The sequence below is a fragment of the Schistocerca nitens genome, chromosome 3, assembly GCF_023898315.1.
Source record: "Schistocerca nitens isolate TAMUIC-IGC-003100 chromosome 3, iqSchNite1.1, whole genome shotgun sequence".
NCBI lineage: Eukaryota > Metazoa > Arthropoda > Insecta > Orthoptera > Acrididae > Schistocerca > Schistocerca nitens.
Genome location: NC_064616.1, coordinates 916,811,995 through 916,884,083, shown reverse-complemented (window position 1 = coordinate 916,884,083; position 72,089 = coordinate 916,811,995).

The following is a 72,089-nucleotide window of genomic DNA, read 5'->3' as shown; positions in this document are numbered from 1 at the left end:
TACAGAACTTGAATTTCGGCGACAGCTGGGGCGCAGTACGCACCGTAAAACTCATGGTGTTGGGGGAAGTCACCACCAAATTTCGAACCGCAGTGCTTGTTCCTCTGAACGACTGCAAGATGTATCTACCATCAAGGTTCTTAACCATCAATCCCTCCGAACTCTATTTCCTCAACAGCAGTAACGTGTGCGTAATATATCATGGAAGAGTGAATAACACGGATAAAGTCGATTTTCAGAATTTTTATACGTAATTGTTTGTGTCCATAAAAAATTCAGTTTCTATTCACAAAGTATTACACAGTGGAAGAATAGAGATACTAATATTAGATCTCTAAATGCCGGCCGCGGTGGTCTAGCGGTTCTGGCGCTGCAGTCCGGAACCGCGGGACTGCTACGGTCGCAGGTTCGAATCCTGCCTCGGGCATGGGTGTGTGTGATGTCCTTAGGTTAGTTAGGTTTAAGTAGTTCTAAGTTCTAGGGGACTTATGACCTAAGATGTTGAGTCCCATAGTGCTCAGAGCCATTTGAACCATTTTGATCTCTAAATCGACACATTTGTGACTACTTGTTATATTTGCGAGAGTATTTGGTTCTTACATGTAAAGTCACTGGTGATCTAAAAAGGTATTAGAGAAGTATATGGTTCAGAGAGTATCTTATCAATTCTTAACACTATGTTGCTTTTACAGGGTACAATACGTATGAATGTTTTGCAAAAACAGACATAATGTCTTATGGGATAACAGCAACCAGTGATTTTATAATGTTACTTAAAATCCGTCTTGATTGCAAATTTTTTACTCATATGACCGGTTTCGGTTCATTCAGAACCATCTTCAGATCAGTAAAAATAATGATACTAATTTACTATTTCACGGAAGCAAATCTTTTTCATCCTATCTAATCAACATCAAATGTACCAGAACGTACCTTTTATTTCAGTTACAGGAGTAACCTGTCCAAATCCAGCAACTTTCACATGCTACGTCACATAAAATTGGTTGGCAGAGTGCACGTCATTTATATTAATTATAACACTATTACCGACAGGTGGCGTCTGGTACATTTGTTACATTCCATTTGCACATACTGTGCTCAGTAGATCTTTTTTATATTAAAAATACTTAATTAAAATATGTAGATGTCAAGGTTAAAATCTGTACTTGACAAAATTAAAAAACAGTAAAATTATCATTTTTATACGATCTAAAAAGCATAGGGCGATTTATATATCTATGGTGCTGGTGTGAACTTGTTTTCCTGTACGATCTGCTTCGGTGGTTCCCGCAATTTCGGTGTTGTGCCGCGGTCCGTTCAGTCGTCTGATGTCCATCGCCGCGGACAAGAGGGCCGCACAGAAAGGCCCCGTCAACGACGCCAGGCGCTGCACGCGTCTTCCGGCTTCTCCACCGCGCACCATCTCTCATCCCTCGGCCTGGATCTCCACACGCAACAGTTGTCATCTTAGTAGGTCGTCATAAATGCTAAAATAGGCGTTATGATTGAATTCGCTTTGCTCGTTGAGGATTAAATCCGGATCTTTATTTTTGTGGGTGTATATTTCAATCTCTTCCAAAATGTTAAGAAACCGTCCTTATGAGCTCTATGCAGGATGTCTAAATTGTGTTCAATGTTCGTGACTGAGTGCTTTGTCGCAGCCATATGCGCCCCAAAAGCTGTTCTGTTTTGAGAGTAGGTGTGCTCCCTGAATCTGGTTTCAAAGTTCCTACCAGTCTGCCCTATATATTGTTTACAGCAGTCATTACATTTGATCTTATATACACCTGAATCCTGAAATTTATTCCTACTATTACATATTATATGCCGGAGCTTCAATTTTAACGTGTTATTTGTTCTGAACCCTATTTTAACGTCGGATTTACGAAAGCATCTTTCAATTTTGTCTGTAATTCTTCCATTGTAAGTAAGAGCTACATATTTTTTCTTGTTGTTCCTCTTAACTGCTACTTGACTTCCTTCTATTTGTTCCATTTGCCTCTTCTTTATCTTCCTATAAATATTCATCACCTGCTTACACGTATATCCGTTCGCTACGGCCACTTGTTTTAAAATACTTAACTCCTTTTCTACTTCCTGTTGGCTCAGTGGCAATCTTAGTAGCCTGTATACCATCGAAGTAAAATATGCCCATTTGTATCGCGGTGGATGACAAGAGCGCTCACTGATAACTAGATCTGTACACGTAGGTTTTCTGAATATGCAAAATTCATGCTTCCCATCTTTCTTTATTAGTGTTAAATCTAAGTAATCTGTACGGTTGTTTTCTTCAAATTCCATGGTGAATCTAATTTTCGGGTGTTGAGAGCTCATTTTTTGTGCTAAGTTTTCGATATCATTTTTATCTCCTTTGTATAATAAAATGGAGTCGTCAACATATCTCCTGTAATATACAATTTTCTCAGCGGTATTAGGATTTTCATCAAAGAATTTGTTTTCTAAGTGATTTACAAAAATGTCAGCCAGCGTCCCAGCTAAACTGTTCCCCATTGCCAGCCCGTCTTTCTGTTGATAAATTTTACCATTGAAAGTAAAGTAATTGAACGACAAGACTTGTTCCAACATTTCCACTAGTTCAATCACTTCCCCCCGTGCCAATTTACCATGAGTGAGGAGATTGGTCTTAATGATTTCAATCGTTTCTTTTACGGGAATGTTTGTGTACAGATAAAAATGATAATTTTACTGTTTTTTAATTTTGACAAGTACAGATTTTAACCTTGACATCTACATATTTTAATTAAGTATTTTTAATATAAAAAAAGATCTACTGAATACAGTATGTGCAAATGGAATGTAACAAATGTACCAGACGCCACCTGTCGGTAATAGTGTTATAATTAATATAAATGACGTGCACTCTGCCAACCAATTTTATGTGACGTAGCATGTGAAAGTTGCTGGATTTGGACAGGTTACTCCTGTAACTGAAATAAAAGGTACGTTCTGGTACATTTGATGTTGATTAGATAGGATGAAAAAGATTTGCTTCCGTGAAATAGTAAATTAGTATCATTATTTTTACAGATCTGAAGATGGTTCTGAATGAACCGAAACCGGTCATATGAGTAAAAAATTTGCAATCAAGACGGATTTTAAGTAACACGTATGAATGTGTTTTTGTTACACACAACTGCCACTGTTCCAGTATAAGAAACTGGTCAATTGCTACGTTACAGATATATTATTCATGTTGTACACAGTCTGCTCGCAGAGTCTCACTCAGTGCCGTTTCGATTTCATTAAGTCAGATACAGCACTGACAACGTATTTGTCTAATGGAGTTGTTTCGGTTTTCTACTCAAATTGCAAGAAACTACCATTTGCAACGTATGATATTGTAAAAAGAGTGGAAGAAGATATAGAATACTCATTAAATTCGCCTGTTTCCACTGTGTGTGACAGTATAAATTGTGAAAGTTCACTGTGAAAATTGTTTATATATGTTGTTATTTTTCGTTTCATTCCCTCGGCAACATATTCTTGCGATAAGATAATTTGACACAGGTCTCGGTATCTGTATGAAACAGAGAAGAAATAATTACTTTGCGTAAGGGAGATTACAGGTGTGTTTAAGGAGTACAGTATTTTTGACGTATGAAATACGGGGAGAAATGATTACTTTGAATGAGAGAAATCACAAGTGCGTTTAAGGAGTATAATTTTTGATGTATGAAATGCAGAGAGGTCACATGTTTTTAAGGACTACATTATTTGCGGTACACCATTTTACGTCTACGATAGATACCTTTGACCTTTTTCCATTTTAATATTATGCCAGAGGCATGGGTGAGTACGTGTACATAAGTATTGCATAACTTCAGCCTTGGCATAATTTCAGTATTATGTGAAAGATATGAGTAATGTAACTTGTCACCATTTTTATGCCGGAAATAATGAATATCTTTGAGTTTCAAGTGGAAGTTACATAATTTTTTACTGCATATCTGACAGCACTTTTACACATCATTTTAATACCACACTCTGATTGACTGTCATCTTGGATTTTTATTTTTGATTTTGTTAAGATGGGGGGGAGGGGGTGGGTTAAATATATCATTGGCACAATGGCGCTATTTCCATCTAAAACGTTTTGGTGGGTTGTTTCATTTTAATGGTGCAGTATGATTGGCTGGAGGTAGGGGGAGCGGGAGAGGGAGAGGGAGGGGATTTTGAAATTTATTTTGTTGATTGTTTGATTGATTTTTTTGTTGATGATGTCACTTATAAGGATGATGATGTCATGAGTTCAAGGTAAAGACCAAAGACAAATATCAAAAGGTCATTGACCTCTGTTCCTGAGTGTAGGCAACCCAGAGGTAAAAGATCATATCTGTCAAAGAACTAACGGCATGCAAACACTTTGCTCTATGCTGAAGATCAACTAGTTTTTGAAGAAAGTGAAAAGCAACCACAGAGGTCAGCATAACGGTTATCTCTTGAGCCATGCATCTTACTGAAAGGTTTTAGCGACTAAAACTAAGTTTATTGCTTTCCGATGAAAGGAACCAGTGGGATCAAAAATTTGTATCGATGATAAAACATTTCTCGTTCCCAGTGCCCCCGTTGAGACATAAACCAAGAAGTGCAAGGATTTAAAAAATAAAAGAAACACCTATCAGAGAATGTATGTCACAATTGCAAGGACACTCGTGGGGAAAGCGAGGGAAGAGACGCAAGCGAAAATTTATAAGGTAATGATAGTTCCAACGTTGTGGTACGGTGCAGAAAGAAGGAGCTCAGGCAACTAGAAATATCAGAAATAAAGCTACAACTGAAAAGTACAAAAATCAGGAACAGCTATATAAGGGCAGAATTAGGAGTAGAATCTACAACAGAAAATAGAGAACGTCTACATAACTGCAGAGTTACACGAGAAACGTATGATAGACTAAATCAGTAACGTCCACACGAGGGCATAACTAGATGAGAAATCTATAATGCAGGAAGCTGACAAAACGAAAATGAACAGGGGGAACAAGTTTCGCAACTGTAGGTCACAAGGCTCCCGGAGCAAGCTTTGCGTGAAAAACGTCTGAGAGAAGATTACAAGGCAGATGGAGGACAAGGTAGTGGAACTGGAATTGGCTTATCTTGAACTATGTCTACAAAGCCAGAAGCAAAACGTCGACATGTGGCTGAAGAAAAGTCGCTGCTGAACAAAGAACTGGAACGCGCTCCAAGACTACGGGTATGTTTTACGCCAGGCTAAATTTAGTGCAAATTTCCAGAATATCGAACTCACAATTTCTAATGAAGTTTGTTTTTATGACGCAGCTAGTGCACATAAAATATGACAGCTGTAGTCAGTTTTTGTGGCTAGCGTGCATGAATTTGCAGGTTCTTGTGGCCAATGTTACGGATTCAAATCTCTACCTTGCGCAAGAAGGCTGGAGATTGTGTCCGTGTTAAATATAACCAGTAAGCATCTGAAAAAGACCGCGAGGAAGTGCCTAGCACTGAATGAGCTATCTATTTTGAGCTTCCAAAATAAAACGACAGCCGGAATGTGACTTATAGATAAACAACGGCGGACCAGGTGACAACTGGAGGCTTATTCATTTCGCTGCCAAGTTGGCAGCGTCGCCTCGCCTCGCGCTTTTTTCGTTTATTTGTCTGTAGCGACGCAGCCTGTGCTGCCAGCCTACCGCCATTAACTTTCGGATCCACCTCTCCATTTACTCACACAAAATGGGAATGTGCAGTACGATCAGCGCGATGGACGGAGAAAACCAGGTTGATTCGGCGTTTCTAGAATCTCAAAGAGTTTCTGATTCAGTATCACACCGATGCCTTCTAAAGGAAATACGATCCTATGCGATTCTAATCAGGTATACAACCGACCCAAAATTTGCCGTTGACAGAGCGTGTTATCCTGGATGGAGAACCACCTACAGATACTGAAGTAAGTTATTATCTGGTGTGCCGCAGACGAGTGCAATAGGACTGTTTATGATCACTTTGTACATTGAAGACGTTGTTAGTGGCAATCTCAGATTTTCGCAGATCATCTCAATATCTATGGAGTAATTCTGTTCAGCGAAAAGAGTAGTAATATCTAGTTAGATCCTGAAAAAATATCAGCTGGGTGCTAAGACAGTAACTTGTTCTTAATGCAGAAAAATGCTAGGTGGCACACTTCACGAAACATAAAAGCGTGACGTCGCTCGACTACCAGATTAATGAATTATAACTAGAGTAAGTAGTTCATATAAACATCTGGGAGTAACAATGTGAAGAAGTACGAAGTGGAATGACTATACTGGCTCAGTTCTAGGTAAAAGAAAATGAAACACTACGATATCACTGACGTCGATTTGCTTAAGTACAGAAACTTGGGGTCTCTCACTCATAGTGCGCTAGACAACCCCAAAGCACATTCGCTTTGCCTGGAGGAAACGCCACTGTAGATTGTGATAACTGCAGTAAATACTCGAAGTATGCGACATTGACTTGATGGCATAATCAAGCCGTCGAACCACGGAGCAGTGGCCATTGGGTAGTGTTTCATTGCTTGATCTCTGACCTCTTCTGCAGCAAGAGCAATTGGAGCTACGAGTTCTCCTGGCGTGTTTACAGGACTTTGATGCACAAGAGCATTCACGTGGTTCCAAAAATAAAAATCAAGTGGCGTGAGATCTGGGGATCTTGCAGGCCAGTCAACAGGTCCATTACGTCCAATCAAGCGTCCAGGGTATTGTCTATCCAAGAATTTTCTCACTCGATTTGTGAAATTGGGAGGTGCCCTATCATAATGGAAGAACATTCGTCTTCTAGTTTGAAGTGGCTTATCTTCGAGAAGGCCAGGAAGTAAGTGTTCTAGCAATATGCGGTAAACACGACGAGTTACACGGTGTGGAAGAATGTAAGGCCCCACCACTTGGTTGTCAATAATTCCAGCCCAAACATTAACTGAAAATCGTTCCTGAAAATGTTGAGCAGCCGTACCTCGAGGATTTTCACGAGATCATACATAGGAGTTGCGACTGTTGAACATCCCTTCACGGGTGAAAGTCGATTCTTCAGTCCGCAAAGCAGTGTTTCCGAAGGCGAGAGTTAATATTCTTTGCTGCAAAAACCATACGGCAAAGTCGTTCCGAATAGGAAAATCAGTGGGTGGATGGCCCTTTCGCTTACACAACTTGTAGGAATGACGATGATGATCGCGCAGAGTTCTGCAAACACTGCTAGAACTAGTATTTAGAGCATGAGCAGCGGAGCGAATGCTATCTGCAGGATTGTTGTCCAACATTTGTAGTATTCGTTCCTCGAAACCAGGATTGCGCACACTCCGTGACCGACCTCGAGCATAGAAATCTCCCTCCAACGTGTCCCTTTCACGGAGACAACGATCCATAGCAGTAAATACTCTCTGATTTGTTGTTCGTCTGTTTGGATAGCGTTCTGCATACTAACACCTTGCTCCTTCCGTAGTTTCTGCAGCACCAAAGGTCAAGTGCATGTCTGCAAGTTCATTTCAATTGAAACGTTCCATGTCCTACGCATTAAAACACAGAGTAAACAATCTTTTGACATCTACAAGTGCATACCATTGTTCCATAACACACTACCTTATCTCTGGGACAACACTTGATGACGAATTACGTTGAGGTGGAAGCGAAGTACACAAACGACAGCTGACTTCAGGTGCACAGCACCGAAGGAGGACAAAGGGAATTAGTATAGAGTTTTCTCGCTATGGCGCGGGTACCAATGAAAACAAATGACACTAGACATCCATTCTTACGGATACGTACCGCCGGTTACCGCACCACCAGGCGGACCTACGACTTTTGAGGTCGCCTACCGTCGTAAACATGCGTCACCGACCCCATGTTCGTGTACTGAAAATGATTGCCTATATTCAACCTATCATCCCACAAAAATTCTGTGCTTATTTCTGAAACACCTGGTATACTGTGTTCGAACTTTATGAATTACCTAGAAGAGAACGGTCTATTGACACATAGTCAACGCGGATCCCGAAAATATCGTACTTGTGAAACACAATTAGCTCTTTATTTGCACGAAGTAATGAGTTATATCGACACATGGTCCTAAATTGCTTCCATATTTCCAGATTTCCAGGATTCTTTTGACACCGTTCCTCACGAGGAACTTCTAATCAAATTGCGTGCCCATGGAGCGTCGTGTCAATTGTGGGATTGGATGCGTGGTTTGCTGTCAGAAATAATCGACGGCAAGTCATTGAGTAAAACAGAAGTGATACCTTGCGTTTTCCAAGGAAGTGTTACAGGCCTTCTGCTGTTTCTAATATATACGTTGCGGTTTGTAGGGTCCGAGATATAGTTGCTGGCATCCGCGTGTTACCTATGTTACAGAAGCTGCAGTTGGTCAGTATTCCGAACATTATTCCTACCTGATACATACATCTTGTATCTTTAGCCTGTATACAAAACTGTGACAGCCGTAGTTGGATATTATTCTCTGTTATCAATATACGAGAAAGTACAAATGGATGTCATCGTTACCGCGCGACCACTACGGTCGCAAGTTCGAATCCTGCCTCGGGCATGGATGTGTGCGATGTCCTGTGTGTTAAGTCTCATAGTGCTCAGAGCCATTTGAACCATTTTTTGATGTCACCGTTATTAGGTGCTTATGGCTCCGTAAACATAAAGCTGTATTTAAAATAACTAAAGTTAGCATTCTACCTTCGCCGTAATCCATGTGTGCTTTAGTGTACACAAGAGTTGGCTTTGGAAGTCGGCAATGTGTGTTGAGAGTTTTCTTCTGGGTTGACGTTCAGAAAAAGAGGAACAAATGATCTAGCAGACACTTTTGTAGACTCTCTCTGGCTTGATGGGGAAATCAGAATCGCTATTGGATGCTGAAGAAAAGTGGTGAGGTAAGCGATAAGAGCAAAAAAATCCTTGTACATTTACACATAGAAAATCGAAATTATGCAAAATATGGAAATGTGAAAGAATATGACAAAAAGGGAAAATACATGTAAAATATGGAAAAATCCAGATACACAATGGGAATACAGGATACCTGTATTTAAATACAGAGACTAAACGAAATTTGCGGCATAAACTGTAGGACTTAAATGTAGATATATAGGAGAGGGATGACACCGCGCGTATAAATAGATAAAAAGAATTATACTGACGGAGTAATTCGAGTTCGCGGTAGGTGGTGTGGGACTTTAATGTGACACTAGGTAGAGGAGAGAGATGACATCACATATATGTGTTTTAAAGATAGAAATCCGGGACTTTCTAGAGCCATAGCGTGCATTCATTGTATTTTTCCTTCGTTTCGTCTGTACATTTTTCCCTATTGTTTTTTTTCGTTGACACTTGTTTAAGTTTCATGTTTTTGGTTCTGCTTTTGAACATTATTCTGTCCTCAATTTCTCCTTCTGAAATTTTCAACTGTTGCATGTCTTCTGGCGTTTCTTTCTCCAGCTGGTCTTTAATTTTCTTGCATTTACGATATTAAAAATTCTCTTAGTGACTCTATTTCATCCACCCTATTATAGGTGTCTTAGAGCTGTAGGAGTGTTTTCCTAAATTTATCTGTGATGGCTGTGTGTCCGTAGAGTTCGTTTGTAGGTCGTCCGACCCAAGTTCCGTCTCGGAGAACAGCACCGTAGATTTTTCTAAGAATTCCTCGTTATTGTTTCTCCATGTCATGAATTTTTGTCATCCCTCTAATTACTATGGTGTCTGCGTGCAAAGGTTTTGGTTAAAAAAACCGTGTTGTAGTGTCGTTGTTTTGCATTATTAGATATTGCTCTTCTGTTGTAGTGATTCCATGCCAGTTTGTTCACCTTTTTCAGTTTGAATATTCTTCCTGTGCTGGATACTGTATTCAGTCATGTTAGTTGAATGTTTTCTCCTATGCACTTGAAGTGAGCGACCTGTGAGACTTTTCCGTATTGTAACTTCGATGGGAATTTACGGTTTATTTGGTGTCCATACACTAAGTTTTTTATAGGAAATTTGGAGTCCGGTGTTACAGGAGGTTTCAATTAGTTTATCTCGTTAAAACAGCCAGGTCACCTGCAAAGCCCAAGCATTTCACAGTGACTGATTTTCCTTGCTCTTTTCCGATTTGAATACTTTTGACGTGCTTTCTCCATTCCAATACGATGTTGAACAAGAGTGGCGAAAAGCCGTCTGCTTGTCGGACTCCCATGTGAATTTCAAATGTGATTGAAATTTCTCCCATTACCATTATTTTCACTTTTGTATTGATTTCCGATAAAGTTTCGTAGATGATGGCTCTGGTCGTTCTATCGACTTCTAAATCTTCTAGGCTATCAAACAGCGTTTATCTCTCAACAGAATAGCAAGCTTCTTTGAAATCCACAAAGGTGACGGCATTTTGCCAGTTACTGGAAGAAGGTAATTGTTCTAATCTGCTTAGTCTCCTTTCTTACGCAGCAGGTGTATAAGACGCTTCTCCATTGTTTTGGGATTTTTCTCTGTTTTCCAGACTTCTGATATTATTCTATGAATTTTTGGTGTTATGTTTCTGTGGATAAGTTCCCATAATTCTGCAATAATTCCATATTCGCCAGGTGCCGTAATGTTTCATAATGGTTTGATTATTTTCACTAGTTCTTCGTGTGAGGGTGGCAGCATATCAAGATTCGGTGCTTGTTTTCCAAATCAGAGTTGTTCACATGGGTCTTCGCATATGACGAGTGTACTGCAATATTTGGCTAGAAATGTACAGTTATTTTTTGTATTAATTTTCAGGGATCTGTTAGGTCATTGGAAACATAGGCTATCTCTGAAGGTCTTTTAAAAATTGCAGGGGTTATTCTTCGTAAAGTCTTCTTCTATTTCGTTCAGTTTCTTATTATTGTAGTTGCGTTTTTCTACTCGAATAATTTTAGAAACCTTTTTCCCCACCAGTAAGAATTCTTGTTACGTTTGTATGTTTTATGACAAGTGAAATTATTGTATACTTTAGTTCTATAATCGATAGTTTGATTGCATGTGATGTTTCACCGCCAGTGTTTTCTCCTTTTCAGATATTGACCTGCTTTTATTATTTGCTTCAATTTCTCCACGAGTTTAGACCAGTTTGTAGTATCCACCCTACGGATTTTTCAATGATTTTCTTCTTGTTGGGTTCCAGGTATTTTGGATCAGTCCGGAAACTTTGGGTTAGTCTTCTAGGTTTTCTGTTGGGCTGAAATTTTACTTTAATTGGGAGTATATGGTGGTCTGAAGCGACGAATCCTCTCCTGGTTTTTACATTGACAACTTCTTTGGTGTTCCTCCTGGAGATAGCAGTATGGTCACTTTAGAATTCTCTGAGTGTTTTCAGATTCTGCATGCGTTTCTGGAATTTTGTTCACATAATTTTGAGATAAAAATTTTGGCAGAAGCTTATGAGGTGTTCATCATTTTTATGGGTCCTGTTGTGAGTTGTGCACACTACACTGATTCTCTTGCTTTTCTTTTTTTTCCTTTCCTTTCCCTTCCCTAACTACCCACTGAAGTCAGCTAGTAGTATCTTGATTTAGGAATTTTGTTCGTCATTTCTTCCAGAATTTCTCAGAAGTATTCCCTCACCCGTAGATCTTTTTGTTGTAGTCTTTTGTTGATGTGTGCACCTTAATCAGTGTGCACACCTCGTTTCCCGAGTTTATTGAGAGTGTTGAGAGTTTTTCTGAAGGTGACGTAAAGACAATGACTAAATGTGTGAAGCACATGTGAATCGAAAACCTGTGGTAAATACACTCCTAGAAATTGAAATAAGAACACCGTGAATTCATTGTCCCAGGAAGGGGAAACTTTATTGACACATTCCTGCGGTCAGATACATCACATGATCACACTGACAGAACCAAAGGCACATAGACACAGGCAACAGAGCATGCACAATGTCGGCACTAGTACAGTGTATATCCACCTTTCGCAGCAATGCAGGCTGCTATTCTCCCATGAAGACGATCGTAGAGATGCTGGATGTAGTCCTGTGGAACGGCTTGCCATGCCATTTCCACCTGGCGCCTCAGTTGGACCAGCGTTCGTGCTGGACGTGCAGACCGCGTGAGACGACGCTTCATCCAGTCCCAAACATGCTCAATGGGGGACAGATCCGGAGATCTTGCTGGCCAGGGTAGTTGACTTACACCTTCTAGAGCACGTTGGGTGGCACGGGATACATGCGGACGTGCATTGTCCTGTTGGAACAGCAAGTTCCCTTGCCGATCTAGGAATGGTAGAACGATGGGTTCGATGACGGTTTGGATGTACCGTGCACTATTCAGTGTCCCCTCGACGATCACCAGTGGTGTACGGCCAGTGTAGGAGATCGCTCCCCACACCATGATGCCGGGTGTTGGCCCTGTGTGCCTCGGTCGTATGCAGTCCTGATTGTGGCGCTCACCTGCACGGCGCCAAACACGCATACGACCATCATTGGCACCAAGGCAGAAGCGACTCTCATCGCTGAAGACGACACGTCTCCATTCGTCCCTCCATTCACGCCTGTCGCGACACCACTGGAGGCGGGCTGCACGATGTTTGGGCGTGAGCGGAAGACGGCCTAACGGTGTGCGGGACCGTAGCCCAGCTTCATGGAGACGGTTGCGAATGGTCCTCGCCGATACCCCAGGAGCAACAGTGTCCCTAATTTGCTGGGAAGTGGCGGTGCGGTCCCCTACGGCACTGCGTAGGATCCTACGGTCTTGGCGTGCATCTGTGCGTCGCTGCGGTCCGGTCCCAGGTCGACGGGCACGTGCACCTTCCGCCGACCACTGGCGACAACATCGATGTACTGTGGAGACCTCACGCCCCACGTGTTGAGCAATTCGGCGGTACGTCCACCCGGCCTCCCGCATGCCCACTATACGCCCTCGCTCAAAGTCCGTCAACTGCACATACGGTTCACGTCCACGCTGTCGCGGCATGCTACCAGTGTTAAAGACTGCGATGGAGCTCCGTATGCCACGGCAAACTGGCTGACACTGACGGCGGCGGTGCACAAATGCTGCGCAGCTAGCGCCACTCGACGGCCAACACCGCGGTTCCTGGTGTGTCCGCTGTGCCGTGCGTGTGATCATTGCTTGTACAGCCCTCTCGCAGTGTCCGGAGCAAGTATGGTGGGTCTGAAACACCGGTGTCAATGTGTTCTTTTTTCCATTTCCAGGAGTGTAGTTTTGGTACTGTGCTGACATGCACTGCAGATTTGCGTTATAGAACCTGTAACTCTCAGGAGCAAAGTAATTTTCATCTGCAAACCGGGCTTCTTCCAATTTGAGAATTTTATTGCTGGATCTGTCAAGCGTATTCGTTAAGTGTTTCAGTTTCCATGGTTTCAATACAATGTTTACGTTCAGTGTGCCTATGAAAAGTTGTTGTTTTGTTCGAAGTGGTTTTGAGAAGCTCCGGTCCTTCTCCACGTGGCGTGTGAGGTACCCCAGAAACCATATGACCATAACGGTATTCCAGCTTATAGACTGGACCTGGGGAAGTAGAATTCTGTCCTGTTGTTCTGATATTGTTGCTTCATGTCGAAGATTGTTTTTTGGTAAGACTTAATTGTTGAGACTTAATTGCTCCACCATCTGGAAGAGGGTGCAACCAGCGTCTGGCGGCAGTGGTCATCGTGGCAACAGATCCTGAGCCGGTTATCTAGGGAGTCGCATATGATCACGGGGCTTCACGTTGCATTTTTTGCTTGTTTTATATAAAGTGCATGTCTATCCTATTCCGACCTTATGTCAGAGAGCTGAGGTAATTTGTTTACTGTGTAAATATAGCGACATCACGTGTGTGTACAAATTTGGAATTTTTTTGAAGTTGCTTACAAGTCTGCTATAACCCTGTAATGTCTGGCTAATCTAAGGCAACCCTATAGCGACGTCATTTTTTAACGCAGTGTGACGGCATTTTTAATAGCAGTTTTGGTGGCGGTAGGCTGGGCTAATTGTTTACAGTGTAAGTTAGCGATGGTTTGTGCATGGACTTTTTCCCCCGTTATTTACATGTCTAACTCCTCTAAAGCGGTCTTTTAGTGACGCCATTGTTTTTAGTGCGAGTTCCTCCAGGGGCGAGTTCCTCGTAGGATTGGTATGTATTTGTTGCGCTGTGATTATTGTTTAACGTGGGATATGGGTGTATGGAGAAGAAATAAAAACTTTGAGGTTCGCCGATGACATTGTAATTCTGTCAGAGACAGCAAAGGACTTGGAAGAGCAATTGGTCAGTGTCTTGAAAGGAGGGTATAAGACGAACACCAACAAAAGCAAAACGAGGATAATGGAATGTAGTCGAATTAAGTCGGGTGATGCTGAGGGAATTGGATTAGGAAATGAGACACTTAAAGTAGTAAAGGAGTTTTGCTATTTGGGGAGCAAAATAACTGATGATGGTCGAAGTAGAGAGGATATAAAATGTAGACTGGCAATGGCAAGGAAAGCGTTTCTGAAGAAGAGAAATTTGTTAACATCGAGTATTGATTTAAGTGTCAGGAAGTCGTTTCTTAAAGTATTTGTATGGAGTGTAGCCATGTATGGAAGTGAAACATGGACGATAAATAGTTTGGACAAGAAGAGAATAGAAGCTTTCGAAATGTGGTGCTACAGAAGAACGCTGAAGATTAGATGGGTAGATCACATAACTAATGAGGAGGTACTGAATAGAATTGGGGAGCAGAGGAGTTTGTGGCTCAACTTGACTAGAAGAAGGGATCGGTTGGTAAGACATGTTCTGAGGCATCAAGGGATCACCAATTTAGTACTGGAGGGCAGCGTGGAGGGTAAAAATCGTAGGGGGAGACCAAGAGATGAATACACTAAGCAGATTCAGAAGGATGTAGGCTGCAGTAGGTACTGGGAGATGAAGAAGCTTGCACAGGACAGAGTAGCATGGAGAGCTGCATCAAACCAGTCTCAGGACTGAAGACCACAACAACAACAATGGGTGTATTTGTTAAAAATCGCACTGTGCTAATTTTTAATCTTGGATATCGGTGTGTTTATTTGAATACCTTAGTGTGGTAGCAGTCTAGCATTTGAAGTCTTGTATTTGCGATTGTCTTCTTTAAATGTGGGTATGTGGGCTAAGTTGGCAACATTATAGCAAATAAACCAAAACTGTAAATAGCTAAAGAAGGTGACCATACTTTGGTGAGTTGCCATACGCTGGAGTACTTATAAAAATGTCAATTTTTAACACACTATGAATGACTAAACTCGGGCAATTGCAATAATAATAAAAGGGGCAGGGGGACTTGATTTAAGTCACCCTATTGTCGTGTAGAGGCTCTGAGCACTATGGGACTTAACATCTATGGTCATCAGTCCCCTAGAACTTAGAACTATTTAAACCTAACTAACCTAAGGACAGCACACAACAAAAAAATGGTTCAAATGGCTCTGAGCACTATGGGACTTAACTGCTGAGGTCATTAGTCCCCTAGAACTTAGAACTAGTTAAACCTAACTAACCTAAGGACATCACAAACATCCATGCCCGAGGCAGGATTCGAACCTGCGACCGTAGCGGTCTCGCGGTTCCAGACTGCAGCGCCTTTAACCGCACGGCCACTTCGGCCGGCTAGCACACAACACCCAGTCGTCACGTCGTGTAGAGAGAATAGGGGGGAGTGGGAGGGTAACCTTCAGTTTCGAACCATTTTTTGGTCACAAAATTACTTGAGAGACGTGGGCGAACTTGTGACGTTTATAGGGTATATCCTGATCTTAACTATAGCACACACAATAGTCTCACAGGCGAGAGCAGTGACCTCGAGACATAATCGTTATCTGTCTTAGAATCCCCACCCATATCCTACTTGTGTGTGGGTGTGGGTGTGGGGGGGGGGGGGGGGGGGACGCTCTCGACTCTACGTCCAGAACATCATTCCATCGTTTGTTATCTGCTGAAGAGGGCGCCTTTCGAAATACCTAACGAAAAGTTAGTTTGAACCACGTAGATATGTTAAACAATCTATTTTTTCTGTGTATACTTCATCCTAGATTTGACTTGCCGATAAGATTGAAAAAATATGCATTGTAGATGTTTCGGAGGCCTGTAATTGAGTAGGTTTTTAATTCTAAGGTTTGCCAATGTAACAAGTGCCTTCATGTCGGTTAGTGACGTCGCCGTGTCTCCGACAATATTTTAGGTTCACGTCTATCTTCAGTGTACATTACACTTTATTTGTGAGAAGTGGTCATAGTATTCATTTCCTGTTTACTTTCAGTGTCAGCGACATCAGCTGCAGTTCAAGCAGTCTGAGAGAATCGTCCGATGACTAACCAGCGACGCAGCAGTGGCGTGTGAGCGAACCGCATTTGCTTGCAGTCTGTTGCACTGGTCTTTTTCCAGTGTACAATGCGTTTAACAGGCTCTCCTCGCTGTTGTACAGGGGATAATTAGCCGGAGTACTGAAACATATTGGAGTGAACACGGGTCGTTTATAAATGCAGTTAATTCTTTAATGCGGAAGTAAATTGCGCTTATTCATTGAACATGCTCGCCTGTTTGGAGTGGGGATCATACCTGAATGGGTAAACACGTGCATCCATTGTCGCGATGGTCGAGCGATACAGTGGGCACAGCAAACAAATCAATACTCACCTCTGCCTCCGAACTTAACAGATTAATTTTATTATCCGTCCAATCGGCAGAACAAACACGTAGCTCTGCTCTCTGTGCATGCTGTATCAGTAAATGAGTAATTAAGCGTTTCACAGATGTTCTTGTTCTGCCACCAAGTGTTTCGGAGTCAGAGAGCGCGCACATTGGAATCAGGACGTACAGTTTTTAAGTAAAAAGCAATAGAATTAGTGTTTCTATTTTGTGTTCTTATCTTCTTATCGTACTATAATTGCATACGTATTTAATTTTGACTTGCGTAAGCCGTTAGAAATCAGTAGTTTAACTACACCGATAACGTAAAATCTTCAGGTAGTGCTGTAATCTTACATCGCGGATTGGTAAAAATCATATCACATTTACAAACTGTAGCGTGAACCGAAAGAAGACAGGGTGTGCTTAACTGAATTGTGATGTCATGTTTTGCGTATAAGTAGTTAGTCTAAAATTTACAGGAATTTCAATATGCTCCCAAGACGAGAAAGAGACAAAAATTATGGAATATTATTGTTTAGTCAGTGAAGTGTTTTAAGTTATTTTAATTCTGAAGTAATTTCTCTTAAGGAATGATTATTACCTTTACGAATATATTTGTGACCATTTGATGGGTTCTTTGTCTATAGGACAACGCCATGAAGCGCATCGATATCTCTGCTGTGAAGTATTTGACGTTTGGACCGGCCAGATAATGTCAATCTGACAGACCTGTAGAGTTGTATAAGTCACCAAGTTTTCTGTAAGAGCATCCATTTAGGATGGCAACGGAAATTAGTACCAATCACAGCAGCCCACTGTTTTCTTGAAGGGAATGAGACATTAAATAAGACCCAGTAGAATCAATCACAAAAGGGGATCTCACCTTCTCTTCATCAACGATTTAGTACAAATTTCTGGTATATGCAGGGTTTGGCCGGAAATTAAAGTGACCGAAGCGGGAGCTCCAGATGGACAGGTGTTTGGAAAAAATAGCATTTTGGGCGCGGGTCGGGCGAGCTATGAGCTATTTATGTTATTATAGAGTCTACTAAGCATTTTGCGCAGAGGAAAGAGTGCAGAATGTTAATACTAGGGTCGTGGTACCGACTACCTGTGAGGAAACACTTTTTTATTTTTCAATTTTTACGTCACTTGCACTGCAGGTAAACAGATATAATGCTCAGTATATTGAACTTATTAATATTGCCATAATTATCAGAAAAAGTAAAGGCAAAGGGATTGTAAGGCATACATCAGAACTTCGTGTATAAAATTAAATACTTTTATTATTTTACAGTTCTTGCTTTACACGTGCTGAGATGATATTCATCGCAAAAACAGGATAAGCAGAAATATTCTTGGTATCTGCATCGAGAACATATTATTCTCATTCAGTTAAGGGAATACGAACTCTTGAACGTTTTAATTAGAGTCCCTTGTAGGAAAATTATTCGCAGAGTCGTCCTTTCTTGGAATTTTTTTTCAAATATATATTTTCCTTTTCCTTTGCTATTCATGCCTTCTGTGAAAAGATAGATTAATGGAATATATGCAGTATGATTTAGGTTAATTTGCAGTGTAAGTAACGTAATAATTGGAAATAAGAAAGCCTCGCACGACACAAGTCAAAACTGATTGCTTTTTTTTTTTTCGAAACAATCGGCCATGTGGAGTTACCAGTCCTATAACTTTCATATCTGGCCAAGTACTGCACTTGCCATAAATGTGGACGAATTCGGTGATGATCAGTAGGCGGGGTCCCTTTGTTAGTTTTGCTTTCTTCGGTTTACTGTAGCAGCCAACAGGTACCGATTGCGTCGTATGGTCGTAGTCCACCAGAATGGACCTTTTAGACACTATTGGAAGTTTGTGGTAAGTTCTGTGGGACCAAAGTGTTGAGATCATCGGTCCCTAGCCTTACACACTACTTAATCTAACTTAAACTAACTTACGCGAAGGACAACACACATTTACATGCCCAAGGGAGGACTTGAACCTCCGACGAGGGGAGCCACGCGAACCGTGGCAAGGAGCCTTAGGCTGCACGGCTACCCCGCGCGGCTTTTAGACGCTATGCTGGCGAAAGTTTTACCTGAGAGCTCAGGCTCTTCGATGAGCGGAGAAAGCCTCTACTATAGATCAGAACGTTTAGCATAAGGTGCCTTCGTGATTTACGCGATCCAAAGACGAACCACCCGCTCGCAGTGTGTAGCTAGGAAACACGCCGTAATGCTCCACTGTCGTTTCTTACTGCTCGCGTTTCTCTCTTTCGCAATGATCTCGGCCCTGCATCGTCGGCCTGAGCCTTCCGTGACAGATTTTATTCCTGGCGTACAAGCGACGTCAGCACAGTAGCTACGGCGGCAGTTTCGACTAAGAACTGTACCAACAGATGTGCGGACTACCGCCCAGTTGTGAGCACGCGGTGTTGAGTAATGGGCGTGCGGCTGTAGTGCATCAACGTTTTCTTGTCACAAATCGCAATTAAGCTACGAACTGGACAGTTCTAAATCAAGTACTGAAGACGTCCTCCAAAATGGTTTGGAGAAGAGAAAAGTGTGTACAAATTCTGTCCCTCACACCTTGACTCCCAAACAAAAACAACGACGAGTGGACGCCTGCCGAGACTTGACTGAATTGAAAAACGTGGATATTAATTTTCTGGAAACAATCATTACGGTTGATGACACTTGGTGTCATCAATACGAACCTACCACAAAACGACAAAGTGCATAATGAGTCTCTAGTGGTTCGCCGAGACCGAAGAAGGTGTGAATTTGATGCGCGAGTTGTCGACATCTCAAAGGACTCCGCTGACATTTTCGCAAGGTTTTATGAAAGTTCCATGCATTGTACGCAAGTGAAATGCGACTATACAAAACATCTGAAGCATTAAAATCTCAGTTTTAACTCGTATCTATTTTTTATTATATCCAGTCTCGAAACTTTTTAACACACGGTGTATTATACTCAGCCTGAGTTGGTGACACTTCGCACTCAGCTCCAGGCTGTTTCAGCTTCCGTTATATAGTTTGACGCTGCGGTGTATGGACATCACTGATGTGAACCGGCGGCCGGCCGGAGTGGCCGAGCGGTTCTGGAACCGCGCGACCGCTACGGTCGCAGGTTCGAATCCTGCCTCGGGCATGGATGTGTGTGATGTCCTTAGGTTAGTTAGCTTTAAGTAGTTCTAAGTTCTAGGATACTGATGACCTCAGAAGTTAAGTCCCATAGTGCTCAGAGCCATTTGAACCATTTTGTGGACCGGCCGTGGGGATCCAACGGACGTCCACCACGACCCACGAGTCCGCCGATTGGTCCATACTGGTGGCCAGCATTGACGTTGACCCCTCACCCATCTCCTTGGGGCGTGGCAGGCTGTGAAGGACTTCCTATGGGGCCGAACGTAAGCAGGTTCCAGATGCTGTCTGTGGCTGACAGTGACTCACAGCCAGATGAAGTCGCTTGTCTTGTTTCAGAGGAAACCTTTCAGCTTTTAAGATCCAGGCAGTCACGGAGGGTGGAATTATTGGTAGTTGTGAGCTCCAATGGATGGGAAGGAAGCCAACGTGCACTCCGTGTGCATACTGGGCGGTGTCATTCCAGACGTAGAACGCGTCCTTCTGGATACCATGAAGAACACAGCGTGCAGCCAACCGCAGCTGGTGACACTCAAAAATGTGTGTCACTTTGACCAGAAGAGATTCTCTCTGGTTTCGAGCGGCAATCTGAAGTAGTAAAGGCTGCCAGTCTTGCTTGCGAGCTTAAAGCAGAGGGTACCGTTTGCAGTATAGTCGACAGGACCGATTGCGAACGTATGGTACAGAGCCGAGTGGAGGGTATGAATCAGAGGCTTGAAAGGTTCTGTGACCGTGTAAGCTGCATATTCCTCGACTTGCGCCATATGGTGGTGCGGTTTCGAGTTCCGCTAAATAGGTCACGAGCTCATTACACGTAAGGCGCGGCTGCACGGTCGCGGGATGCTGTGTGGCGTGGACTGGGCGGTTTTTTTAGTTAGAGGGTCTCCAGGGAACACAAAAAGGGCTTTGGTCTCAAAGGATGCAGGTCGAACACAGGAAGAATCTAGACCTAGGAATCATCTGCGTAACAGTTTAAACTGTCGTAGCTGTGTTGGTTCAAAAATGGTTCAAATGGCTCTGAGCACTATGGGACTTAACTTCTGAGGTCATTAGTCCCCTAGAACTTAGAACTACTTAAACCTAACTAACCTAAGAACATCACACACATCCATGCCCGAGGCAGGATTCGAACCTGCGACCGTAGCGGTCGCGCGGTTCCAGACTGTAGCGCCTAGAACCGCTCGGCCACCCCGGCCGGCAGCTGTGTTGGGAAAGTATCAGAGCTGCAAGCGCTAATAGAAAGCATTGATGCTCAAATCAGTATAGGCACTGAAAGCTGGCTAAAGCCGGAAACAAGTTCAGCCGAAATTTTTTCTAAGTAACTATTTGTGTTCAGAAAGGCTAAGCTAAATACAGTTGGCAGTGGCGTGCTTGTTGCTGTTAGAAGTAGTTTATCTTGTAGCGAAATTTAAGTAGTTAGTTCATGTGAGTTAGTATGGGTATAGGTCATTCCTGGCAACCGTAATGAATTAATAATTGGATCCTTTTACCGACCTCCGAACTTAGATGATACAACTGCTAAAAGGTTCAAAGAAAACCTGAGTCTAATTTCAAATATACAATTATAGTTGGTGGTGACTTTAATTTACTCTCGATATTTTGGTGAAAATACATATTTAAATCCGGAGGTACGCATAAAACATCATCCAAAAGTGCGCTAAATGCAGTCTCTGAAAATTATTTCGAGCAATTAGTTCATGAGTTCACTCGAATAGTAAACGGTTGTGAAAACACACTTGAATTGTTAGCTACAAATAACCCTGGGCTTATAACGAGCATGAAAACGGATACAGGGATTAGTTAACACAGGGTTGTCGTAGCGAGACTGAATACCGGAACTCTCAAATCCTTCAAAAATAAACTATATATATATATATTCAAAAAAGCAGATAAAAATTCGTTTGACGCCTTCCTCAGAGACAATCTCCACCCATTCCAAATTAAGTGTAGGCTAGATGTGGTTTGCATTCTTTGAGATAATATCGATAGCAGTTGAGAGATCTATACGGAGCTGTCCCCCGCCACCCATCTCTCTATCTCAATTCCCCCCCCCCCACCCACCCACCCCCACCCCCCCGGTCCCCCATGACCCACAAAGCAGGTCAGAACTCTTTTGCAGAAACAACGAAAAAAAGCATGCCAAACTAAAGCGAACGCAAAATCCTCAAAATTGGGGATCTTTTATAGAAGCTCCAAATTTAGCGTGGACTTCAACAATCTTATACAACCGTTCACTCGACTAAAGATTCGTGCTCAAAGACTGGAAAGTTGCACAGGTCACACCAATATTCAAGAAAGGCAGTAGGAGTAATCTACTAAATTACAGGTCCATATCTTTAACGTCGATATGCAGCAGGCATTTGGAACATATTTTGTGTTCGAACATTATGAATTGCCTCGAATTGACACACAGTCAACACGGATTTGGAAAACATCGTTCCTGTGAAACATAACTAGCTCTTTACTCACACGAAGTGTGGGGTGCTATCAACAAAGGATTTCAAATTGATTCCGTATTTCTAGATTTCCAGAAGGCTTTCGGCGCCGTACCTCACAAGCTGCCTGTAATAAAATGGCGTGCTTATGGAATGTTTCAGGTATGCGGCTGGATTGGTGATTTTCTGTCAGAGAGGTCGCAGTTCGTAGTAATTGACGGAAGGTCATCAATAGAAGTGATTTCTGGCGTTCCCCAAGGTAGTGTTATAGACCCTCTGCTGTTTATTATCTACATAAACGATTTAGGACACATTCTGAGCAGCTGTCTTAGGTTGTTTGGAAATGATGCTGTCGTTTATGGTCTAATAAATTCATCAGAAGATCAGAACCAATTACAAAACGATTTAGATAAGATATCTGTACAGTGTGAAATTTGGCAATTGACCCTAAATAATGAAAAATGTGGGGTCATCCACATGAGTGCTAAAAGGAATGCATTAAACTTTGGTTACACGATAAATCAATCAAATCTGTAGACCATAAATTCAACTAGATACCTACAAATTAAAATTACGAACAAATTAAATTGGAAAGAGCACGTAGAAAGTGTTGTTGGGAAGGCGAACCAAAGACTGCGTTTCATTGGCAGAAAACATAGAGGATGCAACAGATCTACTAAAGAGACTGCCTACACTACGCTTGTCCGTCCTCTTTCGGAGTAGTGCTGTGCGATGTTGTGGCATCATTACGTGATAGAATTAACGGAGTGCATCGAGAAATTTCAAAGAAGGACAGCACGTTTTGTATTATCGAGAAATATTGGAGTGTCACGGACATGATACAGGATTTGGGGTGGACACCATTAAAGAAAGGACGTTTCTCGTCGCGGCGGGATCTTCTCACGAAATTTCAGTTACTAACTTTCTGCTCCGAATGCGAAAATATTTTGTTGACACCGACCTACATAGGGAGGAACGATCGTCATAATAGAATGAGGGAAATCGGAAAGATATAGGTGTTCGTTTTTCCCGCGCGCTGTTCAAGAGTGCAATAATGGAGAATTACCTCTGCGAAGAACTTAAACGTGATTTGCAGAATATACATGTGGATGTAGATGTAGCACTGTTAATTATGTAACACCTTTTGTAAAACTGATGATTTTCTTTACCAGTGAGATTTGATGGTCAATATTAGTTCCTTCTTTATCTAAGATTTCAGTGCAAAATAATTGTTTTAAGTACATAAAAGTCCTTAGCGAGAATATACTTCAATTACTGACTCACATTTAGGCTTTCCCGATGTCATAATTGTAGTATGGTCCTACCTGTTCACCTAAAACCACTTTGTCAACTTTGACCAATCCATGTTCTAACTGAATACTTGAAGCACGCATGTAAGTAGGGTCGAGTACGATACTTCCGTCTGTGTACAGACCGGAATCTATTTCATTGTCCACCAGTTGTAGAGGAACTGGCGGCCAGGTTTGATATATCGCTATAAAATGAAAAACATCAACAGTGAACTTTCTACACTATTTACTGTTGGTTACATGTTTCATACATCATTTGAACGATTCTTTTATCGAAATGATGTAAAACGAGTCAGCTTACAGGATGTATACATGCTTAGTGTCAACATTAACGAATACATTATTCTTTTAGTTGTACTCATGCAACTACACTTAAAAACAAGTTTCTTATGCCAGGCTACCAACTTCAAAATAGAAATTCTTCCATGTAATAGAAGGAATTGTCCAGCAGAAGTGATTTTAGGATAGATTGAACGACTGATTTGAACTGTCAGACAATTTATTGTATAGGGCTAATTATCAGATTTCTTGCATTTCCGCCAATGATTAAAAAAAATTTGGTGATTTGGCTACTAGCTTCGGTAAGCAATGCCCATCTTCAGATCTGCAACAAAACAGTTTACATCTTAAAACTATTAGATATGTTATAATGAAAAGTATTATTGTCATAGATTGGAAACATATAAAATATGACGGGGCATACCCGTTTTCAACTTGTCCTAATATGATGAAGCCGTAGTGGCATCGTCAAGAAATACAAATAAAACTGGCTTAGCTTCGTAGCACATATTTAAAATCTTATGTAAAGTAGACCACAGTGCCGACAGAGTCATCCTGTTAAGAGTGCTACTGTCAATAACAAACTGCGGTACGGTAGCCACAAATTGGGTTTGTGTCACAGGCACGCTAGATGTCGCTACTGTAAACTTCTCCATGTTCGCTAATTTTATAATCGTACAGAATGCAGGAAAATGAATTTGTTTCATGTTGTTGCGTTGATTGCATTATTCTCGTGTTTGGTGGTCCCTTTTCTGCTTATGGAATGTATATTATATAATGTTATTAGTTGACTGGTACAATGTTTCACTGCCCGTCTCTTGGTACGGCAGGTCGATGAGCTCGAGATGCACTTTGGCGGTTAAGTTCCTCCGACCGCTTCTCGTCTATGCCGCATTGTGACGGCTACGCCAACAGAGGGCGCTCATTACTTACTTCAGTCTTTCCTTTTCTCTATTTATATGAAGAATGAATGTCCGAAAGAACACATACCATCAGTGACCATGCAGATCTCTTAGAATGAGATGATAATTAAATCAAGACCCTAAGCTGTCGCCAGGCGTTGATATACATCAACAGGGAAAGTTGAAAATGTATGCCCCGACCGGGACTCCAACCCGGGATGTCCTGCTTACATGGCAGACGCTCTATCCATCTGAGCCACCGAGGACACAGAGGATAGTGCGACTGCAGTGATTTATCTCTTGCACGCTCCACGTGAGACCCACATTCCCAACCTACTGTCCACACACTACATTCGTAGTGCCCCTGCCCATTACACTCATTACTAGCGGCAGACAATCTTACCGAGTCCCGTAAGAGTTCGGGCAATGCGTGTGCATCCGCACAGGAGGAGGAGGTCAATGGCCAGTTAGCCTTAAGTATGGACGAAGACGGTATCTGTTCTTTCGGACATGTCCGAATGTAACCAGTGGACAGTTAGTTGGGAATGTGGCTCTCACGGGGAGCGTGCAAGGGATTATTCCCTGCAGTCCCGCTATCTTCTGTGCCCTCGGTGGCTCAGATGGATGGAGCGTCTGCCATGGAAACAGGAGATCCCGGGTTCGAGTCCCAGTCGGGGCACATATTTTCAACTGTCCCCGTTGATGTATACCAACGCCTGTCGACAGCTTAGGGTCTTAATTATCATTTCATCTATTTGGCTTCTTTCCCTAGTTATTTTATCAATCATATCATTATGTCAGCTCCACAATCTTATTCTTGTCTATATTATTACATTTTTTATCTCAAATTAACGCAAAAGTGTCTCAGAACCACATATTGTTACTTTTGCTTTTTAACTGTTTTAAAATTCAGATTCGTGTTTAAATTTTTTACATTTTATCACTGTATACTCATACACATACTGTATTTTTCATTTTAATGCATTTTCTACGATTATAAAATTAACGAATGTGAATAAGTTTACAGTAGCAACATCTAAAGTGCCTATGACAGAAACATAATTTGTGAGTACTATATCTCAGTTTGTTTGGAACAGTAGCGCTCTTAACAGGACGACTCTGCCGGCAACGTGGCCTAATTTCACCACATTTTAAATATGTGTGACGAAGCTACGGTGATTTTATATGTAATTCTTGATGATGCCATTATGGATTCCTTATGTTAGGACATGTTGTAAAACAGGTATGCCTCGTCGTATTTCGAGCGTATGTTGAAACTTCTATGAAAGTGATATTTTCCATTATAGCATATTTTATTGTTTTAAGATGTAAATCGTCCACTAGTTGTATTTCCTATGTTTTGCTGCAAGTCTGCAGATGGTTATTGCTGACCGATACCGGTAGTCTAAGGACCAAATGTTTTGCGATCACTGACGGGCATTAAAAAATTATTCTGCACTGCCTGGATCACTGTATCAACCAGCGCCTCTGTCACAGATTGTGAAATGGCCTAATATTTTTGTTGCTGCACACTGATTTCCTTTCTGTCATCTTTAATATTGAGTAATCAAGATCATTTTTCCTTCTAGTCTTGGCGGTATGGACCACTGTTCTTCCCAAATTGTGATGGATTATTTATGACGAATTTTATTAGTAAATATATGCATTGACACGACACAGTTATAATATGTAGCACTTTCCCTCTGAGGGTGGCCGTGACGTGTCCTCCACAAGATGCCGTCTTCTTCCAACCACCGGAGACTGTTCAGAGGTGATCCGAGGAGCCAGTGTCTCGTTCCGTGACACCACGCACATTCAATGCGATTCACGTAACGTGAGGGTCACACAAGGAACCTCTTAGTGCGTTTCTCACGGGAGCGGCGGTACACCTTGTCTGACGGGTGACGCAGTCTGCAGCTTACATCATGCTGTGACCGTCGTCTGCACTTTTCCAGTGCACCTGTTACCGGATACTCACTGCTGACGTGTTTCCCCTTGGGCTGTATTTCGACTGCTTACTTGAGACTCCGGTATTTGGTTTTGTTCGGAACGTTCCTTTGTCGGATACTACAAATTTGCTGCCATACGCTGATCATTGTGTCTGTATCCACTCTTCAGAGCTTTGAAATAGCGGTTTTAATAAAATGGTGTGAGTGCAAAAACAGATACATGTAACCCAAATGAACAGTTCGTGTTCCGAACGTGCCGTTGCGGTGTTCCTGTTATGTGTGCGCTGTGAGAAGAGGTATAGCGTGTCTCTTGCTGCTCGTTGGCTGTTGTGTTGCACTGAACCGTACACTGATTTGCCGCAACGTGGCGCGCCTAATCCGAAACAGTCGGCAGTGGTTGCTGGGATCCACACATAGTCACCCGTGGCACTCGAATCTGGCACCAACGGGTTTCGTCGAATCGGTGTGCACACGTTACGCTACTAAAATGATGACCCATGCAAAGCTCTGTCCGTCGGACATCTGAACATGGTGAAGTTTAGCATGTAATTATTTGCCGGAAAGAGAAGTATTCGGTTGACACAAGTAAGAGTTCCTTCTAGCAGCGGTAATGTTGCCCAGCGACGCTCAGTGTCCCCAGCGATCGTTGTATTGTTGAGTATGGCAGGTGAAAAGAGCGCGTTCTTGCAGCATCTCTCTCCCCGCACACGCGATGTTTTGCACTGCGTTGGACGCTGCAGCAATTGGAACGCTTTGAATAATACATATTTGAAGTTAGACAGCGGAAAATATGATTCTCGCACCCCTTAGTCAGCGCAGCCTCAGCTTCATTATACAGGGTGATTCAAAAAGAATACCACAACTTTAGGAATTTAAAACTCTGCAACCACAAGAGGCAGAGCTAAGCACTATCTGTCGGCGAATTAAGGGAGCTATAAAGTTTCATTTAGTTGTACATTTGTTCGCTTGAGGCGCTGTTGACTAGGCGTCAGCGTCAGTTGATGCTAAGATGGCGACCGCTCAACAGAAAGCTCTTTGTGTTATTGAGTACGGCAGAAGTGAATCGACGACAGTTGTTCAGCGTGCATTTCGAACGAAGTATGGTGTTAAACCTCCTGATAGGTGGTGTATTAAACGTTGGTATAAACAGTTTACAGAGAATGGGTGTTTGTGCAAAGGGAAAAGTTCTGGACGGCCGAGAACGAGTGATGAAAATGTAGCACGCATCCAGCAAGCATTTGTTCGCAGCCCAGTAAAATCGACTCGCAGAGCTAGCAGAGAGCTGCAAATTCCACAATCAACTGTATGGAGAGTCCTACGAAAAAGGTTAGTTATGAAACCTCATCGTCTGAAATTGGTTCAAGCACTGTCTGCAGCTGATAAGATTAAAAGAATCGATTTCTGTGATTTTATCCTTGCTCAAATGGAAACAGATGAATCTTTCGTTTCAAAGATTGTGTTTAGTGATGAAGCAACTTTCCACACTAACGGGAAAGTCAACCGTCACAATATCTGTATATGCGGCACTGAGAATCCGCGGGAAACAACTCAGTATGAACGTGACTCGCCTAAGGTGAACGTTTTCTGTGCTATTTCAGCCAATAAAGTTTTTGGTCCCTTTTTCTTCGAAGGTGCTACTGTAACTGGACTACAGTATCTGGAGATGTTAGAGAATTGGCTGTTCCCTCAGCTCGAACAAGAAGCAGGATGGAGCGCCACCACATTGGCACTTATCTGTCCGTAACTACCTGAACGTCAACTACCCGAGGCGATGGATCGGCCGCCAGGCAGCCCGTGACAGAGCACTTCATCACTGGCCTTCAAGAAGCCCTGATCTTACCCCCTGCGATTTTTTCTTATGGGGGTATGTTAAGGATATGGTGTTTCGGCCACCTCTCCCAGCCACCATTGATGATATGAAACGAGAAATAACAGCAGCTATCCAAACTGTTACGCCTGATATGCTACAGAGAGTGTGGAACGAGTTGGAGTATCGGGTTGATATTGCTCGAGTGTCTGGAGGGGGCCATATTGAACATCTCTGAACTTGTTTTTGAGTGAAAAAAAAACCTTTTTAAATACTCTCTGTAATGATGTATAACAGAAGGTTATATTATGTTTCTTTCATTAAATACACATTTTTAAAGTTGTGGTATTCTTTTTGAATCACCCTATATTATTGTTTATTTATGAAACTAATGCGAGGAAAGACCGGGTACTAACGGATGAATTTTAAGCGCTTTTCTACGTTCCAGGGAGAAATACTTTCGGAGTTGTGGACTGCCACTTGCCCGCCGAGCTCCGGAGGATAAAGACGAATTTTTGACACAGACTGAGAATTAGATGCTTTGGTTGAACAGTTGCTTTTAAAATTTTGCCATGAAGCATTATTTTTTGTCTCGCAGCTTGTAGTACTGACAACCCTCGTAGTTGTGCATTTCGTATACTAGTGGCTTAAGTTCCATGTTAAATAAGTGTTGCTCACTTGAGTTCCAGAAAAGCACGCTCTCACTCTGTGTGTATACAGTGGTGGCGACCAGCAGGCGTTTTGCGGCCCGCCTTCATAGCGCTTATCGCCCATCCGGAGTTCGACTGTGACGACGACGAGCGTCTGTAGATCCGACGACATTCCCGTCACGAGGCACGCGTTGGGCTGTAAAGAACGCTCTCTCTTCAACACACCTTCTTTTTTTGATTCAGTTGCACACGACTGTATTGGAAATTATACAGTTTTAGTGTCTCATTAAAAAATAAAGTCTTCGGAGCCAGTGTGCTACGTCGTTATTGAAACCTTCATGTCAACGTTTGGCTATCGCATTGTGGATCTTCTTCAGGAATACTCTGGCCGAGTAACTGAATACTGTCGAAGTGACATTGTTATGTCTTTATACAAGGTTCTGAAACAGGATATTAATGGGAGGAACACATGTTGTCAGAAGCGGTACAGAAGTCCCTATTCAGGCGCCAGATTCAAGTTCACTGTGTAACCTGATATCCCGCCCACACCTCTCGGGCAGCTGTGTTAGGTATATTCAAGATCAGGATGCAACCTGATACCTGCCACATGTTCCCCAGCCAAGGTCACCCATCTACTGTGCCAATACGAGCACCAAAATGGAGATCACCCTCCCCTGATCTAGCCCAGTGTGTGACATAAAAATGGCGGGAAAAACGAGTCTCCTCTCCGTTCACCCTTTTATTACTATTCAGATTGTGTGTGTTTCGTCACTTGTGCTCTGTGCATTATAATGAGTGGATCAGCTGCCAATTTAGCCGCGCCGGGTAGCCGCCCGGTCGTTGCGCCTTGCCACGGTTCGCGCGGCTGCCCCCGTCGGAGGTTCGATTCCTTCCTCGGACATGGGTGTGTATTGTCCTTAGCGTAAGTTACTTTAAGTTAGATTAAGTAGTGTGTAAGCCTAGGGACCGATGACCTCAGCAGTTTGGTCCCATAGGAACTTACCACAAATTTCCAAAAAAATTTCAGCTGCCAATTTAATATGGTAGGGATAGGGTTGCGGCTTTTTGGAAATAACAGCACGTTTATATATGATAACAAATTAATGTGTGGTTCTTTATCTTTCTTTGCTAAAAAATTTGGATTATTATTGCTGTTGGAAATGTTTTTTCTTTGCTAACAAAATCTGGTTTATTAAAAATATTTTTTTTCCTCAACAAAGTTTCAATATATTTAATATTTTTACTAATTGTAATTCGGTGAGTCGTCTCCTTCATTCCTATATAATTCCTTATTCCCAATCAGAACATTCTGTACAGCGTATTGAAACAGTGGTATAAAAGACTGACAAGTCTATCAGAAGAAAATAATTGCTGTAAAAAAATTTAATTGTATAAAAAAGTAACCATTAATTGTTTTTAAAGACTGACGTGGTAAATGTAGGAACATACATTCTTCTTTACTAATAACAGTGGACAAAAATAGTACTTATAAGCACCTGCATATGTAAGAAGTGTTGAAACACTTGTGCGTGCACCAGCATTGTGGTCTGTGGGAAGAGATGCCACAGATCACCATCGGCGGCCGCTGTGGCCGAGCGGTTCTAGGCGCTTCAGTCTGGAGCCGCGCAACCGCTACGGTCGCAGGTTGGAATCCTGCCTCGGGAATGGATGTGTGTGATGTCCTTAGGTTAGTTAGGTTTAAGTAGTTCTAAGTTCTAGGGGACTCATGACCTCAGATGTTGAGTCCCATAGTGCTCAGAGCCAGTTTTTATCACCATCGTCCTACTTAACACAGCGGACAAGTCTCCGAACACCACGTTCCGTGAAGAATCTTGGAGATCAAACCATTTAGCGTCTAGTGGTAGTTTCCCTGTCCCTCTACCTCTTTCCGTAGAAGCTCACGACACTGGCAGCAGTGAACATTCGACCGCGTATGCCGTCTTCGAGATGCTCGTTCACAGGCTCTGCGTAATAATAATCTGCCCTGTGTGAAAGTAGCTTATCTGAATGGATTTCCCCATTTGCAGCCCATATCTTCGCTTTGTTACCGCGACACGTGCCCGCAGCACCACCAGGCGGAACTAACGTCGCGGTTGACAGTGGTCGCAATGTCCACCACCTGGAATCCACAGCTGTGATGCATATTATGTAAAGGTGGAGGGGCCGAAAGATGCATCTGGCTTCAGTAGTTTCTTAACCATCCGTCCCTTTCTCCCCCCTCCGTCTTCAGTTTACATAATAAAAGAAAAGTGTCAGGATGGGAGAGTCCAGATTCTGTCGTCATGGCGTCTTTCAGCTGCTATACAGTGTGTCCAACATGGTTTTTGCAATCAAATACTTATTTGGTGCACCATATGTAGAGCACTACCAACACGATCGAGCTGGCATTCTTTGTGATCCTCGATTGTGAGAACCAATGAGGCCATATGATACCCTTAGCCCGCTTTTGGATTTTGTGCAGTATGTATAGATTTTCGATTTTTGACCCATAATCTCCACAGTCTGCGACTCATTGCCCTCTCCTTTCATCGCATTCGGGTGGACGACGGTTCAAACACGCGCCCCGCCATCCTGATTTAGGTTTTCCGTGGTTTCCCTAAATCTCTTCAGGCAAATGCTGGGATGGTTCCTTTAAAAGGGCGCGGCAGACTTCCTTCCCCATCCTTCCCGTATCCGATAGGACCGATGACCTCGCTGTTTGGCCCCTCCCCTCAAATCGACCAACCTGCCAACCCCGCCTTTCATTAGGAGATTATCTTTTTGTTTTGAGGTGTTGCGCCATAGGGACTACTGGCCGCATTTTCAGAAGTGTCAGATTTGTCAGGATGGTGCCTTATCACTTCATATGGAATGCAGCCTTTCACTCAGTAGATGAAACTATCTGTAGAAAGCAACTCTTCTGGATCAGCGAAATGAGGTTTCACAAACTCGTAGTGAAATTGGTACATGTGGAGTTCGGAAACGTCCTGTGTACATATACCTGCAGAAATAGGTTTTGTGAACTCTACCAAAATCTTACCCATCTCCAGAGCGATTAATACTTGATAGAAGAAAGTGGCCCGTTTGGAATTTGGCCTGGTGATATAACGCTTGCGCCGTAACGCCCATCCCAGAGGTAAACTATGTGAATCTTGCGGTGGTTCTTCAGATTTTCCACAGTTTGCCGAAGGCTGATTTAGTCATTTAATTAAAGAAATTTTTTTCAGAATCACTCTCCAAGAGAGCCTTATTTTCAGTGTTAAAAATCTATATACTCATTCCACCAACGTGAGCAATTGAAGGGGATAGTGTAGGCGACTCTAATATGTTTCAACACCAAACTGAGGCACTGCTGAAGGTTTCAGTAGTGAATTATGCATATCTGTTTAGTCCCCTGCATTTTCATCAGCGTGGGGATGGAACCATTCCACAGAAGTAGTCGCTTCAGAAATAGAGGCAAGTGACTGTGTGCCTCATACGAACTAGTAGGATATACCAGTTCTGCCTGCACCAGATTTCGCAGCCACATCTTGAGACTTATCCAGTTTGACGATTTTCTCATCTGACAGCCATTTGAACACTCCAATCGGCAGAGATTGTTTCATAGTGTGCCCGTATAAGTTGTTTACATACAAGTATAAGGTGTAGCTCAAACTGCCAAATGATGAGTACTCCTACTCACGTAGTCGAGGATTATTTGCCTTGGCCTACTTATGCAGACACTGGAAAAGTCCGCCGAGGATGCTGTGTTCAAGACGTCTGTCAACATCAGTCAAAATTTGGCTTACCATATGTTCGGATTAGCCTGGCTAGTCCTAGTTCTTTATTGCTGTCTGGGATAATAGTTCTTTATTGCTGTCTGGGATAATATCCATGGTTGCAAAGAAGTCTGGGGTTTGAGGATTTTATGACTAGTGAGGATTTTTTTTTCAAATTTTACACCTATAAATGCGACGTCGCGTGTCTAAACATTCTGTTATGATTGCCCTTCTAGCAAGCGCTGACGGCGATTGGGAGGTGTGGCTACCGTGTCCCCCACAACTTTGCACTTATTGTTAATCGTTTGGCAACACAATAGGGGAAATGTGTTTAACCGTTTTTCGTGTGCAGAGTAACTCGTCTGCACGTTTTTGATGATTTTATCTCTATTAGTTTTTTGTCTCATTTAGCGTGGGGCCAAAGAAAGTGTGTGTGTTTAATCTTACCTGCAGCAGGAATACAATTTTTTGAAACCGTCTACTGACAGTGACAATCAACGTGTTTATTGCCCACTGTGCTCAGGAGACTTTTCTGTTGCACATAAAAAATGGTGGTATTAAAGACCACGCGAAAACAGCTAAACATAGGAGTGTTATTATTGCTTCTGCTTCACCAAATATAAGAGATTTTTTTGAACCCAAAGTTGGGAATTGTGTCTGGAGTGTACTGCTAAAAGGGCTAGATTTTCAAACCTCACTGTTGGCCACGAACTCATTTTCAAAACATCAGACAGCAATATGTGAATGTAGACTTTTCCGGCGTATAAAGTAGGTGAAAAGCTCTCGGGTTTCCAGACGGATGGCAGTATTATAAAGTCGCGACGTTTCGACGAGTGGCATACTCATCATCTTCTGGCGAAGTCGAGTATATTTCAGGTCGAAACGTCGCGGTTTTATAATACTGCCACCACCTAGAAACACGAACACTACTCATCATTAGACAGCAAATCTAAATTGATAAAGAAGTTATATGGCCGAAAATTTTCATTTGCTAGAATTAAAATCAATGCAGTTATCGTTAAGTTTATTTCGCCATTTTTATTTGATAACGTATTGCATTCTGTGAAAAATATTAATTATGCAACATTAATGATGGATAGCAGAAACACAAATGAAGCAAAACTTGTTCCGATTGTTGTAAGATATTTCAGTCTGCAGGAGGGAATAGAAAAGTTGGTTTCTTATACTGCTGGTAATATTAACAGTAATTTGGGTGGTGTGATGAGAAAGAAGAATGAAAATGTGCTGAGAAAAGTTAAAAGTGGTTTAGATAGACCTGTGGTAGGAATTGGTCGATCAGCCCACATTATATACAAACAGTTTCTGAAGAGCGATATGTCAAGTGAAAAATACAATATAATTTAATGTTTCAGTAAACATAATACATATAAGTAATTTCAAAAATATGTCCTGGATTGGACCCAAAAAATATTGTAATGTGTCCTGGGTCTGAGTCAAAGAATATGGTAATATTTGCTAGATGGAGCCCAAAAACTATGTTAAACCTATGAGTTATTCAATTATGACACATGTCTTTTTTAACGTGCCATCACAGGAAAATCCTGGCGCATTGTAATAGAAGGCAGGATCAGGCATCTATGTGTCCAGCCATACAGTCCGAAATTTCTGAAAAATATTCACAAGTAGGCGTACGTCTCTGCCCATGTGTCGTCTATCATTCTCCCTTAAATCAAAGATATTGAATTCGTGCCAAACATTCACCATATGCCCATACTCCACATCTGTTTTGGCATTGTCCACAAGTTTACTGGTGACTGTGGCTGTGCCAAGCAATGTGGTTCATTGAGCCTCTCCACTGAATTCAGATATCCGTATGGAAATACCCCGTTCTTTGTCAGCAGCTGAAACTTCGCTTAGTTGGGATGTGCAGCTCTCGTGATATGCATATCCTCCTGACGCACTGTCTCTGGAACTTTCTGAAATGGTGCGTGCATAAACTGAAGTGAGTCCAGGAAGCGAATCGTTATTCCCAGTGTTATCTGCTTGGAGAAAGAAATGTATTTTTCGACACTCTCAAGCAGGACACTGAATGGATCATTTTTCTAGCCCAAATCGCCGGTCGGGGTGGCCGAGCGGTTCTAGACGCTACAGTCTGGAACTGCGCGACCGCTACGGTCGCAGGTTCGAATCCTGCCTCGGGCATGGATGTGTGTGATGTCCTTAGGTTGGATAGGTTTAAGTAGTTCAAAGTTCTAGAGGACTGATGACCTCAAATGTTAAGTCCCATAGTGCTCAGAGCCATTTTTTAGCCCAAGTCACCTAAGTGCTCAGTGATGAAATGAGCATAATATCCACTCAAATTGTGGAAGAAAATAGATATGTGTTGTGGCAGTTAGTATTTAAAGTTGCATGCATTGTCTGCTATTCCGTGAAACTTCCGTGATAGTCTCTACGTGGACACTCCAGTTTTGGCCGGCCGCGGTGGCCGTGCGGTTCTAGCGCTGCAGTCCGGAACCGCGGGGCTGCTACGGTCGCAGGTTCGAATCCTGCCTCGGGCATGGATGTGTGTGATGTCCCTAGGTTAGTTAGGTTTAAGTAGTTCTAAGTTCTAGGGGACTGATGACCTAAGATGTTAAGTCCCATAGTGCTCAGAGCCATTTGAACACTCCAGTTTTCTACCCAACGGCATCCCACAAATCTGCCAGTGAACTGCCTTCTTGTAATGCATCATTCTTCCGTGATTTGGTCATGGGAATAGATTGAATCAACATGACTTGCAAATTATTAGACGACAGGGAGCAAACATCTCGCATGATTATCCCTGACAGAGAATTCGAAATGGTTAAGACTAGAATCACGTAAGCATACAACTTTATACACCACCACATTTGGTACGTGGCGTAATGTGAGGGTAGTTTGCGAGGCAGTGCGGTCACCTCAACAACGTGCCACAAGGAGCTAGACGGCACCCGAAATCTGCATGTAAAGAAAGGAACAACGCTGTAGGTGGTGCTCATTATTAAGCGATTCTCACAATCGTTTCTATGTAGAGAGGTGTGATAGGGATGGAAACTTGTCGATGAAGAATGCGTAGGAGACATGCCCTACTCACTCCACTTCCTCTTGCGGGCGCTAACATGTGGATCATCTACAACCGCAGCTGTCGTCATTTGTTTCATTTTGTTACGTTGTCAAGGTGTTACATTACAACTTTCACGCAATTGGTTGAAAAGCTTGATAAATAACTGCCTTGATGGTTGAAGTTTATTGGGATATCTTGCCGCGTACACTGTACAGCAACGAACTGCATTCTTCATAGCCGGCCGAGGTGGCCGAGCGGTTCTAGGCGCTACAGTCTGGGACCGCGCGGCCGCTACGGTCACAGATTCGAATCATGCCTCGGGCATGGATGTGTCTGATGCCTTAGGTTAGTTAGGTTTAAGTAGTTCTAAGTTGTAAGGGAGTACCGATGGCCTCAGAAGTTAAGTCCCATAGTGCTCAGAGCCATTTGAACCTTTTTTTTTTCATACACTCTACATATACCACGAGCATGTTATCTACTCACGACCTCCTGCTTGGACTGTTACTAATTGACAACAAATTCGCAATGCGCTCAAAGAACACGCAAGTACACTGTAAACAAACATAACAACATCGTACCTGGCAATAAGGCAGGCTGACTGGCAAAAACAAGAGTCGGTGTGGGAACTTTTCAAAACACGATATCTCGTAAACGACTCGCACTGGGATCTTGCAACGAACACTACTGACATTTTAATTTGTCCTACTTTTAGTTTGTTAATGTCAATACGCATTGTTACATTTAAAAAGTGTATGTTCGCACAAAAATATACTTCATAAGTATTCTGACACTCTGTTTATTGGCTAGCAATACGAGCCCCTGACTACCAATCCATTCTGCGAAAAACGCAAATCAACAGCACTTGAAATTTCCGCAATATTTGCGTTTCAAGTTTTAGATGATTCACCCTGTATATTAACCCGATGTTCCTCTGTACATATTACACGTCACGTGAATTCTGATGCTTCAATTTTTCTTAAAATCCTAAGGAATATTTCCCCCCATAACCACTCTTTTGATATTCAGATCTGTGCAATAGTTAAAAGGAAGGATTTAGCATCTCATCGATGATGAGCTCATTATTTACTGAACATAAGCTGTAACCGAGAAAGGTTTGCGAAGGAAATGGTCATGGTCCTTTCCAAAGCAACCGTACCGGAATTTATCTCTAACACTTTGAGAAACCCACGAAAAATCTAAATCTGTTGGACCATTCGAGGACTGTGCGACAAAAGTAATGTGTTAACACCCTTGGTTGTATGGCTAAATGTGTGAAATTTTAGCTTAACTGGTATTTCCTTATATTGTTCATAATGTCCAAGAATTTCCTGCTAATAAGACGTTTATTAAGAACACCCTGCTTTCACTTTTTTTCGGCACCGTGTCTCTCTAATCCGCGAACCATAAACTCATTATACTTTAATGTGTTACTAATACGTTTCTTGCTCCTTTTGTCCGTGCACATTATCATTCTTTTCCTCTTCTTCTTTTCGTCCTAAATGTAACGACGTTAATAGCTAACCGTTACTCCTGTCCACGAATACCTTTTTCACGACCATTTCCACGCTTTTACTACGAGAAAACAATGTGTATGCATTGCTCTGGTGGTAGCTGGGTAGCCACGAGACCAGCTTCGTTCCCGCTGCGGCAGGGACTGCTCTTCGCTTTGTAGAGTAATACTGACTCCGTTATGGCGGAGAGGCGAATGTTGTCAAACCTTTCAGCAAACATAATATTTCTGTTTACTTGGGAGCAGTGCTGGCTTCCCGGAGGTTGTTTGTGTTTACCGCGCCGCGCGAATGGCTAGCTGCTTGCTCCAAGCCTGGAAGCCTGCAAACCTCATCTCTGTTACAATCGAAATTCTTCTTCACAGTTCCTCCAGCCTATGGAACCACCCTGTTATTCCAACAGACTTATTCTGTCGAAAACGAACTCTTCAACAGTGTGATGGATCTCCACTTTAGATAGCTAATTGAACCCTGGTGATGGAAGTAGTATGTGGACGGGAAGGGGAGAAATTATATACTACCGAAAAGTGTGAAAGAGCACCGGACGAAATTCAGACAACTTTTCACAATGTAGGAACGTCACGCAGCTAGTGAATACCGCCATTATTTGCCTATGATAGCAGTCGAAACAATTTGCCAGAAGGTTCAAAATGGTTCAAATGGCTCTGAGCACTATGGGACTCAACTGCTGTGGTCATAAGTCCCCTAGAACTTAGAACTACTTAAACCTAACTAACCTAAGGACAGCACACAACACCCAGCCATCACGAGGCAGAGAAAATCCCTGACCCCGCCGGGAATCGAACCCGGGAACCCGGGCGTGGGAAGCGAGAACGCTACCGCACGACCACGAGATGCGGGCTTGCCAGAAGGAACTGACTATATGGAATACGTCTATATTTTGATGTACATCGACAGTCTGCAAACCACTGTGAAGTGTATGACAGAAGGTACTTTCCACTGTACCTCTTATTTGCACTTTTTCCCGGTCCATTCACGTATGGATCTCGGGATGAATGACTGTCCGGATGTCTCTGGGGCTGTTGTAATTAATCTAATCTTGCCCTCACGATCCCTATGACAACGATGTATAGAGGGTTGCAGTGTATTCCTATAGTCATCATTTAAAGCCGGTTCTTGAAACTTTGAATAAGTACTCTTTCTCGGGATAGTTTACTACTGTCTTGAAGAGTCTTCCATTTCAGTTCTTTCAACATCTCTGTGACACCCTCCCTCAATCAAACCTGTGAGCATTCGTGCTGCCCTTCTCTGTATGCGTTCAATATTCCCTGTCAGCCCTATCTTTTATGAGTCCCACACACTTGATCAGTATTCTAGGATTCGTCGCACGAATGATTTGTAAGCACTCTCTTTTATAGATTGACTGCATTTCGCTAGTATTTTACCAATAAACCTAAGGCTGCTACTTCCTTTATCTACGACTATACGTATGTGATCGTTCCATTTCATATCCCTAAAAAGTGTTACAGCCAGATATTTGTATGAGTTTACCAAATTCATCTGTAACTCACTGATATTATACTCAGAGGATACTAAATTTTTTTTTTCATTTTCTGAAGAGCACAATTTTACATATCTGAACATTTAAAGCAAGTTGTTCATCTTTACACCACTTTGAAATCTTATCAAGAGCAGACTTAATATTGGCGCAGCTTCTTTTAGATTGTACTTCATTATAGATAACTGCATTATCTGCGAAAAGTCTGAGGTTACTATTAATATTCCCTGAAAAGTCATTAATGTACAACATGAACAGCAAGAGACTCATACACTTCCCTGGGATACACCCTAAGTCACTTCTACATCTGTCGATGAAACCCATCCAAGATAACTAGCTGCGTCCTCTTTACCCAGAAGTCGTAAATCCATTCACAATTTTCACATCTACATTTACATCTACATCTGCATCTACGTGATTACTCTGCTATTCACAATGAAATGCGTGGCACAAGGTTCAATGAACCACCTTCAAGCTGTCTCCCTACCGTTCCACTCTCGAACGACGCGCGGGAAAAACGAGCACTTAAATTTTTCTGTGCGAGCCCTGATATCTCTTATTTTATCGTGATGATCATTTCTCGCTATGTGGGTGGGTGTGAACAGAATGTTTTCGCAACCGGAGGAGATAACTGGTGATTGAAATTTCATGAGAAGATCCCGTCGCAACGAAAAACGCCTTTGTTTTAATGATTGCCACTCCAATTCATGTATCATGTCTGTGGCACTATCTCCTGTATTTCGCGATAATACAAAACGAGCTGCCCTTCGATGCACTTTTTCGACGTCATCCATGAGTCCCACCTGATGCGGATCCTGATGTGTCGGCAGAAGTGCCAACACCGTGTTGTTTGAGGAAGCCGAAATGCACGCTATAAGCTCACGCAGGATGGCGTGAGGTCTGAAACAGGATACTTAATGAATGCTATAAAGAAAAGTACGTAGCTGCTGGAATACTTAACTTTAATCCACAATTGGTGAACATTGGTCTTGTTACTGTACATGCTTCATTAGATACATAGCAAAGGATAAATGGCGCCTTGCTAGGTCGTAGCAATTGACTAAACTGAAGGCTATGCTAACTATCGTCTCGGCTAATGAGAGCGTAATTCTCAGTGAACCTTTCCTAGCAATGTCGGCTGTACAACTGGGGCGAGTGCTAGTAAGTCTCTCTAGACCTGCCGTGTGGCGGCGCTCGGTTTGCAATTACTGACAGTGGCGACACGCGGATCCGTCGTATACTAGCGGACCGCGGCTGATTTAAAAGGCTACCACCTAGCAAGTGTGGTGTCTGGCGGTGACACCACAGATCCCACACCGCACAGCAATACTCCAGAGTAGGGTGGACAAGCGTCGTGTTGCACCTTCTAAGTGTTCTGCCAGTGAATCGCAGTCTTTGCTTTGCTCTGCCCACAACATTATCTATGTGATCGTTCCAATGTACGTTATTTGTAATTGTAATCCCTAAGAATTTAGTTGAATTTACAGCCTTCAGATTTGTGTGACTTATCGCGTAATTGAAATTTAGCGGATTTCTTTTAGTACTCAGGTGAATGACTTCACACTTTTCTTTCTACAGGGTGAACTGACACTTTTCGCACCATACAGATATCTTATCTAAATCATTTTGCAATTCGTTTTGGTCATCTGATGACTTTACAAGATGGTAAATGAGAGCATCATCTGCAAACAATCTAAGACGGCTACTCAGATTGTCTTCTATGTCGTTAATATAGATCAGGAATAATAGAGGACCATACACGTCCTTGGGGAACACCGGATATTACTTCTGTTTCACTCGATGAGTTTCCGTCTATTACTAAGAACTGTGATCATTCTGACAGGAATCACGAATCCAGTCGCACAACTGACACGGTTTTCCATAGGCACGCAGTTTGGTTAGAAGATGCTTGTGGGGAACGGCGTCGAAAGCCTTCTGGAAATCTAAAAATATGGAATCAATATGACATCCCCTGTCGATAGTACTCATTACTTCGTGAATATAATGAACTAGTTGTGTTTCGCAAGAACGATATTTTCTGAATCCATGCTGACTATGTGGCAATAAATCGTTTTCTTCGAGGTACTTCATAATGTTGGAATACAGTACATGTTCCAAAACCCTACTGCAAATAGACGTTAGTGATATGGGCCTGTAATTCAGCGGGTTACTCCTGCTTCTCTTTTTGGGTATTGGTGTGACTCGAGCAATTTTACAGTACTTAGGGACGGATATTTCTTTGAGCGAGCGGTTGTACATAATTGATAAATATGGAGCTATTGTATCAGCATACTCTGAGAGGAACCTGACTGGTATACAATCTGGACCAGCAGCCTTGGCTTTATTAATGATTTAAGCTGCTTTGTTACACCGAGGATATCTACTTCTATGTTTCTCATCTAGGCAGTTATTCTTGATTGCAATTCGGGAATATTTACTTCGTCTTCTTTGGTGAAGGAGTTTCGGAAAACAATGTTTAATAACTGCTTTAGTGGCACTGACATCAGTGACTTCACCGTTGTTATTGCGCAGTGAAAGTATTGATTGCGTCTTGCCACTGGTGTGCTTTATGTATGACAAGAATCTATTTGGGTTTTCTGCCAGATTTCGAGACAGAATTTCGTTGTGGAAATTATTAAAAGCATCTCGCATTGAAGTACGCGCTATATTTCGAAATGCTGCAAAACTTTCCCAGTCTTGGGGATTTTGCGGTCATTTAAATTTGGCATGCTTTTTTTCGCTGCTTCTGCAACAGCGATCTGACCAGTTTTGTGTACCATGGGGGATCAGTACCAACACTTATTAAAATTATGTGGTATATCTCTTTCAGTTGCTGTCGATACTATCTCTATGAAATCGTTCTACAATTTCTCTACGCTCGCATGATCAGATCGGGAGGAGTGGAGAGTGTCTCTTAAAAAGGCGTTAAGAGCATTTTTATCAGCTTTTTTTTAAATAGATATACTTTGCGTTTCTTTTTGATGGTTGAGGTGTCACGGTATTCAGCCTAGCAGCAACTGTCTCGAGGTCGCTAATCCCTGTATTCGTCACAATACTCACTATTTGTCCAGGATTATTTGTTGCTAAGAGGTCAAGTATGCTTTCGCAACCCTTTACTCTTCGAGTGGGCTCATGAACAAATTGTTCAAAATAATTTTCTGAGAAAGCATTCAGTATAATTTCGGATGACGTTTTATGCCTGCCGCCGGCTTTAAACGTATAATTTTTCCAGCACATCGAGAGTAGATTAAAGTCACCACCGACTATAATTGTATGAGTGGGGTACCTATTTGAAATGAGACTCAAGCTTTCTTTGAACTGTTCAGCTACTATATCTTCTGAGTGGAAGGGGAGGGGGGGTCGGTAAAACGATCCGATTAATAGTTTAGTCCGATTGCCAGGAATAACCTCTACCTATACTATTTCACAGGAACTATCTACTTCAATTCAACTACAAGGCAAACTGCTTCTGACAGCAATAAATACTCCACCACCAACTGTATTTAATCTATCCTTTCTGAACACTGTTATATCGTTCGAAAAAAATTTCGGCTAAATTTATTTCCGGCTTTAGTCAGCTTTCTGTACCTATAACTATTTGAGCTTCAGTGCTTTCTACTAGGGCTTGGAGCTCTGATTCTTTCCCAACAGAGCTAGGACAATTTACAACTACAATACCGATTGTTTCTACAACTACCTTACTGTGTTTTCCTGCCCCCTTTTAGACGGACGCTCTTTCTGTGGTTCGCTGAGTCCCTCTAACCTAAAAAACCACCCAGTCCCTTTCAGTCAGCCCCCACTACCCGTGTAGCCGCCTCCTGTGTGTAGTGGACTCCTGACCTAGTAAACGGAACCCGGAAACCCACCACCCGATGGCGCAAGTCAAGGAATCTGCAGCCTACACGGCCACAGAGCCGCCTGAGCCTCTGATTTAGACCCTCCACTGGGCTCTTCTCCAAAGGACCGCAGTCGGTTCTATCAAGGATGCTGCAGATGGTGAGCTCCGCCTCAATCTGGGAAGCAAGACTGACAGTCTTTACTATTTCCGCTAGCCGTCCGAAACCAGAGAGAATCTCCTCCGATCCAAAGCGACACACGTCATTGGTACCGACATGAGTCACCACCTGCAGTTGGCTGCACCCTGTACTCTTCATGGCATCCGGAAGCACCCTTTCCACATCCGGAATGACTCCCCCCGTTATGCACACACACGGAGTGCACACTGACTTCCTTCCCCGCCTTGGCAGCCATGTTACTAAGGGGCCCCATTACCCGCCTAACGCTGGAGCTCCCAATTACCAGCAAACACACACTCTGTGAATGCCCAGATCTTGCTGGCCCCGAAGCTTTCTCTGGAACAGGGTAGACGACTGCATCCAGCTTAGAGACACCGTCAGCCACAGATAACGCCCGAAACCTGTTCGCCAAACGAACTGGAGAGGCCCTACGATCGGCCCCTCGGAAAGTTTATCGCTGCCTGCCAGACTTCGGAATGATCTCCCACTCGACCACGGGTGAGGCGTCAGCCTCAGTGCAGGCAGTACCCGGGGCGGCCACAGCAGTGGACCGATCGGAGGACACGTGGGACGTGCCCGACGTCCGTCGCATCCCCACGTCCGACCCCCCACAGTGATGCCCCTTGCCAGCAGCCTCAAGCTGTGTGACGGATGCCAATTCATCCTGGAGCTGTGAGCAAAGGGTCGCCAACTCAGCTCGCATCTGTACACAGCAATCACAGTTCCTATCCATTACTGCAGTCGCTCGTATTTGAAGCCCGTAAATATATGTAACAAACAAACGGTGTATTCGGCTTATTAGCAGCAGGAATTCGAAGTGGTCTGTCACTGACGATCTAACTGACACTGAGCTATACTAAACAAAACAAATAAAAGTCTGTAAGATAAGAGGGTCGATATAAATGTCCATAACAACGGTGGTGCTGTTCGCTACACTGTTATTAAAATGAAAGGTTGTGCCTAGTAAGCACTGGAACACGAAAAAAATTGCAGAAATACAGGTATCAGTAAATAAGTCGCCCCTGTTGGAAGCTCGTAAACATATATTACAAACGAACGGTGTACTCGCCTTATTAGCAGCAAGAACACGAGATGCTCTGTCTCTGACGGTCTATCCGACACTCACTTGATATTCCATACGATACTGCCTTTGGTAGTAAGCGTCGGTGTGGTATTGAGTCAAATGCTTTTCGGAAATAGAGAAATACGGCATCCACTTGACTATGTTGATCTATGGGTCTCAGTATGTCATCTGAGAAAAGTGCGAGTTGGGCTTCACATGCCGATGTTTTCGGAACCTGTGGTGATTAGCATGGAGGAGGATATTCTGTTCGAGATGCCGGTATTATGTTTGATCTCAGAATATGTTGTACTATTCTACAACAAATAGATTCAAGGTTATTGGACGGAACACCTCTGCTGTCCTTCTTGTAGACTGGTGTAACCTGTGCTTTCTTCCAACTACCGGGTATGGGTTTTTGTTCAATGGATCTACAATATATTATAGTTAACAGAGAAACCAACTCAGCTGTAAATAGGATATAGAATCTGATTGGGATGTCACCGGGCCCTGGGGTTCTTTCTGGTGCGACTAACGGTAACATCTATTTCACTCGTCGTTTGAGTGTTTCGAAAACTGGGGCAGTACTCCTGGGTTTTCCTTTGTAAATAAACATCTGAAAACAGGCTTAAACATTTCTGATTTCGCTTTGCTACTCTCAGTTTCAGCTCCTGTCTCGTCCGCGACTGACAAAGCATTAGCTTTGGTGCTGGTAACAGGGTTGTCATACGACCAGAATTTCTTTGAGTTTTGTGAAAGATCTTTCGACAGTATTCTGAAAAGTCCGTCCTGGTTGAGCTATACAACCAATGTGTCCTAAGAAATGGAAGGATAGCACATGACTGGAGAAAAAATTGGCCAGAATCACATATTCGCACATACTTCCCATGACCACCAAGCTTAAAATGGGACAGATAAACGCGCACAATAGTAAATTGGTAATGCAGGAACTTCGAAGAGTGGTGGAGGAGAGGAGTCTGGACGTGCTCTGTCTGCAGGAGCCGTATTCCCTCGCGGGGCTGATACCTTTCACGGTGGCAAATTGGCAAGTGACTTGCAGTGAAGCGGAGCCAAAAGCAGCAATCGTAGTCATAAATAAGACGCTGAGAGTCATGATCCTCTCACAGCTTACCAATGACCACTGCAACTTCCTGGAACTTCAGTCGCCTTGTGGAGTATTGTCCCTCATTAACATGTACTTTCATTACGGGAGAGAAATTGATGAGTTTTTAGATAAACTAGTTCAGGTGGCCACCGCGTTGCGGGGGCGTAGATACGTTGTGATGGCGGATATAAATGTCAAGTCCACCCTATGGTTCAGTGGCACTCAGGGCGAAAGAGGAGAAAAAGCGGCGGAGAGAATCATGTCGCTACAATGTATGCTCGCCAACAGACAAGGGAACCCCCCCCCCCCCACCAACACTGGTGGAGAGGAGTATCGTCAAACCTTGTGAACAAAGTAAAGGACTGGATTGTCTTGGATAAAATTACCACCAGTAACCATAATTTAATAATGTTTTCATTGTGTGCCACTGGGATATGGGGTGGGAGTACAGCTTAACTACAGTAGGACAAACTGGGACCGCCTAGCGAGGGAGTACGACATACCGGAGGCAGCCGAAAAGTGAAGGCAGCCGTACCAAGCAGGAGCAGAGCCGTCGCGACTTCTCCATCACCATGGTCAGCTGAGCTAGGGCAGATGCGTCAGTCTGTAAGGAGGGCGAGGAGGTACTACCAGCGAAGTGTCGTCTGGGAGGAAAAGCAACGCTGGTTGCACTTATATCGAGAAGTGAAAGAACAGTTTTACTGTACTACGGGCAGTCAGGTTAAGGAGCTGGGAGAGGTATGTACAAAGCCAATTGGCTACCGCCGGCAGGAGTGACCGAGCGGTTCTAGGCGCTACAGTCTGGAACCGCGCGACCGCTACGGTCGCAGGTTAGAATCCTGCCTCGGGCATGGATGTGTGTGATGTCCTTAGGTGAGTTAGGTTTAAGTAGTTCTAAGTTCCATGGGACTGATGACCTCAGCATTTAAGTCCCATAGTGTTCAGAGCCATTTAAACCATTTGAACCCATTGGCTACCGATGCATGGGGCCTCCCGTACAAGCTGATAAGGGAGAAAATAAGAACGCCAGTGGTGTTGTCCACCGCCAGGGATGGGGACTGGGTGGCGGAAACTTGTCGGGAGACCCCCGAGGTCCTCTTCTGGGTCCTGTTGCCTGATGACAAGGAAGAGGATTACTCGAATGAGCAACGCCAAATTAGTATGGAGAATCAGCAAGAATACGAGAATAACACATTGGTCTATCCCTTCTCGGAAGAGGAAGCTCCTGGTCCGGTCGGCATTGTAGCGGAAGTGGTGCTACTCTTCGCCCCCCCCCCCCCCCCCCCCCAAAGTTGGTGTCGCCTCTCACTAAGTTGTATAATGAGTGTTTAAGGCTCAAGAAATTTCCCTCCATATGGAAAAATGCAAATGTTGTGATAATCAAGAAAGATCCAGACAAAGACCCGAAAGAGGTAAAATCGTATAGGCCCATCTGCTTGCTGGACCTGCTGGGGAATCTTTTTGAGAGGTTGCGGGCAGACAGACTGAGGCGTCGAGACGTCGCACCTTATATCGCTCCTGTCTAGAGCCTGTGTATCAGGAGGATGACTCATGCATGCACAGTGACAGGTGGTCTGAAACGGGTTCAGTCGAGTACGTAGTCCACCAGAGTACAGTAGCGGACAGAGACATTCAAGAAACACGTTAAGAGAATGTTTTTGTAAATTATTCTGTTTATTGTTTGAAGGCTTTTTTGTTTATTTATATTTACACAGTTTTGTATATGCTTTAAGTAGTGTGAATGATGCGTGAATGTGGTCTAAAGTAAATATGTAGATCATTGTTCTCCTAATGAACGCTGGCTGTAGTGTGAGAAAGTTTGAAGACAGTGTGAGTGCAGACGACGGGGAATTTTGTGTCATAATATGTTAAGTAAGTTTATGGTAAAAGGAAAGCTAATCCGAGTTCAAATGAAAATAGTTAATAACGTAAAGTATAAACAAAATATCAGAATGTTAAATATTTATTTCGGGAAAAAGTACAGTTCGAACCTGTGTTGATTGGTTAGTCAGGAAAAGCGCGGACTAACGTGGGAGAATAATGTTTTTCTATTGGCCTTAAAGAAATCTGACCAATCACAACGGAGTATTCTTCGCGTGTTTTCTCTTGGAGACAGAAAATGCTTACAGCAGTCGAAGTAGTCGGAGCCCAGCCTTTCAATGGTACGTTCGTGTGTAGTATGAGCTCCGAAGGAAGTTATAGTTTGCCGGTTTTAGTTGTGCTACATGCTTCAAAAGTACTTTAAAGTGAAGCCATATTTATTCCGGCGTGTCTTTTAGAAAGTGCAGGTTTTTTAAGTAATTTTGTGTATGACAAAAGACAGTAATTTCGTGTGACATATTGAGCAGATCGGTGACCAAAAACTTGAGTGCATTACACATCGATAAACTTAATAGTGTGGCGAGCATTTTCATTTAAGAACAATCCGTGTTTAGTAGCTGTTCAAATTTCGGGAAATACGGTACCATAAACTTGCTAACGTGAATGGAAGGATTTGTGCATGGCTGTGTTAGGATTAGCACGGGCTTGGCAGTGAACGTGTAATTGTCAACTTCAGAATATACCGAAGTTTTGCCAGTATTTCCACTTTTCAATCAAAATTAAGACCTTTTCCCGATTTTTAGAATAGTTACGTTGTATGCAGCCTGGCGCGAGTCGCAACACGGTAGGTTTCTGCTCGGCTTTCCCGCCGGCGATCTGCTTCCACGAGTTCACAGGTAGGTGCAGGACAAAAGGAACAGCGCCGCCGCAAGACTGACAGTACACCGTGTGCTACGCGGGATGAATGATAGACAGTTCTAACGCCTCTAATTAGAATCGGCCATAAACGTTTCCACCTACCACTGGACCTAACACAGCTGTACCATAATAGAATCCTAACTTTCATCGTATGATACAGTTCAGGAATTTGGGCACACCGGTTCACAAGGGTCATGCAAGGGAACTAAAGTTTCACCTGTTTAATTTGATCTCTCTCCACAATCCTCGTTGGCAAGAATAGCGGAGTCAGCGTAAAGTACATTAAACCAAAATACTAAAACAGACGATGATAGCACAAACTTTTCCACATATTCGCTCAACGATCAGCTGCTTTAGGGCGAAGATGTATCGACAATGACAGTGAAGGAATACGACACATTTAAAATCAATACATGTGTACAACCAGTGGTTTCCGTATCTTCGAGAATTATAATTGTGGGAGAGAAACAGATATGGAGCAGGATAAGAGTGGCGATACAGCGATCGATAGCTAGAAAGTGAATCCAGAACAGGAAGTCGACAATATACGTACAGTTAGCGAGGGTATCATTTCATCGAGTGATAAAGTAGATGAAGGCGATGTTGCTTACACCATAACATTATCAGCAATGTTTACATAAAATGAAAAACAATCATAGAGCAATCGAAGCTCATGACAACTTAGCACACACGTCTTTCTTGGGAGCATACAGAGACGGTTTTTCCACGCAGCACACAAATTTAACAGTCGACATCTCAGAACTGAAAATAATTGTATTCTTTATGTTTGGACAGTATTTAAAAGCAATGTAAATAATAATTAGTTTAATAATTAGTTGATCTAAAATTGTTTTTCGAGCGTCTGAAGAATAGATTAATCGTAACATTACATTGCTACACCAAAATGTAACTATTACTAATTGACAAAATATTTTTATTTAAATGTTCTTTCCCAGAATAGTCTAACTTCCAGGTCCCTTTTGCAACTCTGATCATTTGGACTTCTGCTATGGAAAAGACTTTTTCAGGTTCGTCAGATCAGGTCAGGTGCAGTTCGATATTGAATTGTTTCCCTACCTCACTTGCTGCCATTCGTTCGTTTTATCTGCTACGGTTCCAGATTTAGAATATTTGGTATGAAAAAGATTGAAAATCAATCGTTAAATTTCTGCTTGCATCCTGTTAGTATTACCTTCATTATCCTAGAAGAATGTTATTATATGATCCATCGTCCACTTGTATTTCTTTATCATATGGTGGATGCTTGTTTAATGCCCTGTGTCACCTGCACACGAATATGCACCCAGCTGGATTGTAAATAGGCTGTTTAGGTTTTTATATTGGTAACGCCACGTAGCGCTCTGCATAAAAATCTGTGGCTGGTTTGCATTGTTGTTGGCTATTGTAGTTTTGGGCAGTTGGCTGTTAACAGCGCGTAGCGTTGCGCAGTTGGAGGTGAGCCGCCAGCAGTGATGGATGTGGGGAAGTGAGATGGCGGATTTTTGAGAGCGGATGATCTGGACGTGTGTCCACCAGAAACAGTGCATTTGTAAGAATGGATGTCATGAACTGCTATATATATTATGACTTTTGAACACTATTAAGGTAAATACATTGTTTGTTCTCTATCAAAATCTTTCATTTGCTAAGTATGCCTATCAGTAGTTAGTGCCTTCAGTAGTTTGAATCTTTTATTCAGCTGGCAGTAGTGCGCTCGCTGTATTGCAGTAGTTCGAGTAACGAAGATTTTTGTGAGGTAAGTGATTCGTGAAAGGTATAGGTTAATGTTAGTCAGGGCCATTCTTTTGTAGGGATTATTGAAAGTCAGATTGCGTTGCGCTAAAAAAATTGTGTGTCAGTTTAGTGTTGATCAGAATAGGTAAAGAGTGAAATGTCTGAGTACGTTCAGTTTTGCTCAGCTGTTTGAAAATCAAATAATGTAAGAGATTTATCAGCACAGTAATTCAATAATTTTTCTAAGGGGACGTTTGAGGATGTAATGTTAATAATTTTTGCCCTATAATTATTTTGTAATGGTTTGATTCCTTGGATTACCCGTTCTGGCGTCTCATAAAATTATTTTAATCATGTGAAGTAAAATTACTTAATTTTCCTCACATTGGCTATTATATCTTTACATGTTTTTTGTAACTGTGTGATTTTCAGACTGGTCAGGAAAACCCACTAATCGATGACACTACCATATCTTGTGGAGGTCATCAACATGCACTGACGAAGCGGCTTCAAGCCAATTTCCAGTTGAAAATCCTTCATGAGGCCACCACTTTCCATGTCCCCGGAATACCTTCTTAGTCGGAGGATAGTTTGGTAGTAGCAGATGTGATTGCACATGAATACACTCTGCATTGTTGCCAGATCTTCTTATTTGAACACATGTCATATTCAAGATCACTACCTCCACTCCCCCTCCCCCTCGTTCCTCTCCCACTTGTCTAGCCCAAATGGGTGACTTAAAAATGGCGGGAAACTAAAATGGGCCCTGCCCTATTGATTGTTGATACGAGTGCAGCCTGCAAAGTTGTCTGATCTCTGAACAGCTTTACTTGGCCTGTAGTCCTTATGTAAACAGTGACATAACTCTTACGTTTATACAAGTGTAATTTATGCCCCTAGTGTAAACTAACTGGTCACTTGGCTGGAGCTCTCGTGTAAACAAAATGGCAGTCAGATCCTTTGATTATGATACAAACAAACTAATCAGTGCTGGATGTTTATTCTCTTTCAAGTTGTCGCCTCGCTCTTGCCCCTTCCATCCCACTTCTCTTTACCTGTTAGTTGAAAAAAAAGAGAAATGCATGGAAATTCAAAGGGGTGTTATCCTGTAGGCTGGAGTGTAGTAGCATATGTCAAAAAAAAAAAAAAGGCTCTGAGCACTATGCGACTTAACTTCTGAGGTCATGAGTCGCCTAGAACTTAGAAATAATTAAACCTAACTAACCAAAGGACATCACACACATCAATGCCCGAGGCAGGATTCGAACCTGCGACCGTAGCGGTCGCTCGGTTCCAGACTGCAGCGCCTAGAACTGCACGGCCACTCCGGCCGGAGCATATGTCACATATAATTAAATACCCAATTATCTTGTCCTTATACTTTGTCTTACTTATCTTAATTACTATAAATTATGTTATTCTACTTATCTTAATTACTTCGATTTATGATCCAGACGCATGTAGTTTTCTATGGGCTTAAAAACATAATTTTACTCCCTGCACAGTACTACGATTAAGGCTTATACTACACAGTTCCATATCATCCAGTAATAAGTGCATTGTGATGTAAGAAGAACATGTCAGAGGCAGCTTTCACTCTTTGCTAGCCTAGTAACCTAGTTACTATCTGAAGTTGTAATGGGAAGTTTTGAGGCACACAGCACGAATAGCAGAAACAGAGAATCTGACACATTCCTCTCATTATTAGTGTAAAAGGCTTGCTGTTTGTGTCCGAAGATGATGACGACTGGTTAAATCTATATGTGTCTATATGATTGTTGAAATCTGTCTGTGTATTCCTCTTTGAGTGTAGACATGTTTTATATGTTCGTCCCATTTATGAGGTACTTTCTATCGAATGATCACATAAAATTCCACTTTAAAATCATTTTATTCATAATGAGAAACAAACCAACATACGGCGACATACACACGCGACTGCTTCCAGTCGGTTTGTCGTCAGAGAATGGCGAGTTTTTAAATATGTGGTGCAGCCGACTTAAGGATGGTTACTCCACAGGTCTTGCGATGGAGAAAAGATTTCAGGAGGATGGAATATTTATAAGGTCTCATTACAGGTAATATTCACAACGACTAAGATATGAGTTATATAAAAAATTGTTAGAGTTTAAAACTATCTGCATACATACGACGTCCACTACGCACTTCTTCGTTTCTGATTCTCTGCAGTGTGGCCAGTGCATAGATAGCTACCGACAGGTTATAGGAGCGTATAAAAGATCCTCCGTCTGTATGCCCCTCGCCGCCACGCAGGTATGAAGGTGGAGGCTTTCATTCTGTTACTGTTGGCGACTGTTGATCACCAGAATCTTAGACGCAATGCAGCTGGTGTGGTGGTCACAGTGGAGAATCACCTGTGGCGGCGCGAGGTGGCAAGACTGGAAGAGGCGAGCATTTACTTTGTTTTAAATAAAGTGCATACCTATCCTGTTCCTATCCTAGTGGTGCTAACAGCACGAATGGGCGATAGACAGCGTTTAATTATGGGCTATTAGCGATGTCTTGTGTGGGACATGAAGTGGATGTTTTCTGATTAACAACAATAAAAGTTATAAGTACGGAATATCAGTGAAATTTGTTGAAATGAAACTTTGTGCAAATTGTTAAACATTTAAAGTCTCATACTTACGTTTGTCTTTAGATGAGGATTTTGAAGAATGGGTACTTGGAATGGTGGGAGCAAATCAGCAAAACTGTAACAGATCAGCCCAAAAGAAGTAAATATAAATATAAGGTGGTCATATGTTGCAGAAAATGCCATTGGACAGAAATGTTGTCAGTAAATTATAGTAATTCTGCCAATAGGATAATGCCCCACCATTTTTCACACACACACACACACACACACACACACACACACACACACATTGAACTGTCAGAATGTCTGATGTCATTTTTTGGGTAATAAATAATAGTAATTAATATAAGTGTTATGTAAATACATAGGCAGCTATATTATGATTGTTGTCATAACTTATGTTAATTAAGATAATTGTAATTGTAAGATAAGGGTGATATACATTACAACAGTAAACTGATTGGGTAATAAATTATAGGTGATGTATGCCACTATGCCTCAGCCATTAGGGTAATGTCCCCTTCGAATTTCCAGTCGTTTTCTTTCAGCCAACAAGAAAATACACTCCTGGAAATTGAAATAAGAACACCGTGAATTCATTGTCCCAGGAAGGGGAAACTTTATTGACACATTCCTGGGGTCAGATACATCACATGATCACACTGACAGAACCACAGGCACATAGACACAGGCAACAGAGCATGCACAATGTCGGCACTAGTACAGTGTATATCCACCTTTCGCAGCAATGCAGGCTGCTATTCTCCCATGGAGACGATCGTAGAGATGCTGGATGTAGTCCTGTGGAACGGCTTGCCATGCCATTTCCACCTGGCGCCTCAGTTGGACCAGCGTTCGTGCTGGACGTGCAGACCGCGTGAGACGACGCTTCATCCAGTCCCAAACATGCTCAATGGGGGACAGATCCGGAGATCTTGCTGGCCAGGGTAGTTGACTTACACCTTCTAGAGCACGTTGGGTGGCACGGGATACATGCGGACGTGCATTGTCCTGTTGGAACAGCAAGTTCCCTTGCCGGTCTCGGAATAGTAGAATGATGGGTTCGATGACGGTTTGGATGTACCGTGCACTATTCAGTGTCCCCTCGACGATCACCAGTGGTGTACGGCCAGTGTAGGAGATCGCTCCCCACACCATGATGCCGGGTGTTGGCCCTGTGTGCCTCGGTCGTATGCAGTCCTGATTGTGGCGCTCACCTGCACGGCGCCAAACACGCATACGACCATCATTGGCACCAAGGCAGAAGCGACTCTCATCGCTGAAGACGACACGTCTCCATTCGTCCCTCCATTCACGCCTGTCGCGACACCACTGGAGGCGGGCTGCACGATGTTGGGGCGTGAGCGGAAGACGGCCTAACGGTGTGCGGGACCGTAGCCCAGCTTCATGGAGACGGTTGCGAATGGTCCTCGCCGATACCCCAGGAGCAACAGTGTCCCTAATTTGCTGGGAAGTGGCGGTGCGGTCCCCTACGGCACTGCGTAGGATCCTACGGTCTTGGCGTGCATCTGTGCGTCGCTGCGGTCCGGTCCCAGGTCGACGGGCACGTGCACCTTCCGCCGACCACTGGCGACAACATCGATGTACTGTGGAGACCTCACGCCCCACGTGTTGAGCAATTCGGCGGTACGTCCACCCGGCCTCCCGCATGCCCACTATACGCCCTCGCTCAAAGTCCGTCAACTGCACATACGGTTCACGTCCACGCTGTCGCGGCATGCTACCAGTGTTAAAGACTGCGATGGAGCTCCGTATGCCACGGCAAACTGGCTGACACTGGCGGCGGCGGTGCACAAATGCTGCGCAGCTAGCGCCATTCGACGGCCAACACCGCGGTTCCTGGTGTGTCCGCTGTGCCGTGCGTGTGATCATTGCTTGTACAGCCCTCTCGCAGTGTCCGGAGCAAGTATGGTGGGTCTGACACACCGGTGTCAATGTGTTCTTTTTTCCATTTCCAGGAGTGTAGTAGTGTGGTGAAGGGGGAGGGGGAGGTGGCATCTTGAAAGGGATAAACATGTGGGACTTAAATAACCGATAAGAGAATATGGTGGTCATATTGTCTACCTAATGGTCTCAGCCAAGAGACTAGTTTGTTTATATGAAGATCAAAGGATCCAACGGCCATTTTATTTACATAAGGGAACCATCCAAGTGACTGGTTTGTTTACATTAGGTCATAAATTACAGTAGCATAAAAATAACAGTGATGTCATTTTAACATAAACGTGATAGGACAAGTGAATGGTTTGTAGATCAGGCAATCATGTCGGTTGAGCTCGTATCAACAACCAACACAACGCTCATTTGAATATTCTGCCATTTTTAAGTCAACTAATTAATCTAGAGAAATGGGAGAGGTGGAGGGGGTTACCGTGATTGTGATAAATGTGTTTGTTTACACAAGGAGATGTGGAAACAATGCAGAATGTGCTCACGTGCAGTCAGCCCCACTACTTGAGGTAAGTTTTGAGGCACACAGCAAGAATAGCAGAAACAGAGAATCTGACACATTCCTCTCATTATTTGTGTAAAAGATGATGACGACTGGTTAAATTTATATGTGTCTACATGATTGTTGAAATCTGTCTATGTATTCCTCTTTGAGTGTAGACATGTTTTACATATTCATCCCATTTATGTAATAAATCATTGAGGTGGATACACACTTCTAGCCGGCAAGTGCTGATATTAGTAACGGGGGTGACCAACTGAAAAAAACGCTGAGGCTGACCATCAGAATTGACTCCGAATGACCTACGGTTGAATCGAGACATTACTTGTATCTTCCATCTGAGAGTATTGACACATAAACTTAGCAAGTTAACAATTCACTTACTAGAAAATGATATTTAAGTAAGTACTTGCATAAACTGTGAGTCTTTCCTGCTGTGTGAATACGGCTGGTAGTTTTAGTTGTGTTGAGTGATGTTTATTATGTTGGGAAAATCACGAGCCAAAAAGTGCGTAGTACCTTTAAGTCCTTAAAGTAGTGCAATAAAAGTTTATTACCTGTCACCATAAGATATTGTATAGAAATAAAATAATACATTTAAAAAATGCGAACAAATTGTGGTGTAGGGACCCTGCTGTTCACCTGTGCTAAGGGCCACGCGCAACTTTTGCAAGAGACGTGCCCAGATGCTGAGTACGACAAGTCACTAAATAACTTAAAAGCAGCACCTATCCTCTGTTGGAGGACTGTGGGAAGACTTCGTTTGGGTGGCTGTGTTCAGTGGGCAATAAGGGGTGATGATAATTACGCTTGCACTACTTGAGAGGGCCCCCTGGAAAACGAGTGAGCATAGGACAATGAAACTTTGTGGAAACTGAGGTGCAGCACGAAAGTACACTCGCTGGCACAACGGTAAGTTCTTTCGTTTGCTCCAGAAGGAGGCGGAATGGAACCTTAACATGTAAAATATTAGCTCACTGTATTACAAGATAGATATGAAGATTTATTTAACATTGTATAATTCATTTCCACAGGAATGTTCTGACTATTTACAAGTGTCTCTGAATATTAAAGTAGCACTTGGTACAAGCACATTTTTCAGGGTTCTTCGCTTGAAGGACAACGTACATAATGTTCACATAACGTTGTGCGTAAGACATTTGATAAACTGGTGGCCTATCTAAGACTACAGTTTCGTCTTAACTATTGACCGCAAACTTGGCCGAGCATTCCTCTGCTCAGCCATAAGTAGACCATCGATTTCGACGGTGTAGCGAAACTCTAGCAGGCGTGGCTAAGCGTTTCTCATTCGTCGGTGAGGCACGCAGTGACTTTGCTTGTCTCTGGTTTCATTGCGAGGTTGCAACCTTGTTTTGGCATCCTGCTTTTTGGACTATACCAAAAAAACAATTATAATGACATGCAGAAGAGAAATAACGAATAAACCATTGAAAGAAATATATCTTAATCTCAACATGGAAGGGTACCTTATGTTAATCTCGTACTATTTTTACGTTCCAGGTTACAAACGTCGTTCAATATGACGACCATCTGAATCCAAGATAACCTGGAACCGCACTAAAAATACCATTTCACAATAGTTTTCTGCACTTTTCGAACAGTGGCCATGGAATATTTAGCTGCTTGAAGGTCGCAGATTACGTCCAGCATTGTCAGCCACGGCAACAGTCACTTCTTCAACAATTTGTGGTACAAGTTAGTTCGAACTTTCGAATCATGTTCTTCATCCGCAGTGCAGAAAGACGACCTCTCCATATTTCTCTAATGCGTCGATTCTCGAGAAGAGCATCGCGTCTATTGCTGTTATTTTGATCAGCCAGCCTTACAAATAAAGACCTGCTCACGGTACACGGTACGCAGACACATGTTGACTGTCTGCAGCTGCAATGCACACTGATGTGCTTCAACACTACTTCGCTGTAGCACTGAAACGAAATTATCATATGGCACTAATGGCCGGGAGACCACACCTGGGGCACCGCAGCCGGCGAGTTGAAAGTCTTTTCAAGTAACGCCACATTGGGTGACTTGCATGTCGATGAAGATGATGACGAGGACAACGTAACACCCAGTTCCCGAACTGAGAAAATCTCCGACCTGTCCGGGAATTTAACTCGGGCCCACTACATGGCAGTCAGATGCGCTGACCACTCAGCCAACGAGATGGACGCCTTATGCCAAGTCATGACACTAACAGCACCAACAAAGCAAATCCTGCAGGGCACAGTCTGAACATAATTCAAATAAAATTGGAGACCGATACGGAAAATAATTTTCTGTCCACACTGGCTGAGGTAGAGAAAGTTTAATTACAACCACCCTGTACAGTACGTAACTCACAGAGGAATCATTAGCAGGATGATTTGTAGCTCAAATAATTTACCTACTTACGAGAAACGACTATGTAACCTGGTGAGGAAGGAATGTTCACATAATAGTGAGATTACTGAAGCCGAAAATTGTACAAGATTTCAATAACAGTATACAACTGAGGAGCAAAACATTATGACCACCGTCTTAATAGTTTGTTTGTCAATCTTTGAAACGAAATCCATCACTGATTCTGCGTATCAGGGATCCAGCAGTTTGATGGTAGGTTTGTGGAGGTATGTAGCATTAGATATATACTCGCAGGTCATGTAATTCCTATAAATGAAGGGTCGCTGATTTGCTAACGCGGTGGTGACACCCGATAGCGAACAGCTGGGTTCCATAGGATTTACATCAGGTGAATTTGGTCTCCGAGACATCAACGTGAGGTCATTATAATGCTCCTCAAACCACTTAGCACTGTTCTGGCTCCGAGAGACGAGCGATTATCCTGCTGAAAGATATCGCCGTCTGGGAAGACACCAAGCGTGAAAGGATGGAGGTGGTTCGCAGCTGTCAGCGTGTCTTCTATTCCTCGCACACGTCCCACGCAAACGCAGTAAAAATTCTCCCATAACATATTACCGCTCCCACCAGCCTGCGTCCGTGGTGCGTTGCACGTTTCGAGTCGCCGTTCACCTTGATGAAGGCGTTTGTGGAGTAGCAAGAATGTGGTTCACCCGAAGAGCGGACACGTTTCCATTGATCTACGGTCGAATACCGATGCTCCTTTGCCCACTGCAGTCGTAATTGACGATAGCGTTGTGTCAACATGTGAACGCGTAGCGGTGGTCTGCTGCGGAGCTCCATGTTGAACAGTGCGCGATGAACGGCGTGCCACGGAACACTTGTGCATGCATCAGCATTGTGCTCTTTCGGCAGAGATGCAACAGATCACCGTCTATCCTACTTTACAGAGAAGACAAGCCTCCGGACCCCACATTCTGTAAGGAGTCGTGGACGTCCAACCATTTAGTGCCTAGTGGCAGTTTCACTGTCCTTCTACCTCTTTCCGTCGATGCTCACGATAGTAGCACGTGAACATTCGACCAGCTTCGCCGTTTTCGAGATAATCGTTCACAGGATCTGCGTAATAATAGGCTGCCCTTTGTCAAAGTCGCTTATCTCAACGGATTTCGCCATTTGAAGCCCATATCTTTGCTAGGGTGATCCCCCGTCCGTGTGTGCTCCGCTTACATACATGTTGAACAGTGCGCGATAAACGGCGTGCCACGGAACACTTGTGCATGCATCAGTATCGTGCTCTTTCGGCAGAGATGCAACAGATCACCGTCTATCCTACTTTACAGAGAAGACAAGCCTCCGGACCCCACATTCTGTAAGGAGTCGTGGACGTCCAACCATTTAGTGCCTAGTGGCAGTTTCACTGTCCTTCTACCTCTTTCCGTCGATGCTCACGATAGTAGCACGTGAACATTCGACCAGCTTCGCCGTTTTCGAGATAATCGTTCACAGGATCTGCGTAATAATAGGCTGCCCTTTGTCAAAGTCGCTTATCTCAACGGATTTCGCCATTTGAAGCCCATATCTTTGCTAGGGCGATCCCCCGTCCGTGTGTGCTCCGCTTACATACATGTTGAACAGTGTGCGATAAACAGCGTGCCACGGAGCACTTGTGCATGCATCAGCATTGTGCTCTTTCGGCAGAGATGCAACAGATCACCGTCTATCCTACTTTACAGAGAAGACAAGCCTCCGGACCCCACATTCTGTAAGGAGTCGTGGACGTCCAACCATTTAGTGCCTAGTGGCAGTTTCACTGTCCTTCTACCTCTTTCCGTCGATGCTCACGATAGTAGCACGTGAACATTCGACCAGCTTCGCCGTTTTCGAGATAATCGTTCACAGGATCTGCGTAATAATAGGCTGCCCTTTGTCAAAGTCGCTTATCTCAACGGATTTCACCATTTGAAGCCCATATCTTTGCTAGGGCGATCCCCCGTCCGTGTGTGCTCCGCTTACATACATGTTGAACAGTGTGCGATAAACAGCGTGCCACGGAGCACTTGTGCATGCATCAGCATTGTGCTCTTTCGGCAGAGATGCAACAGATCACCGTCTATCCTACTTTACAGAGAAGACAAGCCTCCGGACCCCACATTCTGTAAGGAGTCGTGGACGTCCAACCATTTAGTGCCTAGTGGCAGTTTCACTGTCCTTCTACCTCTTTCCGTCGATGCTCACGACAGTAGCACGTGAACATTCGACCAGCTTCGCCGTTTTCGAGATAATCGTTCACAGGATCTGCGTAATAATAGGCTGCCCTTTGTCAAAGTTGCTTATCTCAACGGATTTCGCCATTTGAAGCCCATATCTTTGCTAGGGTGATCCCCCGTCCGTGTGTGCTCCGCTTACATACATGTTGAACAGTGCGCGATGAACGGCGTGCCATGGAACACTTGTGCATGCATCAGCATTGTGCTCTTTCGGCAGAGATGCAACAGATCACCGTCTATCCTACTTTACAGAGAAGACAAGCCTCCGGACCCCACATTCTGTAAGGAGTCGTGGACGTCCAACCATTTAGTGCCTAGTGGCAGTTTCACTGTCCTTCTACCTCTTTCCGTTGATGCTCACGATAGTAGCACGTGAACATTCGACCAGCTTCGCCGTTTTCGAGATAATCGTTCACAGGATCTGCGTAATAATACGCTGCCCTTTGTCAAAGTCGCTTATCTCAACGGATTTCGCCATTTGAAGCCCATATCTTTGCTAGGGTGATCCCCCGTCCGTGTGTGCTCCGCTTACATACATTTTTTTACCGCGTCACGTGTCCGCAACGCGGCATCCAGCGTCGCCGTGGGCAGTGATCACAATGTTTTGGTTGATCAGTGTGCATGCACTACTCGCAGCAGGCACCTAAGTGTTTCGTGTACAGCACTTGCCCTTAGCGATTAGGCTTTCTGAATGCCACGAAGCGCACTCTGGTGTTGACGGAATTAGGAGCTGCAGGTATACATTCTTTGTCTACAGGAGGCACTCACCAAGCGCGGTCGCGATCCACCGTTCGTGCCTGAAGTGAAAAGTTTCGCCAGTAACATAAACCCAACGGCAGTGTACATTATACTGAACGTGTTATACACTGCTCTCAGTGTTCTGCTCACAGCATACGACGACAGTGGAAGTGGAAGATGAACTGTGTGCTCTGTTTACATCTAGGAGTCGCACAATGTTGACGCATACACAGAGATGGTTAAGGACGTTGCCGTTTATTCTAGAGGGACAACCCTGATAATGTTCGTAGATATCGGCGCACGTTCAGTTCTACCTAGTGCACCTTCAGATGGTAGGGGAGCCGTAATGATATACTTATCGGAAAACCTGGAAACGAATAAACAATCTGTGGTGTCACCGCTAGACACCACACTTGCTAGGTGGTAACTTAAATCGGCCGCGGTCCTGTAGTACATGTCGGACCCGCGTGTCGCCACTGTGTATTCGCAAACGTAGCGCCACCACAGGGCAGGTCACAAGACACGGACTTGACCTCGCCCCAGTTGTACGGACGACATAGCTTGCGACAAGACGTATCAAGTCTTCCTCTCATTTGCCGAGAGACAGATTAAATAGCCTTCAGCTAGTCCATCGCTACCACCTAGCAAGGCGCCATGTGTATCATTGCTAATTGCTTACTACTACGCAAGAGATGTATTTCAACAAGAAGAACATCATTAAAAGTTAAGTAGATGACAATCTCTCTTCTTTTCTTTATAGTTTTTCATCCAGTCTCCTGTTTCAGAATTTACGCCCGTCTGCGTTAGTTTCGCGTGCACCTAGCCACTCATTGTGTCGAGACCTTAGGGAATCGACACAACACAATCAACACGTGGAGAGCCTCTTGTAGAAAAACTGAACCTCAAATGAACTGAATGGGCCAGATTAAACGAAAGTGTAGCAACATTTTACACTCGAACAGATGGAACTAAGGGTACATTGTGTGGTGTCGTCCGAAGAGTGAAGCGCCAACGCAAGGTTGGTACCCAGAGACGGAAGCAAAAGAAAACGTAGTAGACACACCTAGAAGACTTTCCATACGCTACCGCAATAGCTCGCTTACTTGTTTTCAGAGCGCAGTAATGCTCAGCCGAGTCCGCAATCGGCAGTCATCGCCGAAGTCGACAGCATTATCTGTCTGCCCAGCCAGCAGTGCGGCTTGTCTTACACAGAGGTCTGCATAAAAGTTTACAAGTTTACAGTCAATTCTTCTCTGTAAGAAGAGACTAGCATCTTGTTCAGTACCAAGCGATACGTTAATGATCAGTGACAGCAATAAATACGCATGACATTATTGTGGACATGGATTGTTAAGTATTTCATCTTGTTCAAGTTGTGAATAAGTGATCTGACAGTTTATTTGTTTTATTGACATCTCGGTCTCTCAAGAAGTAAAGCTAAGAACCAGCAGTATACCGACGAGTGTTATTTCGTCCAGTACAACAAACTGACTACCGAGTGCAAGTGTTAACTAAATTACTGAATACGGAACAACCGTGGTGTTGTAACACTACGCTACTGCGCACGCAGACTTTCACCCACTCAGTAACCACAATGATACGTCAAGCAACTCTAGAGTGCAACTACACGTTAGGACGGACAAGAAACAACACAGCAGATGCTACCAAATTGTTAATAATGCGGTCGCCAGCCTAATTAGGCATTAACTGAGTTTCTTCCCAGTACAAGTTGATGTACGTTCATACAAAACAACACGTAATAACACTGCATACTATGGTAAATTTTAGACCCAAGCAATCTACTGAACTAATAATTTCACTTTCTGTACTAATATGGACAAGCCATAAATACACAACAATACACCATAATGTTTACTACAAACTTCGTACTGTCTACTGATCTGATTAAAATCGGGCATAGGTTACCCCAGAAATAGCACTTTCGAAACACACATACAATGTCAATTTTGAAAAAGGTAAAACACTAATAAATTTTGGTTTTATATTGACTTTAACTTTGCTGGTCAAATCAGTTCAGTACACTTCAGAATTTAAATGAATAGAAAAGAAAAGGGGGGGGGGGGACCTTGAAACTGCTATAATCACTGTACTGAAACTTTGATTATTGAAATCCTTAAGCACCCAAGATTTCCAATATATGAGTTATTACTCTTTTCTAGCTTATTTCCTGCTCATTTAACTACCATTATTTTTGTCTCAAACTAATTAAACTTCCAAAATGAGATTTTCACTCTGCAGCGGAGTGTGCGCTGATATGAAACTTCCTGGCAGATTAAAACTGTGTGCCCGACCGAGACTCGAACTCGGGACCTTTGCCTTTCGCGGGCAAGTGCTCTACCAAAAGTTTGGAAGGTAGGAGACGAGGTACTGGCAGAAGTAAAGCTGTGAGTACCGGGCGTGAGTCGTTGCTTCGGTAGCTCAGTTGGTAGAGCACTTGCCCGCGAAAGGCAAAGGTCCCGAGTTCGAGTCTCGGTCGGGCACACAGTTTTAATCTGCCAGGAAGTTTCATATCAGCGCACACTCCGCTGCAGAGTGAAAATCTCATTCTGGAAACATCCCCCAGGCTGTGGCTAAGCCATGTCTCCGCAATATCCTTTCTTTCAGGAGTGCTAGTTCTGCAAGTTTCGCAGGAGAGCTTCTGTAAAGTTTGGAAGGTAGGAGACGAGGTACTGGCAGAAGTAAAGCTGTGTGTACCGGGCGTGAGTCGTGCTTCGGTAGCTCAGTACAGTCAGCCTTCGGCGGCGCAGCGGTTCGGACGGTGTTTACGTCCCTGCCGCACGTCTGTGCGAGAGGTGTTTACGTTACGTGTGTAGCGGTGTGTCGCGGTAATACATAGAACGAATCATGGCCTTGTCGTTCCGCAAATCGACACTGAAATTTAGTTTTGCTAACGAATATGCTCGACCGAAGGCTTACGAGATCGAACGTTATTTACGGGACGAGGTGAAAATCGAACCTGACGTTCTAGTTGGAATACACTTATCTATAGTCAGCAGCGTGGTTTATGTCAAGCTTATAAATGAAGCGGCATGTGACGAACTACTACTTCGACACCGACAAGGACTTCGTTTGTGTCATTCGGACGGGAATGTTGGAGCGGTAACAGTTGAACACGCCGGCATGGGACTCCGAACGATCCGCGTCTTTGAGCTTCCATTCGAAGTGCCAGAAGAATTGGTGACAGACGCCCTGCGTCCTTACGGAACGGTCCTATCCCACGTGGCTGAAAAATGGGCGAGTTTCAAGACGTATCCTGTCCTCAATGGCGTCAGACAAATACGGATTGAACTCCGAAAACACGTCCCGTCATACTTGTACATCGCCGTTTGTAGGGCGATTGTCATTTACGACGGACAACCAAGGACGTGCTCTGGATGTGGGAAGGAGGGACACATACGTTCTGAGTGTGCTCAACGAAGGTTATTACAGTTGCCACGGGATGATCCACCCCTCACGCCGCATCCGACTGTGCTCCCCATGACTTACGTCGCCGCATTACGCGATGACGTGGGCCGCGAGACAGACGCGTACCAGAACACACAGACAGCGGCGGATCGTGGCGAGCCACAGAAAGACGACGTTGCGCTGGACCGCCTGCAGCAGTCACAGGACGCCGTCTCTTCGGTTCCGCTTGAGGCCCCTTCCGATAAGGCACTTGGAGACGTCGATAATACGACGGCGCACGATTCTGACGTCCCCCACGAACAACTGGAGACCATGCTGACCTCTGATTCCGAGGCCCGGCAACGTAAACAGCGCTCACCAAAACGCCGGAAGAAGCGCCGCCTCACGGAGGAGAACGGCCACTCTGATCTAGCAGATAATTCTGAGAAGTTTACGGGTACAGAACAGACGACCATGGATACAGAAGAACTGCCTAGCGTGGATGCAACGGTGGCCAGCGGGACGGCGACACGACCTACCGCTGATGATGCTCCAGACACAGCGAAGGAGCTCAATAGACGGCAACAGGCTACTGAGGAGGCTACGGCGCTTGCACCGCACGACAACGATGGGACATTAGGCGACTGGTCAGAAGAGCCACCCCCGTGGGGGACAGATGATGCCGGAGGAACTGCTCCCACGCACTCTCCCGGTGTAAGATCGGCAGAGTGCACGGAATAATGGCAGACCATATGAGGGGACGGCGGAGGACGTTAGTCCGACAGCAGCCTATGTACGGCAAAATTAGCGACCGTACGGTACCCTATCTACGTAGACTGCCATGCAACAAGCTTATCGGATAGGGTCTGTTAACATCAATAGCATTGGGACGCCGGTAAAAATCAAGATGCTCAGTGACATGATAAAGGCTGCGAATTTAGACATCGCACTATTACAAGAAGTTCGGGTACTTCCCCCCTCGGACTTTTACGGTTACGACGTTTACTGTTGCCCGTGTGACGAGAGAGGCGTTGGCACAGCTATATTATTAAAGGAAGGGATACGTGCAGACGAAGTAGAGTATTTGCCTTCTGCCCGTGGTACGGCCGTGACCATAGGAGGAATACGTTTGATCAACATATACGCACCGTCAGGCTCGGATAAGAGAAGGGACAGAGCAGATTTTTACGCCCATGAGGTTGCACCGTTGTTCCAGGGACGATACGATGGTTGCATACTCGGCGGAGATTTTAATTGTGTGCTTGACAGAAAGGACCAACAACCTAACTATACTACTAGCCCAGAACTTAGGGAGCTGGTCAACGGGATGGAATTAGTCGATACATGGGACCTGAAGTATCGCAACCAACCAGGATATACATTTTTTACTAGCCACTCCGCGGGCCGTTTGGACCGAATCTACGTTTCAAGGGCGTTAGCAGTGTCGACGGTGGACGCAGAAATATGGCCGACAGCGTTTACGGACCACGAGGCATATATTTGTACGGTTAACCTTGATAGACAGCAGGTATGGAGACGGAGGGGTAATTGGAAGATGAACGTCTCCCACCTGCGAGATGCAGAATGCCGACGCATGGTGGAGGACGCGTGGCATGGCTGTCTCCGTCGCCGAAATTCTTTCGGTTCTATCCTGCAGTGGTGGATCGAGTGCGCGAAGCCAGCTTTACGGAGGACGCTAATAGGTTACGGGAAGGAGGTTTCTCAATGGCAGCGCACGACCACTGAGTTTTACTTTACGGCTCTCCGGGAACTGTTAGCTCAACCACCTACACCAGAACGCCAGACGGCCGTCCACCGAGTTAAGGCGAAGCTGGTACAACTTGCGAAGCAGAGGATGGCAGGTACGATGATACGCGCGAGGTCGCAGGATTTCCTGCCCAACGAGGTTCCCTCGGTGCATTACGTGATAAAGGAAAGACGAAGAAGACGCAGGAATTTAATACATGAGATCGATCTCGGCGATGGCCGTCGTTTTACAACACAAAGGGGCATCGCACAGGCGTTCACGGATCATTTTAGCAGATTCTATGCGAGCAACGGGGAGGGTCCGAGGGAGCTGGGGAACGTCCTGGAAGAGATCCCAGACGCGACGAGTGTGAACGGGGAAGCAGACGGGTTATCTGAAATTACGTGTGAAGAGCTGGAGGAAGCGATTACACGAGGTGCTTGCAACAAGTCCCCAGGTCCAGATGGATTCCCGTTGGAATTTTACCGTGCCTTCGTGACCATTATGACACCGATGTGGCTATGTATGTTTAATGAGCTTCTGCGGCAAGAAGTACCGGTTCACATTCAATTCACGGAAGGGCTCATGATACCGATACCGAAGCCCCGTGGTGGCAAACGGCCTTGTGATTATCGCCCCTTGACCCTCCTTAATAGTGACTACAAGATCTTCATGCGTATCCTGGGAAGTCGTATCAAAAAGTCGCTGGAGCATCGAATACATGCCGATCAGACTTGTCTTGGCGGCATCAGTAATATCCACACAGCCTTGGGAGACTATCGTGACGTCGTCGCCCTCGCGGCTGCATGCCGCCTCCGGGGGGCGATGGTTGCTGTAGATTTCGATCATGCTTTTGATCGCGTGGATCATGTGTACCTCGCGGCGGTGATGAACAGGATGGGTGTCTCGCCATCACTGTCCAATGCTGTGATGCGGCTGTTGCACGGCGCCAGATCAGCGATGGTGGTCAACGGAGGGAGAACTGAGTATTTTAAGATCTTAAGATCAGTGAGACAGGGTTGCCCCTCGTCGATCCTCCTTTATGCGATCGCCTTAGAACCGTGCCTCGCAGGCCTTCGCCGCCGTCTTACCGGGATCTCCCTACGGCATTTATCATTCAGATGCAGAGCATACGCGGATGATATTGTGTTCCTCGTGCGGAATGAGAGGGAGACTCGAACAGCACTGGATTGGCTACAGACGTATGGGATGGCAGCTGGAAGTGTGGTCAACTACCGAAAATCATAATTCATGCATGTGGGGCGTGGACTAGAACCGGGAACGGAAGGGCCCTTACCTGCGGTGGAAACCCTCCGCTGTTTGGGTATCACCTTTCATAAAGAGACAGCGGGAACGGCTGCGGACAACTACCGAAGACTGTTACTCAGAGTCCGCACGGCAGTACGACTAAACGCCCTACGGTCGATGGATATGCTGCAGCGAGTGTTACTCGTCAACCTTTATCTTGCGCCCATGATGTGCCACCTGACACACCTTCTCCCCTTGACGCGTACGATGGCTATGAGGATTCAGGCGGCTTTTGGGTACTATGTGTGCCTGGGACAACTCTTTAAGGTACAGTACAACACGCTTACCCTCCCAGCGCGAGAGGGGGGCGTTGGTTTAGTGAACGTGCACGAGAAGGCGCGTGCCATGTTTATTAATACTATGCTCAAACGGTGGCGCAACAGGAACCACTCGCTTACGGGGACGATCATCGAAGAACTCGTACCAACATCGCATCTTCCTCCAGTCAGTGTCGGCCATATATCGCCCCCTTTAACGTATGTGCGCACGTTCATCGTGGAACACAGTTACGTTGGAGAGCGTTTACCGACGACCCGACAGTCGACATCGAAGGACGTGTACCATCTGCTTCTTCGACAGATCGCCCGGAATAGGGTGGAACGCAAACATCCAGCTGTTAATTGGCACGTGGTGTGGCGCACGGTCCACCACCCCCACCTACCTACATCAGTCAGATCAACATGGTACATTGTCGTCAACCGAAAATACCCTACAAACGATAGAAAGTACGCAATACATTTGGCGGATTCGCCCTTGTGTCAGCAATGCGGCGTGCTGGATACGGACGACCATCGGCTGGTCTGCGGCGAGGCATTGGCTGTCTGGACTCTCGCAAGAAAGATAATAGCGTTCCTGCGGCGCACTATCTATACAGCAGTCTCTTCTGACATAGTATTTTTTCCAGAGGAAACGTATTTTCCGCGTCATAAGACGAACGCGGTGGCGTGGATCACAGGTATGACGGTCCATTACATCTATAGAGACTCACGTACGAACTTACTCCACGTCCTGGATTACTGGCAATACTTGCTAGATGGACACACAACACTATTACGGCTACAAAAGTACAAGCATTGGTATGCCAATTTCCTAGTAACGGTTTTTGCGGACCCGCCATATACCTGGGGTGTGCCGGGTGCGCAAAGATGAGCGGCGGTGCTGTCGTTGTGAAACCGAAGTTAAAGTGATCGACTAAGAACACTATGCGAGTATGCGACCTACGAAAAACTCACGCTTGAACAGTTATCAAATGGATGTATTTCAAATTTTGTTTTCATATCCAACATACTTTTCTTTAGGGTGCCGGAGGTGGCCCCACTTCGATTTTGTTATTTCATGCTGCATGGTAGGACGGCAGCGAGGATCCTTCCAGAACAGTTATCATGTGGCAGGACGTACTATGTTTATTTTGTGAATAATAAAGGTTTCTGTTTCTCCTACCTTCCCTCATGTAATAAAAAAAAAAAAGAGCGCTAACGCGCTGCTTCAAAAAAAAAAAAGTGGGCAGAGCAATGGCCTGCAAAAAAAAAAAGAGAGAGAGAGAGAGAGAGAGAGAGAGAGAGAGAGAGAGAGATGGACAGAGCGTCTGTCATGTAAAAAAAAAAAAAAAAAAAAAAGTTGGTAGAGCACTTGCCCGCGAAAGGCAAAGGTCCCGAGTTCGAGTCTCGGTCGGGCACACAGTTTTAATCTGCCAGGAAGTTTCATATCAGCGCACACTCCGCTGCAGAGTGAAAATCTCATTCTGGAAACATCCCCCAGGCTGTGGCTAAGCCATGTCTCCGCAATATCCTTTCTTTCAGGAGTGCTAGTTCTGCAAGTTTCGCAGGAGAGCTTCTGTAAAGTTTGGAAGGTAGGAGACGAGGTACTGGCAGAAGTAAAGCTGTGAGTACCGGGCGTGAGTCGTGCTTCGGTAGCTCAGTTGGTAGAGCACTTGCCCGCGAAAGGCAAAGGTCCCGAGTTCGAGTCTCGGTCGGGCACACAGTTTTAATCTGCCAGGAAGTTTCATATCAGCGCACACTCCGCTGCAGAGTGAAAATCTCATTCTGGAAACATCCCCCAGGCTGTGGCTAAGCCATGTCCCCGCAATATCCTTTCTTTCAGGAGTGCTAGTTCTGCAAGTTTCGCAGGAGAGCTTCTGTAAAGTTTGGAAGGTAGGAGACGATGTACTGGCAGAAGTAAAGCTGTGAGTACCGGGCGTGAGTCGTGCTTCGGTAGCTCAGTTGGTAGAGCACTTGCCCGCGAAAGGCAAAGGTCCCGAGTTCGAGTCTCGGTCGGGCACACAGTTTTAATCTGCCAGGAAGTTTCTTAATTAAACTTCATTACTAAACCTATTTCAACATTATCCTCCAACTTTGTCAGACCTATATTATTTGTCTATTATTTCATTAACAACAAAGTTCCTTAAACATCATTCTAACATAGCTAGGTCTGCAGGTAATTATTATTAACATAAACTTTGAATCTTCATCTCGGGACACTCGGATTGCACAACATGTGAAGAGGATCCTGTCTAGGTTAGTGATGAGGATAATTAAATGATAGGACAGTTCTGGTAAAAGTTAAGTTGTTATTGAACACTAAGGAACAAAAGTAACACTGGTCCACACGAATACAGTACTAAAATATTCAACCTGTTCGTATCGATGCGGCGGTAGGCGGGCGGCGAGATGGCGAGGCGCAGAGCACACATACAATCACAGCTATGGCTCTTGATGTATCGGCACTTTACTTCTTCATAGCGTCGCAATATTTTTCCATTTAGTGCCTATGTAATTTTGCCATGCTGTATAGTCGTCGGAAACGGCACATCCGAGGCTCAATGAAACTACGTCTTCCAGGAGAGCCTCCTCGATCCAGAACGTGTTACTTAGACCGATGCGCAACTCCGACTACTACTGCTGAGCCCGTTATGCCGTGCCGCGCCCCTGTGCATTTTCCCGCGCTCGCCTGCCATCCACCTTTTACCGCTCCCCTACAGACAGGATATTCACCAAATGTTTTGCATTCCACATATCCTAATACATTGCCTACGTATGGACCAGCCGCACAAGTACAACTTTAACACCTTACAACAGTTTCAACATTTCTTACATTTAAATTTTGTTATAATATTACTTGCAATTTGACATAAACATTAATATTCACATCGAAAGTTGTTTATAGTTTCCTCAACACAAAGACATGAAAAGAAAAAGAAATGAAAACAGAACATCGATTACACTCATTTACCAAAATCAGAAGAAAAAATTATTATATGTACAATAGTACAGCGTTGTTGTTGTTACAGTGTGTATCAACATCAGTGTCGAAAGACATGGTCACAGAGATTAATGTAAGCTCACCGTCCAAAATATTAGTCGTCCCTTTAAAAGAGTGTAGTACTTGGTATGGAGCTCTACACACGGTTAAGGACTGCTACCGGACTATCATGTGACCCTCCATCGCTGGTGTAAGTCATGGCGATGAAGACGTTTGTATGTGCCAATCGATTGTATAGAATCAGCACAGTAAGATGGGTCGACGTGAAGGCGTGAAAGAGCACCATAGGGGACGCACACGTGCTTATGACCGTAGTGAATTGAGTTACTCTGTTTGTTGGTGTATCAATATGTACTGTGGCGTAAGAACTGTGGTGTAAAACAGATCCTAAGCGAGAGGGACTCAATACGAGTGTCACGCCTTATCAGTGACAATCGGCTTCAAACCAGACAGCAGTTTCTGCTGTCATCTCAACCAGTTTTAGAGCGAACACTGCGAAGGAAACCGCATGCAATGGATATTTGGAGTCGCATACTTGGCAGAAGGGCGTTGCTTACAACTGCACCTCTTCGACGGGGGAGACAACACGGAAACTGGACAGTAGGTGACTGGAGGCATGCAGTGCAGTCCTGGCAAATGAGGCGTTTAACCCGCAGTGTGTGGAGGGTGTGATTCAGGCCACAGTTAGTTCTGTGATATACTGGAGGTGTTTTTCGTACCATGACTTGGACCCACTCCTACAAATTATCGTCTGAGTGACCAGGATTTTTATTTCGCCATTCCCGGTGACAAAGTGTTGACCTTCCTTCTACATCTTCGTTATGAGTATTCTGGGGACACTCCCATCTTCCAAGATGACAACACCCGTGTTAATAGGGCTGCACACGTACGTCCTCGATATGGCGAACTCGCAGGCACCATATTGTACGTCGACTGGGAAGCTAAGTCACCGATCTTAATCCCGCAGAAAAAGTCTGGGACTGTTCGGAACAACGGGTGAATATCCCTGCCATTTGATAGCTCTGCCGGACGTAATGAATAATGAGTGCCTTGAGCTTGGTGTAACATATGCGGAGAAACTTGTGGACTCTCTTACTCGCCAAATTATAGAGGAGAGGTCACCAGAGGCGGGATCGACTTTTTGAAACCATCTATCTACACGCTGTTCCAGGTATTCCAGCCTGCAGCCGTTCGCCCTGGTGGACCCTCGTTTGCGACTACTCGATGGAAAATGATTTGCAGTTTCGTGTGATGTGCTGGAGGCTTAAAATTGAGAACAGTTCATACAGTGGCGATGTAGTGTAGTGGTTAGCATACGAGCCTGTCGTGCACAAGTTTGTGGGTCTGAATCTGATTCGGCACTTTAAAAATATATGTTTTTAAATAGTTATCGAAATGATTTTCATCATTATTTTTCTAAATAAATTGGTCTAAATGTTATTTTTAAAAATTTCTATTCTTTTACCTCATTATTTTAATCGTTGTGTTAACTTTCTCATTTTCCCTTTTTTCTCTTCCTATCATTCTTGCTCTTTTTTTCCTTGCTGTCATTCTGTTTTCGTTTGGAATCATTGTGCACATAATTTAGTTATCTTTATTTACCCATCACAATATGTAAACGTTTGAAAAGAGCGAACAGTCGGTTACAAAACGAAAAAAGAAATAATCTATTTGTATTGGCTGTGTACTGGTGACAAATGTGTTTTTCTACATACATGATTCATATTTTTTTGGATGTTAATCGTCATACAAACATTTAAAACAAATTCCTGTTGCACTATGGACAAAACAACGAAGGTGAAGATATAAACCAAAGAAGGAAGTAAAATAAATGCGCAAAATGAAGGATAGAAATAAGGAATGGATTAACATGGACGAAAATATAAGATAATGAAGTGAAAGAAATTATATGAAAATTATAAGAGTACATGTAAAATTTAATATGATATGTAAAATGATGTGACAGAGGCCTAGAAATTTAAAAAATTACCTTTAAATCAATTAATTGAATAAAAATAATGATAAAAGTTATTTTGATAGCAATTTAAAAATAAAAAAAATGTTTGTAGCACCTGACGTGATTTTAACCCACAACATTCAGCAATCTGGCTCGCATTCTAACTGCTACACTACAACGCTATTGTATGCCAGTTTTAAGGCTCTAGAACACAACGTAAAATTACGAAATTTTTTCGTCGACTACTCACAAGCAGGGACTGACCAGGGTGAATGGCTGCATATGGTTTCAAAACTCTATCCCATCCCTGGGGAACTCTCCTTCTAAGACTATTATCAATAAACGGTGTTAACGTGATGATTACTCTGGGTGACAAATTTTTTGTCCGCTATACTTGCTAGCGCCTGAGATGAGATCTGCAGATGCTGTAGTACAAAATGAAACCGAAAGT